This window comes from Gossypium hirsutum, chromosome A13, assembly GCF_007990345.1.
Source record: "Gossypium hirsutum isolate 1008001.06 chromosome A13, Gossypium_hirsutum_v2.1, whole genome shotgun sequence".
NCBI classification, from domain to species: domain Eukaryota; kingdom Viridiplantae; phylum Streptophyta; class Magnoliopsida; order Malvales; family Malvaceae; genus Gossypium; species Gossypium hirsutum.
In genome coordinates, this window is record NC_053436.1 from 14441157 (window position 1) to 14502104 (window position 60948).

The following is a 60948-nucleotide window of genomic DNA, read 5'->3' on the forward strand; positions in this document are numbered from 1 at the left end:
AGGTGTGGCCGTGCGTAAGACACAACGGTGTAGTGGCCGCAGTGTGGTTGAATGAGCTACACGGGCTAGGCCAAGTTGGGCGTGTGGGCCACACAGGCGTGTAGGTCTTTTGGCCAGGCTATGTGGGCCACACGAGCAAGGCCAATCTGGGCATATGGGCCACTCGGGCAAACAAGCCCATAATTCTATAATTTTCCCTAGAGTCGCACGGGTCGTTCCAATCGACTGTGGGCCTACCGTAGGGTCGATAAGGGCTAACTAAACCCTAAAATTCTAGATCTGATATTATGTTCTGAATTTGATAATGCTATGCATATTTGATTATTCTAATATCTGTACATAAGCATGTCGAGCATATCCAATATGTTATTCTGTATCTGTTTCTATATATGATTGTGGGGCGGGATTTGTATATGAGGAGGAAGTGTTCTGTACGGTGATCATCGCGTATATCCTGGCAGTTTGGCTGCATATTATCTAACATGTGTCGTAATGGAACGATATGGTGTATAGGGATGGGTGGGTGTTTTTCACTCCATATGGTGTGATGGGATGGTCAGAGTTGGTGTGTAGAGGATGGGGGTAGGAATCTGTGTTTCTGGTCTGTAAATCTGAATCTATGTACTGTATCTGAAAAGGCCACAAGCCTGACTCTGTACCTGTATGTTTGTATGCTTATTTCTATTGGGTTACACGCTGAGTTTACGAAAACTCACATCCATTTGTCTGTTCTGTTCAGGTAATCCACAAACTTAGGCGGATTGGTACGGCAGAAACTCAGCAGTAACCACTCGACCATAAACTGTTTAATGTTATTAATTTATGGTTTTATTTATGATTTTGGTTTTCTTTTGAGAGTCTATAATTTTGGGGACTTTCTCGACTTTATGGTTTTTAACTGTTGGTTTTTGGTTTATTGATAAACTGCATGATTTGATAAGATGTGTTATGAATTCGACGGTTTTACACAAAAAAGGGGTTTTTCTAAAAATAACAAATTGGGTTTCTAAAATATAATGAATTTTTAAACTTCCACTGTAATAAGTGTTTTGATAAACTAATTAATTGAGTAATATTTTCAATATTCATGAACGAACTCATGGTATAGAAATTGAATGGTTTATTAAGTTGACACTGATTTCAAAATCCATTCCTTATGACATCACCAGATTTGGCCATAACGTCTAGGCTGGATTTGGGGTGTTACAGCACTCATCAACGATAACTTTCAAAATTACCCATAAAATCAAAAACTAATGAAATAGATAGTTGGACCTAATTGTAAAAGTCTTAAAAACACAAAATTTCAAGAAAAGGGCAAGAATTGAACTCACATGAAGTAAAAATATGAAAAACCAGCTTTAGGATCTCTCTTATGGTTGTTTTTGACTGAAGATTGATGAAGAAATATCTAGAACTCAATTTGGTCATTTGTTTTATTTTTAATTTCAACTAATTTAACTTTTACCCTTAGTTCACACTATTTCAATATTTATTTTCTACACTCATGCCATCCAGCCTTCTCATTTTAGGCTTATTTACCCTTCAAGTCCTCCCTTATTTACTATTTAAACTATTTAATCACTATTTCTTAATTAGCAAATTTTGCACCTTTATCAATTTAGTCCTTTTTAATTAATTAACTATCAAAACGTTAAAATTTTCTAATGAAATTTTTATACTACCTTAACAATACTCCGTAAATATTTATAAAATTATTTATGGCTTGGTTTATAAAATCGAGGTCTCGATACCTCATTTTCAAAACCAATTAACCTAATAAATCCTTATAACACACAAATTACTAATTCCAAAATTCTCCTAAAATCACATTTGACTCGTGAAAACTAAATAATAAAATTTATGAGCTCACTTGTCAGATTTGGTGGTCTCGGACCACCGTTTCCAACATCACTAAAAATCAAGCTGTTACAAGTATTATCTAGAATTGCATTAAAATTAGAGTTGTGTAGCGAAAGCGTGATGGTTGGTTTGAAAATAGGGATAACGAATTTTATGGCTAAGCGATTGGCATGTCAGCAAGGAAATTTTAGGGACGAATTTTATTTTTAAAAGGGGAGAGTTGTCACATCTCAAATACTGAGTTAGTAGAATTGGGTTTGTGAAACCGAGAGTGGTCACGCCCTGATTTATAAGGTTATCATTGTAGGTTTGTTAAAAAAGAAAGTTACTGGCCTAATGGTTAAGTGTTAGTCCCTATTCCTAGAGATCTTATGTTCGAGCCCTCTCCCTCTTATATTTTTATTATTTTTTACAGCCTACTTGTCACACCTCGAAATATATGTACAGTTCAGTGTCTAAATTAAGTAAGAAATGAACTTAAGGTTTAATGGTTAAGTGTTAGTGCCCTTTCTTAGAAGTCACAAGTTCAAGCCCCTCATTCCCCTTTGATTTTTGTGAATTCGGCAAGCCCTGAGGTATATTGTATGTGTCTCCCCTAGGGATTACAAACCTTAGGTATTTAACCAATCTTTTCCTAATTAGATTCTACATCTTGCCTCTTTTCAAATTCTAATATAAATTGCTCTCCACCTTCTTTTTCTTTTCTTTTTCCTCATCTTTGAACCATATTTTTCATCATTAGGCTGTTAATTATCTTTTTTCCCTACCAAATCATTCTTCGTTCATTTAATTTCTATTGGTATTTAGAATCGTCATCCATAAACACCCATTACCTTTGCCAAGAATCGATAAGTACACTTTATTTTAATAAATAGATCTCGTATATCCGTTTAACCGATTTCTTTCAAATTTCAAAAAAATCCTACCATTGAATTTAACATATGTATATTTGCACGATTGTCATCTGAAACACTATTCTAGGCAAATCGAACCAAAATCGATTGAACGTCAATCGAACCCCTGGTGAAACGTGTGTGTGTCTTTTCCAATTGAATCAGTGGTTATCATGGTTTAAGGTTACACGGTCTCCTACACAGGCATGTAGACTACACGGATGGACCACATGACTATATGCCCTAGAAAGTCATAAGGTAGTTTGTCTTCCACACAACCTCAATCTATTACATAGCCTGCCACACAACCGTGTCCTTCCTGTAGAGTAAATTATCATTTTCCACAAGACATCAAGTTGTTACACAGTCAGGTCACATGGCCGTGTAATCCCTATTTTACAGTTTTACCCTGAAATTTATGAATTGTTCAATTTAGTCCTTATATCGTCATTGAATTATTTTTGGAGTTTTTATTCACTCAATTAAGTCTCTGATGTTATTTTTAATCAAGAATATGTGATTTAATGACTGAATTGCTACTGTTATATTATAAGACATATGAATGTTACATGTCTACTATCACTATAATTTTGATAAACCGTTACTGCTATTATTGTTTTTACCCTACTAAGTACATGTTAAACATGTCTACTACTACTGTTGAACTGAATACATGTTAAGCATGTCTACTATTTTTGCATTGTTCAGTTACAAGCATGTCATAATGCATTGCATGGGGTGAGATGATCTAAACGGAGGAAGCAGTGACAGTTTAATAATATGCAAACACTGATGGTTCATCCATAACTTAGTGGCAGTTTATCTGTAAACTTTTTATTTGAAAATATTAGTGGTTTACCCACAATTTTTACTGACAGTTTATCTGCAAATTAGTGGTGGTTTATCCACAACACAGTGTGTAGGGATGGATGAGTTCTTGGGAACTCTTACTGTAGTGTATAACAGAGTTGGGTACGATCGTTCCAGATAAACTGAAATTGCATTGTTGTTTATAAACATGTTCATGTAAAACTGTGAATTTTGAAATATTATACTGATGCGTTAACTTGAAAAACTAATACTTTGAATTGCTATACAATTATGATTACTCTAAGAATTGTTGGTTCATATACTTTGTCTAATGTTTTACATTGATTTTCTTGTGCAGAGACTCACACTGAGCTTCTTAAAGCTCACCCCATTTAATTTCCATCTTTACATATAATCCTCAATATTAAGGCGCGGACTAGACATTCAGAGGGCTCAGCTCAGATAGTTTTTAAATAAAAGTATTTTTGACTTATTAATTGAAATTTTTGTTATTCGGAAACTGTATTATTTTATTTGAACCGTGACATAAGACTTAGATTTTGGGTTTATTTTGGCATACGTGGCATTATAGTTGTTTAGATTTTTGAAACTTGGATAATAAATTTATGATACATGAAATCTGGTTTTAATTAAAACTATGTCGAAAATCACTTTTCCGCTACATTATTTATGTAAATGAGATTTGAAAAACATATAAAATTAGAAATCAATTTTTGCAAAGTAATCATTAAAATCAACCGGTTTTTTGAAAGAAATTGTACCTTTTGGATACACACTAAGTTTTTCTACTTGAGTAAATAAATGTTTTAAAATGATTATTTTATAAACTCTAATAGTTTTTACTAGGTCACTTCGATGGCCAATGTAATCTTTCGAATTCAGTTGTAACGTCTAGGTCGGGTGAGGAAGGTTAAAATATCCATAATAAGATACGAATTTTTAATTTTATTTCTCATATTTTGATTATAAAAAACGTACCAAATATGTTTTTATTATTGAAAAGCAAATTGTTCATAAACGAAACAGTGTACCATACACTCATCCCTAATGATAAATGTGAAATTATCAAATATTACATTCTTTTTAAATAGGTCTTAAATATAAATCTATTATCTTGGTTTAGATCCATATTAATGTAAGAATTTTTTATTTTATTTCTTCTATTCCAATTATAAAAAAGGTACCAAACATGTTTTCATTACTGAAATAGAAATTGTTTTATTTTTATAAACCAAACAGACTTTCAATTTTCCATTCTTCATCAAATCTCTAATGAATGAAATTGCGATCACAGATTAATCCAATAATATATACGATGAACAAAACATAAAAAAAAAACATAAATAATAAGAATGTTCATATAACCTAATTAAAACTAACAAAAAAATTAGTCCTAAATCCTAAAATCAAATAAAATAAGAAAAAAATAACTATAAATATCTTAATTAAATTTTCCAAATAAACACTCAAATATATATGGTAAAATAATTAATACTTATATTTTTTAAAACCTCACCTTACCAAATAAAGGAAAATAATAACTATAGAAATCTTTAAAAAAAAAATCCAAATAAACACTAAATATATATGGTGAAATAATTAATACTGATATTTTCTAAAATCTTACCCTACCAGATATAGTGAGATATTATTTCCAAAGCAACTATAAATTCGATAATAATTTCTTAGAAGCATTCACCCAATTAAATACTTAGGAAAACACAAAATTAAACAAAAAATCATGAAGAAGTATATTGCCATTCCCATTCTTTGCACTCTTCTTTGGGCGAGAAAAAAATGGATGATAAAATTTAATTGTTTTGTGATTTTGTTGATAAAATTTAATGGAATATGCTTTGTAGGGGATCCCAAGTTTTGCCCAACAACAATGCAAATAGTAGGATCATGTGGTCCCAATGGAACCTTTGAATGTTTTGAAGCCATTAATACGGAGTATGGAGCTTCCGCAATGGCACAAAGGTATTCTTGTAAAGATTTATCTGATAATGAATCTCTGTCAGTGTTATATTGTTTGTCAATAATTGTAATTCTCTTTGAACCTCATTTACGACTTGCCATAATAAAATAAGTAGTAAAATTTAAAAATATTTTTTCTCAATTTTATTATCAAATGCCCTTTGACCAGTATTTAAAAATAGTTCATAAAAATATTGTATTAAAAGCAAAATTAAAATAAACGATAACATAATTAAGCTATGAATATGATATTACATTGGTTTGTATTTCAAACATTAATAATGTATAAATTCATAAATTATGAGTGAATTAAATTAATAAATAAATGATCAACCTACTCAACCAATTAGTATTAAGTAAAAAGGATTAGGTTGGCTAAAATCTATAGAAATAAATTTATATTTTTAAAGAAATATTTTGAAATGTATCTATTTAAAGAATTAAATCACAATAATTAACGACCAAAAACATCCATCATACTCTCACATCAAATCAATGTTTTTTTATGATGACCACCGATTTGAGAAGTGGGATGTAACCTACAATGTTGTAATGGTATAGCAAATTAGCAATAGCAAAAGCGAAGGGCATTTATTTTCATGGTTAAATGGTAAATATTTTTTATAAAATAAAACAATTACACATTAATTATTATATCTAAATTTAGATATAAAGTTCTCTTTTCGTAATTGATCTGCTACCATTAAAGGAATATTTTAAAAAACATGTAGGCCAATAGGAAATTGCTTCAACAAGTCGGTAAGAATATGTGCAATCGTATTAATCTCCCTTGAGATATATTGGATCTCTACCTCCTGTTGTCTTCAACACAATTTAATAATTCTTGTAGCTTAGTCTCTATTCAGTTGACCTTGAAATCTACTTTAAATAGATTCAATAGCAAGAATACAATCTATTTCTATGATGACATTTTTCCATTTTGCCTTCCATGTATATTGGAAGCCATCATAAATAGCCCATAATTTGGCCTGCTCAATGTTACATCTCCCAATATTTCTTCTGACTCCCCAAATTGAATTGTCGAAGTCATTCTAACAACAGTTGCCAACAATGCTACCTCGAATAAAGATTATTAATTTTTAAAAAATAAAAAAAGTTATATGCATAAATATATTAAAAATCATGTAACAATAAATTAAATTAAAATAGATAATAAAAATATATTCTTTTTCAAATTTTAAACCTAAAGATTGTGTAATTTTTAAAATTTAAATAAGAAAAAAGAAGAGTTATGAATGATCTAAAACTCTAAAAAGTTTCTATGAAAAGAAAGATAAGAAAAAATGAAAGGGATACAAATAATTTATGAGATGAATACCAGCCCCAAAACAATTTCAAGCAAAATACCTATTAAACAATGCCAATCGAATTTAAATTTCAAAATGCAAAAACTCAAACCCTAAATTCACTTTTTTTTTAACTTTATAGTACTATTGTCTTGATCTCTTTTATATATATATTTATCTCATGGCGGAGGAGGTTAGTGTTGGTAGTGGTAGAGGCTCATCTTCGGGCAAATAAAGAGAGATCAATATAAGAGTAGGATTAACCTTGAGGGATTCGTTAAAATTTCGATGGGTGTTTCCAAGCGAAGACGAGTTTGAGATCGAGTACAAGGAAAATGGTGATGGCAATGATGACGTACCGCATCGTTCTGTGGTATAATCCAAAGACAACGATAATCTGGAGCACTGTTTGATTCGCATTGAACCACGCTTTGATTCCTTCGACGTCGAAGTTCTTGAAATTCACTGTGCACATAGAAGTGATTTGGTAATCCTGTGATAACCATGGTAATGAGGGTTTTTTACCCAACTGGGTTAAAAAAAATTTTAAAACACCAAAATAGGGTGTCAGATACATTATTTAAGAAAATGGGTTGTTTTTTGGGTCGAGCCTACCTGACAGGCGCAACCCATTTTTTAATAATATATATAATATATATTTTAAATATTATTATTTTATTATATTTTAATAATTTTTAAATTTTTAAAATCCAATCGGGTCAAAACTGGGTCGTGCCAGACCCGGAGGCGCGACCATTCGCGCCTTCTGCAGGGGCTCGATTGCCCTGCAGGCTGCCACGTGTCCCTACCCCCCCCCCATGCCACCTGTAGAGACCTGGAAAGAGAGAAAAAAAATTAAATTTTGAAATGGGGGACCATATAAGCACCGGTCCCCCAATTTTGTGAAGGCAGCAGCAAAGAGAGAAAAGAAGAAGAAGAAGAAGAAGAAGAAGAAGAAGAAGAAGGAAGAAGAAAAAAATGTTAGTAATTTTTTATAATTATTTTAAGATTAAAATGTTAGTAGTTTAGTGTTATGTGATAATTTTTAGTGTTTGTAATTATTTTAAAATTAAAAAAAAGTACATTTCTAAAAAAAGTAAAATATTAGTAATTTAAGAGTGTTATGTAATTACTGTGCTTGAATATAGTTTATTATTTGCTAGTTTTTGTTTTTGTTTTTAATACTACTTGTCAAGTCTTGCTTTATTTGTTTTTTAATTTAAACTTTTTTTTGTTGAATTTTCAAGTCCATGATTTTTGTTTTACATGTATCTTACACCCTATTTTGGTGTTTTAATTTTTTTAACCTAGTTGGGTAAAAAACCCCATTATTTTGCCATTGATGCTCAATTTTGATAGCTTGATGGCAGCCTCCCTTTTAAATAAATATATAAAAAAATATATCAATATTTTGCCAGTTGTTGTCCATTTCCGGATTTACTTGGAATCAATGTTTTTTGTATTTTATTTTAAAAAAACTTTACTAGCATCCACTTCATTGTTAACAAAAAGTGAGAAATACAGTAACTAATACATTCTAAAAAATAAAATAAAAATTTATACCTATGTAAAATGTATAAACTTGAGAGTTAATCCTTTCAAATATTCTTAAATTATAATTTAATTTAATTTCAAACTTTTAAAATTAATTAAATTTACCTATGTAACGTGTTAAAAAATAATTCTTTTAAATTTTATAAAAATTTAATCAAAACTTAAGGAAAAAATAAAATATTTTTAAGAGTAAAATAGACTATTAATAAATTATGCTTATATTTTAACTTGTATAAAACACATAACAAGAGAATTAATATATATTAAAGAATTAAACACATTAATATAAATGATATGTTAAAATGCATTTGGCTTTATGATTGGAAGTAATGTAGTATTTTGCGGTTGAATAGATGCATAATTGACTAGTTGAAAGTGAGTATATGAGAAATAAGTTGCTTTGAATATGGAAAGATGTTGAATAAACGATCTAAAGAGGGTAAGAAATAGAATTAAATAATTCTAAAGAGAGTAAGAAATTTTAATGTAATTTTAATGTAATTTTGATATAATGTAATTTTATAATTTTTATTTATTTGATAATTTTAATTGCAGATTTGCAGCAAATGGGTTCGTTGATTGATAATGAAAATAAGGGTCACATATCGAGTAACATTAATGAGATGGTAATGAAAATTTTATTTGATAGTCACATTATTTGTTGAATGAAATTATATTGTATTAATCATTTCGTAAATATAATAATGTCAGATCGAGTACCGCGTATTGAGGGGTCGTATTTATAGTGTAGGGTTTCAGCCGGATGAACGCGTAATACCGTTCTTAGAGTTAGCGGGGTTCGGATCAGCAACATTGATCCAGACTTTTGATCTGCGATATGACTTAATTTCTGCCTTAATCGAGCGATGGCGTCCGGAGACGCACACATTTTATTTGTCGTGCGGGGAGTGCACCATCACTTTAGAGGACGTTGCAGTACAGCTGGGGCTCCCCATCGATGGGAACGTGGTCACGGGCGTAAGTTCAATCTCGAGTCCGGCTCTCCTTTGCTATGAGTTACTTGGACGCTTCCCAAGTGAGGGGAAATTTGCCACCTTGCGGTTTTCATGGCTAAAGGCCAATTTTGAGCATTTGCCCAATATTGCCACTGAATTGGAGGTTAAGCAGGCCACTCGAGGTTACATTATGCACCTTATAGGAGGTGTACTCATGCCGGATTCACACGGCAGTGAGGTCAGTTTGATGTACCTACCGCTACTGTCTAATTTGCATAACACGCGTTCATACAGTTGGGGGTCCGCAGTGTTAGCCACGCTATACCGCGAACTTTGTCGGACGACAGATCCTTCTGCGATGGACATAGGCGGATGCCTCATACTGCTGCAGTCGTGGGCACTTTATCGGATGCCATTCTTGGCATCCATTAGTCACCAGCCATATATATTTCCACTTGTTAATAGGTGATGAATCTTTACGCGTTATAGCAGTTAATTGAATTTGTTGGGTTATATTGTTCTAACAATTTGTTTTCGTAGATGGAGCACGAATTCGGGTATCGGGAGGTCATACACGGTTCCGATATACCGTCTGATGATCGAGAATTATTCTAGGGAGGGGGTAGGTTTTTCCAATATCAATTTAATTTTATTATTTTTATCTCACTCAACTCGCGTTAATATGAAAATGTTATTAACTGTGTAGTTCATTTGGATACCGTATTCTGTTCCTAAGATTATGGTCGTTATTCCCTCGCATGCCTACGTCCACTCAAACTTATGGTGCATTAGCGCACCCCTTATCCATTTTCAGATGGTGGAGTGGTATCATGGCGATTGAGTACTCCGGCAGTTCGGTTGTGTACAATATATCCCGACACAACCAGTATGATTGCCTATAAAGCTCCATGGCATGACTAGGAGGGGGATGCATTGGGCAGATTGGGGAGATGTGCATGAAGAGTATGTTACGATGTGGAACAACCAGTTTGGTAGGATACCTCCGATGGATCGTTGTTTGGATCTGCGGCCCTTGACACAGTACCTACAGTGGTATTATGAGAAGGGAAAACCATTTTTATTTGGTTGGCGGTCGATGGTAGTCCCCCTTCATACAACACGGATTGGGCAATATTTTCCAGATCCGCATCATGCACCAGACCCAAAGCCAGAGCCGGAGGCAGTGCCGGATCCAGAGTAGGGGCCAGAGTCGGAGCTACACTCCGGAAGTAGTTCTTATCATCCAGATTTGGGGGCTGATGACTATTTCCCGGGCTCTTCAGCCCAGGGATATTATTCAGATTTTGATATCTTCAGCCCACTGCCACATCTGTACTCTATTCCTTTCGGCTCATATCCATCACCGTACTCTACTCCTCCCAGCCCATATCCAGCGCCGTTCTCTACTCCACCCGGCTCTAGTTCATCAGTGGCATTTGATACGTTCTCTACACCCCTAAATATGGATGAAGAGAACGTTGATCGTCGTAGTCGCCCACAACGTGAACGTCGAGCTCCACAAAGATATACCCCTAGAACCACACCATCAAACCATCAATTTTAAGGGGTTTTGTAATATATTGAAAGGATAAGGTTATTTTTTACCCATTTCACAACTTGTCGTTTCCAGTCTGCGTTCTTATAATCTTGATGGAAGTTAGCCGCGATTTGCCGTATACAGTAAACGGATCTCCATGGCACACCAGAACACCTAATGGCGCAACTCGTATTTTTTCCAATAAAAAATTATTAAATTAATAATACTAAAAAAAATTAGACTTAATTTTAAAAATATTAAAAAATCTAAGCATAAAAATAATAAATTATCAGAATTATTAAAATAATAATATTAAAAATTATTAAACTTAATTTCAAAATTATTAAAAAATTTAAGTATAAAAAATAATAAATTAATAACATTATTAAAATAATAATATTAAAAAATTATTAAACATAATTTCAGAATTATTCAAATAATAATATTAAAAAATTATGAAACTTAATTTCAAAATTATTAAAAAATTTAAGTATAAAAAATAATAAATTAATAACATTATTAAAATAATAATATTAAATAATTATTAAACTTAATAATTTTTTTTTCTTTTCTCTCTTTGCAGGTGGCATGGGAGGGTGCAGGGCCGGGCGGTGGGGGTCAGGGACACGTGGCAGGCTACAGGGCAATCGCGCCCCTGCAACAGGTGCAAATGGTAGCACCTCCGGGTCTGGCTCGACCCTGTTTTGACCCGATTGGATTTTAAAAATTTAAAAATTATTAAAATACAATAAAATAATATTTAAAATATATATATATTATTAAAAAAATGGGTCGCACCTGTCAGGTAGGCTCGACCCAAAAAAACAACCCATTTTCATAAATAATATATCTGACACCCTATTTTGGTGTTTTAAAATTTTTTTTAACCCAGTTGGGTAAAAAACCCTGGTAATGAAAATGTAATTAGTTTTTATTTGGCTTAATCAGTAATTTGATTTTCTAACTTTATAAAATAAATTACTTTAGTCATTCATAATGGATGAAAATATTATTATTTTTTAACTTTGCTGATGTGGCATACACATAGATTGTCACATATATTACATATTAACATTAATTGATTTTTTAATTTTTAAAAATATCAAAAAAATATTTTAAATATTAAAAATTATTAAAATTATTGATTCAATGTTTTTAAAATTTTAAAAAAGTAATTAAATGTTGACATGTCATCCACATAGCAACCCAAATGTACTATTAGCAAAGTTAACAAATGTTAACTTTTTCCTCCATTTTTGAGTAATTTAACAAAAATGTAAGTTTAAGAGCTAAAAAAGACGAAAATTAAATGAATGGTTAAAATGACTTTTTGCTTGTATTTTTATCTATATACACTTGTATTTTTCAAACAAATTGATTTAATAATAATATCCATTAATTACATTAATACCCTTTGTATATTGTCCTCAATGTTTTTCGTATGCAAAGCAAAATGGAAGAAAATATTGGCTCACTAGTTATCTAATGTTTAACTAATATTAAGTGATATTAAGTGATCGGATCGTAAGATAACTTTAAAAATGTTTTTAGTCAAATCAAAAATGAGCAAACCGGTTGAAACACTGATATGTTATCTATCAAGTCCAATTGGAGAGATGCTTTTTCTTGAGCATCAGAGTGTATGACTCTCAGAAGATAGAAACATAGATGTGACTGACTGGACTAATAGTACATCGGATAGGACTTAAATAGAATAGATCTTGAACCCATTTATGCATTTATTCACTTATGACGTTCATAGTGTAGCATACATTAATCCTAAGTGGATGATGGACTCCGCATGCATGAATCGTATGCATTTATGTAAGTAAAAGTCTGAATTCAAATAGATAAGGAACTGAAAGCTAGTGCATTAGGTATACGACTTCTGCAGTATGTTGGGTAATTCACAATAGTGGAATTCATAGTCCAAGAAATAGGTAAATGGTATCCTTTCATTGGCGTTACATGATAGATGAAAAGTAATGTGACCGTGAATCATTTGTCTTCGTGATTAATGACCTAATTACTATTTGATAGTAATTGACTTTTCATGAAGTAAGATGTAATGGTTACCATGAGATAAAAAAGATTATACTGGGAGAACAAATTTATCCCAAAGAGAATAAGTATATCCTACGAGGGTAACATGCTTATGACAAGGTCATTGGATGAGCACTGATCGAGTAGCTTTTGTAATGATATCTAATTAGAGAGAGCTCAATTACGATACTATAGTGGAATGACTTCTTGACTAAATGAGTTTACAATTAATAGGTGAAAAGTTGGAACATAATTATAGATTATTTAAGCCCTAATTGTATATGTCCAACCGGTCCCTGATATTATGTTTATTTGGGAATCTGTGATTTAATGACTGAATTGCTATTATTATATTGTATGATATGGAACAGCCCAATTTTCAGTAATGTCAAAAAAATTGGTTTGAGACAACTAAAATATGACAAGTGAGCTTATAAATTGTTATTTAATATTTATGAGCCAATCATGAATTTAGGAAGGCTTATGAATTAGTGATTTGTGCTTTAGAAATATTTATTAAATTAATTAGTTTTGAAACCGAGGTATCGAGACCTCGATTTTATAAATCGAGCCTTAAATATTTTTATAAATATTTACAGAGTGTCATTGAGTTAGTATAAAAATTTCGTTAGGAAATTTTAACGTTTTGATAGTTAATTAATTAAAAAAGATCAAATTAAAAAAATACATTCCCGAGACCCAGTTCTCATAAATCAGATTCGTAAATATTTATTAAAAATATTTGCAAATTTAGTTGTTTAATTAATTAAGTTTCGGTTAAGTGAATTTACTTGAATTAAAAGTAATTAAGTATAAGGACTAAATTGTATGTAAGGTAAAAGTTGAATTATAAATTAAAGAGTAAAGGGACCAAAAGAGCAATTATGTCAATGGTCATATTTGAGGCCGCATAACATTAAAACCATGTGTAAAATTTGATAGATATTATAATAAAATTTATTTACTTAATAATTAAGTATATATATTATATATATTATATTATGTTATATTATATTATAAAACAAATAAAAAAAAAAGAAAGAACAGAAACAGAGAAGCCAAAAACGAAAACAGAATAGAGAAGGAAAGAAAAAGAAAAAGAAAAAGGGAGAAAGGAGAAAGACGAAGGCCAAGGATTTTCAAGGTTCCAAGGTCAATCGGTTAGTCAATTTAGTCCCTTTTTCTTGTAATTTTTATGTTTTTGGAATCTTGGTATTAAATACTACCCAACCCATGTCAAAATTTTAGAAATTATTGAGTTTTTAAATGTTGTCTAAGTTGAATAATTAGAGTATTAGGGACTAAATTGATAGATTTTCAAGTTAGAAATGAAAAATGATTGAATTGTAGAATAAATTGTAAATTTTGTGTAATAAGGACAAATTGTGAAAAATTCAAAATTTAGAAATTTATGTGAAAATAGGGAGTTGAATTTAGTCTAAAGTGGAATTTGCATGAAAATAAAGAATTAAATGTGAAAAATAAAAGTTAGTCTCGGTTTAGGGACTACATTAAAATTTAGGCAAATATTAAGTAAAAATTAAATTTTTCAATATGAAATTAAATTGTGTTGTATTGATGAATTTTAATTGTTTTAATTCTGTAGCTAACGTCGTATTGGAATCTTCGACAAAAAAAAATGGGAAAGATAAAGTTGACATGGAATAGCTCGGAATTTCTGGTTTGTATTTCTATAATCCGAAACTAGTTATTAATTGTTATATTTTTTATTTAATGTATATGGTAAGTGTTAATGTGAGAATTATTGTGTTTTGCAATTGAAATGGATTGATTTAGAATGTGATGAATTTATTGAATTTATATTGATTGACTTGGTATACATATATTGAATATATATTGATTATTTGAATTGAAATGAATATTGGTTGGATTGGAAAAGTGAACTATATATTGAATGGATTAATTTTTGAATTGAAATGATTGTATGTGTAATTATGTGATTATATGAAAAAAAATTGATATTGGATATTGATTGTTGTTAAATATATATATATTGAGTTGAAATTTATGTGAATTTGTGATTAATGTGATAATTGAATATTGTATATTGGTTGTATTTGAAAATATGGATTTAATACCCTATTAACTGTATCGGGCTAAGTCAGATATAGTTGGCATGCCATAGGATTGGAAGTGTTCAGGAATACTTCTACCACGAGTCGATGAGACACTGGGTATCAAATTAATACTTCGGATAAATTCGATGAGGTACTGGGTACCAATTTACTTCGGCAAGGCCAATGAGACAGTGGGTGTCAATCTATTACTTCGAATTATCTAATGAGGCACTGGGTGCCAGACTGGTGTGTTTTGGTTGGATCTGTGTATCCGCTAAATTCTGAGTCTTGTGAATAGGGGTAAATAAGTAAATTGGCAATATGAATGATATTGGATGATTTTGAACGTGAATTGTATTGAAATATTGAATTGAGTTATGAAATTGAAATGTATGAACCAATGGGTTCATAAAATGGTTATTGATATGGTGAAATGATATGTGTATCCTATTGAGAAAAATTATTTGAATATCAATTATGAGATTGAAATAGTAGAAGATGAAAATTGAAAGTGTTATAAATGACATGTTATGAAATTGATTATTTGTTGAATGATTTTTGTTATGCGAATTTAGATATGTAAACATTGAGAGTTCTTATTTAATAAGTATTCAAATTATAGAAATACCACTGGGTGTATACTCAGCGTACGGTTTGTTTTTTGTGCGCAAGATAGGTTAAAGTTCGATCGTTGAATCAACATCCAAAGCCGATCCCGAACTCATTGTGGTGAAGTACATATCTTTTTGGTAATGGCATGTACCTAGGACATTTGTATTTGTCATTTTGAAAAGTGTTGCAAAATATGTTATAAAATGTTATTGAATACATATATATATATAATTTTGTGTACTATATTAAAATTATAAATAGCATGTTTTGGTATGAAAATTAGATTTGATTTGAATAAGTAATTGAATTGATTGGGATATTATATGAGAAATAATATGTTTGTTAGATAATTATGTAATGTTCATATTTGATCCGAAATTTCCGGTAATGCTCTGTAACCCTGTTCCGGCGACGAATATGGGTTAAGGGGTGTTACATGATATGTGAATGTTACATGTCTATTGCCACTGTAATTCTAATAAATTATTACTGCTATTACTGCTTCTGCCCTATTAAGTACATATTAAGCATGTCTACTACTATTGTTTAACTGAATACATGTTAAGCATGTCTACTATTTATGTATTTTTCTGTTACAAGCATGTCATAATGCATTGCATGGGGTGAAATGATATGAACAGATGAAATAGCGGTAGTTTAATAATCTGCAAACACTAGTGGTTCATCCACAACTTAGTGGCGGTTTATCTGTAATCTTTTTATCTGAAAATATTAGTGGTTTACCCACAATTTTTACTGATAGTTTATCTGCAAATTAGTGGTGGTTTATCCACAACGCTGCATGTAGGGATGGATGAGTTATTGGAAACTCTTACTGTAGTGTAACAGAGTTGGGTAAGATCATTCCGGATAAACTGAAATTGTATTGTCATTCATAAGAATGTTCATGCAAAATTGTGAATTTTGAAATATTATACTGATGTGTTGATACTAAAAACCAATACTCTGAATTGCTATACATTGTGATTATTCTAAGAATTGTTAGTTCGTATGCTATGTCTACTATTTTACACTAATTTTCTTATGAAGAGACTGACACTGAGCTTCTTAAAGCTCACCCCCTTCAATTTCCATCTTTACAGATAATCCTCAAAGTTAAGGCTCGAACTCGGCATCCGGAGGGCTCAGCTTGGATAATTTTTAAATAAAAGTATTTTAGAATTATTAATTGAATTTTATGTTATTCATAAATTGTATTATTTTATTTGAATTGTGGCATGAGATTTAGGTTTTGTGTTTTTTTTGGCATGCATAGAGTTATAGTTGTTTAGATTTTTGAAACTTGGATAATAAATTTATGATACATGAAATCTGGTTTTTAATTAAAACTATGTCAAATATAACTTTTCAATTACATTATTATGTAAAGGAGATTTAAAAAACATATAAAATTGGAAATAACTTTTGCAAAGTAATCATTAAAATCAATCGGTTTTTTGAAAGAAACTATAGCTTTTGGAAACACAATAAGTTTTTCTACTTGAGTAAACAAATGTTTTAAAAAGACTATTTTATAAACTCTGATAGTTTTTACTGGGTCATTTTGGTGACTAATGTGATCTTCTGAATTCGACCATAACGTCTAGGCCAGGTGAGGGATGTTACATTTTGTGGTATTAGAGTCAAGTTTTTCAAAACCCGAATTGTGGAATTTTGAATAAGTCTGCATGCATGTTTTAAAAAAGGTATTTTGGGATAAATTATGCCAAAAAATTTGAAAAATAAAATTATTTAAAAAAATTAAATCCTAGACTCTAATGATGATCCTGGCTTAGTTACTGTTATATCTGAAAACTATAGACAAACTCTTAGGAAAAATAATTGATGTTTGTATCTTTTTGGAAATTGTTAGTGAAGTTATTGTAGTTAGTCCTTTGGGATATTCTATGCTAGTGAGTAGGATTTTCAAGAGAAGCTCATTGGAGGTTTAAGGAAAAGTATTATCTAGAACTGCATTGGAATTAGAGTTGCGTAGCGAAAGCATGATGATTGGTTTGAAAAGAGGGATAATAGATTTTGTGGCTAAGTGATTGACATGTCAGCAAGGAAATTTCAGGGACGAATTTTATTTTTAGAAGGGGAGAGTTGTCACATCCCAAATATCAAGTTAGTAGAATTGGGTTTGTGAAATCGAGAGTGGTCACGCCCAGATTTATAAGGTTATCATTGTATGTTTGTTAAAAAAGAGAGTTATTTGCCTAATGGTTAAGAGTTAATCTCCCTTCCTAGAGATCTAGGTTCGAGTCGCCTCCCTCTTATATTTTTTATTATTTTTGACAGCCTAGTTGTCACACCCCAAAATATATGTACAGTTTAGTGTCTAAATTAAGCAAGAAATGAACTTAAGGCTTAATGGTTAAGTGTTAGTGCCCTTTCTTAGAAGTCACAAGTTCAAGCCCATCATTCCCCTTTGATTTTTGTGAATCCGGCAAGCCTTAAGGTAAATTGTATGTGCGGCCCCTAAGGTTTACAAACCCTAGGTATTTAACCAATTGTTTCCTAATTAGATTCTACATCTTACCTCTTTTCAATTTCTAATAGAAATTGCTCTCCATCTTTTTTTTCTTTTCTTTTTCCTTATCTTTGAACCATATTTTTCATCATTAGGCTATTAATTATTTTTCTTTCCCCTACCAAATCATTCTTCATTCATTTAATTTATATTGGTATTTAGAATCATCATCAATAAACACTCGTTAACTTTGCCAAGAATCGATAAGTACACTTTGTCTCAATGGATAGATCTCGTATATCCATTTAACTGATTTCTTTCAGATTTTGGCAAAATCCCTACCATTGAATTTAATGTATGAATATTTGTATGGCTATCACTTGAAACACCGGTCTAGGCGAATCGAACCAAAATTGATCGTAAGGAACATCAATCGAACCCATGGTGAAAGGTGTGCATGTCTTTTCCAAGTGAATCAGTGGTTATTATGTGTGGGTTTAAGGTCACACGACCTCCTACACGGGCATGTAGACTACACGGGTGGACCAAACGACCATACGCCCATAAAAATCATAGGGCCGTTCATCTTCAACACAACCTCAATCTATTACACAGCCTGCCACACAACCGTATCCTTCATGTAGAGTAAATCATCATTTTCCACAAGACATCAAGCTGTTACATGGTCAAGCCACACGGCCGTGTGATCCTTATTTTACAGTTTTACCCTAAAATTCATGAATTGTTCAATTTAGTCCTTATGTAGCCCTTGAATTATTTTTGGAGTTTTTATTCACTCAATTAAGTCTCTAATGTTATTTTTATTTGGAATATGTGATTTAATAACTGAATTGTTACTGCTATATTGTATGATATATGAATATTAATGTCTATTATCATTGTAATTTTGATAAACCGTCACTACTATTATTGCTTTTACCATACTAAGTTCATGTTAAGCATGTCTACTACTACTGTTGAACTGAATACATGTTAAGCATGTCTAATGTTTCTGCATTGTTCTGTTACAAACATGTCATAATGCATTACATGGGGTGAGATGATACGAACGGAGGAAGCAGTGACAGTTTAATAATATGCAAACACTAGTGGTTCATCCATAACTTAGTGGCAGTTTATTTGCAAACTTTTTATTTGAAAAATATTGGTGGTTTTCCAACAATTTTTACTGACATTTTATCTGCAAATTAGTGGTGGTTTATCCACAACGCGGTGTGCAGGGATGGATGAGTTCTTGGAAACTCTTACTATAGTGTGTAGCAGAGTCGGGTAGGATCTTTCAGGATAAACTGAAATTGCATTGCCATTCATAAGCATGTTCATGTAAAACTGTGAATTTTGAAATATTATATTGATGTGTTAATATGAAAAACTGATACTCTGAATTGCTATACGATTGTGATTATTCTAAGAATTGTTAGTTCGTATACTTTGTCTACTGTTTTACACTGATTTTCTCATGCAGAGACTTACATTGAGGTTCTTAAAGCTCACCCCATTTAATTTCTATCTTTATAGATAATCCTCAAGGTCAAGACGCGAACTTGGCATTTGAAGGGCTCGACTCAAATAGTTTTTAAATAAAAGAATCTTAGACTTATTAATTGAAATTTCTATTATTTGGAAACTGTATTATTTTATTTGAATTGTGGCATGAGACTTAGATTTTGGGTTTATTTTTGCATGCATGGCATTTTAGTTGTTTAGATTTTTGAAACTTGGATAATAAATTTATGATACATGAAATCTAGTTTTAATTAAAACTATGTCGAATATCACTTTTCCGCTGCACTATTATGTAAATGACATTTGAAAAACATATAAAATTAGAAACCAATTTTTGCAAAGTAATCATTAAAATCAATCGGTTTTTTGAAAGAAATTGTACCTTTTTTATATACACTAAGTTTTTCTACTTGAGTAAACAAATGTTTTAAAAAAGATTTTTTTTTATAAGCTCTGATAGTTTTTACTAGGCCATTTCGATGCCAATGTAATCTTTCGATGTAATCTTTCGAATTCGATCATAACATCTAGGTCGAGTGAGAAAGGTTATAAGATTCAGGGCAATTTACTAAAAAAACCCTTTTATTTTGTTATTTACTGAAATTACCCGACTTTTTGATTATTTATCGGAAATGACCATTTTCCCCAAAAGCGCGTCCATGTTGGCATGAAGTCAGGGGACGTGTCAGCAAAACACTTTCCTGAGGGAGCGTTTGCCCCTTTTTTTAGGGTCATGGTTTTTGATTATTTTAGGGTTATGGTTTAGTGGTTTAGGGTTTAAGATTTTAGTGTTTTTTAAGGGAAAATTAATTTAATTTGAGTTGAGGGTTAATTAATTAAATTAACTATGAAATTAAAAAATCAATTAAATTAGGGTTTAAGGTTTTTTTATGGTTAGGGTTTTTGATTGTTTTAGGGCTAGGGTTTAGTGGTTTATGGTTTTTAGAGTTTAGGGTTTCAATGTTTTTAAGGGAAAAATTAATTTAATTAGAGTTTAGGGTTAATTAATTAAATTAACTATGAAATTTTAAAAAAAAATCAATTAAATTAGGGCTTAGGGTTTTTAAGGTTAAGGTTTTTATTGTTTTAGGGTTAAGGTTTAATGGTTTAGGGTTTTTAGGGTTTAGGATTTTAATAATTTTTAAGGGAAAAATTAATTTAATTAGAGTTGAGGGTTAATTAATCAAATTAACTATGAAATTAAAAAAATTAATTAAATTAGGGTTTAAAGTTTTTTAAGGTTAGGATTTTTTATTTTTTTAGGGTTAGTGTTTAGTGGTTTAAGGTTTTTAATATTTATGGTTTTAGTGTTTTTAAGGGAAAAATTAATTAATTAGATTTGAGGATTAATTAATCAAATTAACTATGAAATTAAAAAAATTAATTAAATTAGGGTTTAGGGTTTTTTAGGGTTTATTAATTAAATTAACTATTAATTACGGAAAAAAGCTCCCATGTGGACGCTCTTTTGCTACAATAGTATCTGAAAAAATAATTTTGAAAAGATGTTTCTGAACAAATAGTGTCAAAAACGCTTCAAGAAAGATGCACTGTTAGCAAAATTACGGAAAAAAATCTCCCACGTGGACCTTTTTTTGCTACAGTAGTATCTGAAAAAAAATTTGAGAAGATATTTCTGAACAAATAGTGTCAAAAACGCTTCAAGAAGGATGCACTGTCAGCAAAATTACAGAAAAAAGCTCCCATATGGACACTCTTTTGCTATAGTAGTATCTGAAAAAGCCTTAGACTATAAATGAGCCAAATTTCATTCTTAGGTTGCATAAGTTATAGGAAGAGAAATTGAGGCTAAAGTAAAATAGAAACTGAAGATGAGTGAACGTATTAGTGTTGTTATTTACTATGATGGCGAGGTCTGTGACACTATAAACGGTGTTATGTTTTTATCAGAGAGCACAGCGCGACTGGTTTTTAACCAAAACATAGATTTGACAGAACTTCGTAAAAGAATTAGGCGTAAAATCTTCGGAACGGTGCCAATAAACGTTTTGTCTATTAAGTATTGATTTTGTACTTCGGTTGATCCCATGAGATATGACTCATTCGACATCAAAAGTCCTCATAGCTTGGAGGCAATGGTGTAGACTCATCTTGCTAGTGGATCACCCTATATTGAGTTAAATGTACAATTTTCATCGCCAAATGATGCATTTGCGATTTCAACATCTAATGTTGTTCGAGAGGAATACACGGCCCCTGCCTGACACTCCGTTGTCGGTGGCAAAACACAGAAGTGCTCGTGCTTGGTAGCAGTATGGAATACACAACCCCTGCATGACACTCTGTTGGTGGATGGGACATGCACCTCAGTGGATCTATGTTTGATACTGGAAATACATACTGGGGAATGACATCAACTTCTAGTGGTTGGCAATTCACATCGGATTAGGGACGTTATGAAACATCTAGAAGAAGGGATGATGTACTCCCTACGACATCCACCAGCGAAGGGACCTTGTTCGTTACAGATGATGGTGGGTCGAATGATGAGTCCGATGTGGATCCACCTCGAGAGCCCGGCCTCGATGGTGCAGAAGTTGGATTATTTTTTGAACCGGAGCTTGTTCCAACCATACCTGAAGATGTTGAAGGGGGTTCAGATGAAGAAGAAAAAGATCTGCGATTCAGGGCGTACTCACCTTCAGCCCACATGCATAATATCGATCTATCTCAAAATGATGCGTTGAAGTTTCCAGATCTACCACACAGAAGGCATGACCGTACAAGTTCGTCATTATATTCGGGTGAAATTGAAGTTGGTAGAGATTTTTCCAATAAGGATAGTTTTCTTGTTGCATTGAAACAACTTAGCATCATGAATGGGGTTAACTACAACGTGGTTAAATCCAAATCCGATAAGTTTGAGGCCAAGAGTGCAGTGCAAGACGGTACATGTTTATAGAAAATCATGGCCTTATTGAGGAAAATGACAGACTTGTGGGAGATAAAAAAGTAAAAATGTCCACATAAATGTGTTGGCGGTAAAGTATCATTAAGTGTTTAAGGTTTTCGAATAAAACTGTTATTACGTAATGTTGCATTATTTAACATACTTCGTTGATAGGTGTTTCACAAGATCATCTCAAGATGGATTCAGATATGTTAGGTAACTTAATACTACCGATGCTGAAGGCAGATTTGAAGACTTCAGTGCTGGTCTTAGTTGCCAATATTAGTAGCCAATTGAAGTACACGCCCTCTTACCGCAAGGTTTGGATAGCTAAGCAGAAGGCGTTGGAAAAGATGCATGGTAGGTGGGATGCTTCATATAATGAAGTGTGGCAGTGGTGTCAGGTGATGGAGAGATATGTCCCAAGTTGTATAATAGACCTTGAAACGGCACCTGTGTACTACAACGACCGATTACTCCGTGGATGCCAAGTGTTCAAGCTTCTGTTCTGGAGCTTTAAGAAATGTCGGGACGTATTTATATACTGCAAGCCTTTGGTACAAATTGACGGTACCTTTATGTATGGCAGATATACTTATCGGCTATTGCTAGCTGTGGCACAGGATGGCAGTGGGAGAATCATTCCAATCGTGTTTGCAATAACACCGGGGAAGTTAGCTGATGACTGAGATTTCTTTCTTTCTAGGTTAAGGAGGCATGTCTACCCCCAACCTAATATATGCATTATACCGGATCGGGGCACTGGAATATTAGCCTCAATTGAGCGACAAGAAAGCCAATGGCATCGTACAACCATCGGTATTGTCTAAGGCGCGTTGCGTCCAACTACTACGGGCAATATCGATCTAAAACTGAACAACGGCAAGTGACCAACATAGGTATTTAATCTCTATTAATATAATTTTGTTTGTAACATTCAATTTATTCCGAATGGAAGAGTGGTATGTTATTTTCGTTATCAACTTATATTGGCAGGGTATGAGATAAGTAAAGACCGTTTTCACGAAATGTCAGTGGTTTTGCATTCAATTAACGAAGAAGGCGCAGACTACCTTTGTAGCATACCTTTCGAACAGTGGACACAAACATACGATGGTGGCCTACGATATGGTCATATAACCTCAAACCTGGTTGAATGCATAAATTTTGTTCTAAAAGGAACGTGTCATTTGTCGATAACAGCCGTTGTGCGAGAGACATATTTTCGTTTAGCGTCACTATTTCCAAGCGAGCAGCGAGTTATAAAGGCCAAATGTAGGGAGGCCATAAATGGTACGCGAAGCTATTGCAAGAGATTAACAAGGCGAAGGCATGAGCCAATACCATGTACATAGTGTGTCACAATCGCGACAACCTATGGTTTCGTGTAACGGAGTTTGACAGACCGAACCAAGGTATTATTGGTGAGCAATATCGTATACACTTGAGAAATAGGACATGCGACTGTGGGGTGTTTGACGCACTACATTATCCATGCGCTCATGTAATTGCAGCTTATCAGAATCTCCGTTTGGATCCCATGACGTATGTCGACCAAGTGTACAAAATAGAATACATGTACAATGTGTGGAGACACGTATTCCTACCGATCCAATATGAACGTAAGTGGTTGTCTGTATCGTTTGCTCCGTTTAAACTGTTACCGGATAGAGAATTACGTCGCAAACCAAAGGGTCAACCTTACTCGACTAGAATACGTAATAATATGGATATCCGAGAAGCAACGAACCAACAAAGGTTGTGCGGATGGTGTAGGAACCCAGGCCATATAACTCGATCATGTCCAAATTGAAATAGCTGATAGTTGTTGTAATAAAATCATGTTGCATTATTTATATTTTATTAAAAATATTAAAAATATTGTCGTATTCAAAATAGCATTTATCTTAATAAAAATTATTGGCTAATTTAAAAGAACATTTATTGTATTAAAATTAAAAAAAGTAAAGTACAATTAAAATATTAAAAACAACTTTTATTTTATTAATTAAAACTATATAAAAAATAAATATAAAAATAATAAAAAATATTGGCTAATTTAAAAGAACATTTATTTTAATAAAATTAAAAAAAGTAAAGTACAATTAAAATATTAAAAATAACTTTTATTTTATTAATTAAAACTATATAAAAATAAATATAAAAAAATAAAAATATTGGCTAATTTAAAAGAACATTTATTTTAATAAAATTAAAAAAAGTAAAGTACAATTAAAATATTAAAAACAACTTTTATTTCATTATATGAAACTATATAAAAAAGTTTCTACAAATATATTAAAAAATATCAATGTTGGTGCCAGTTGAAATCAGTGCCACATGGGGGTCGTCGACGGTTACGCGCTAGATTCCTCCTTGGTTCAGCTTCCGGCGAGGGTTATGGTTGCTCCGGTGGGGATTGTGGTTCTTCCGGCAGGGGATCTAGTTGTGGGTGTTGAAAGGATGACCTACTTTGATAGAATAATGAATGCGGAGGTGTTTGGATCACCTATGGTGGAGGTGTTTGAATCCAATAAGACAATGGGGAATGGTAAAAAGAAAAGCTCTCTGACGGCCTCTCGTGCGATCCCTCATGCGACGGTGGCCTATTGATCGGCAGTTGACTCGGAGTAATTGGGAATAGAGATGAACCGGGCCATGCATTCCAACCTGTCATAGAATTGGGAAAGGGAAACATAAAAGGGTTAGAATACATATAAGGGCTAGGATACGCACCTGGCATAATCTGAAAAGGTTGTGACATGGGTGTCGTTGGTTGAAGTGTTGGGCCAGATGGCTGTATGGGCGCTATTGATGGGCCCGGTGATTGTGTGGGCGTTGCTGATAGGCCCGTGTCATCATCCCTTCTTCTTGGATTTAAAGGGCCTCGTCGTTCCCTTTGCACACGAATTTGTCGTCACCTCTCCTCTTTCGACAGTAAATATGGTTTGCCATGGATCCTAAACCATGGCATGTATGTCAGCACGCATGCTAACTCAGGAACAATGATGGGTTCCCGAGTAGGTATATAGTCATACCGATTTTCCCACATTTCAATATATTCTGACCAGTGTCTCGGTCAATCCGTATTCAATAGCCGTAAGTCGACTTTATGCTTATCATCGAGCACCTCAAGTTCTACAGGAATCGGTTGTCGGAATCTAAATTGCCACAATACCCTATCTGACTGGTGCATCTCCACGATAGCATAGTTGACCAATGGGACCTTTATATGCCAAATGTTCGGATTTTGAAAAAATTCATCCGGAATTACTGCCCAAATTGCCGGATCCTCGTATGGTGTCCATTGAAACTATATTAACATGATAAAAATATTAGTTATATAGGTAATACTAAATACGAAACAACTATTTTATTATGTATATATATTTTATTTTAATACTTACTTGTGCTTCCGATCGTTGGTCTAATGGAAGCCATATATCTTCAAGAGATGTGGGTATTCCAACATAACTCACTGAATGGTTCCATCTAATTAAATAATTTTTTAGCATACAATTATATTTTAAATCTACGTAATAATTGTAAAATCTAATAGAAAATTTACCTCGTTATTGTGGGAATGTATATGGGTGGTTCACTTGAGGACGTAAAAATGGAAAGCGAAATCATGCCCATAATTGCAGTAGTAATAGGCATCCTCCGATTTCGGCTTTACTCGGTCGCGTTACCCCGCACATCTCCCAGTACAATGTTGCTAACACAGAAAACCCCCAACTTAATTCACCTGCTGCTCTAAAATCAACGAGTTTCAGCAGCCATCTGAGATGTACTCAGTTTCGTGACAAGTTCGGCATCAGATAACCTCCAATCATCTCAAGAATGTATGCCCGAGCATACCGTATTCTTTCTAATTCAGTAGAATCATTATCCGGCTCCGAAAATGTGTCTTGTAACCAGCCCATCTCGATCCGGCCTCTGTTAATATTATCTGGAATAACACCCAAAAGCTCGTAGAATACGGCCCCCCAATCAGCAGATTGAGCAGACTTGGTGACTGCGTACCCATCAACCGGCAATCCCAATTGCAATTGCACGTCTTCCAGAGTGATAGTACACTTTTTGCATGGAAGATGGAAAGTGTGCGTCTCGGGTCTCCACCTCTCTATCAATGCACTGATTAGTTTCGGGTCCAACTTGCACCCCCGGCCGATCGTGGCCACGTGCCAAAAACCCGCTTCCCGTAGGTAATTCTCTATCAACGGCGATCGAGGACCAGACATATTACGGATATAGCATTGCAACACCCGATCTACAGACTTTTATAAAAAAATTATAAAATAAATATTAATTAAAATTGCATAAATGAAAAAAAATTAAATACTATTAAAAAATAATTAAACTTATCACTTACCATTGTCATTTGATCGTAGGAGATATGTTTCGTATCGAGACGAATTAATTCTCCGGCCATTGCTAACACGATCGAATATTTTTGTAATTTAAAAAATAAAACTAATTCAAAAAAATTTTAATAGAGCTTTTTTGCAAAAATTAGAAACAGCTTTAACAAAAATTGAGAGAAATTTGAGAGAATTTAGAAAGAATTTAGAGAGAATTGTGAGAGGATTATTATGTGAAAAAATGAAAAGGGGGAGAGACCTTTTATATATATATTTTTGACCATTGGAGTTTGGAATTCAAACGGTTATGTGACCGTTGGGAGCAAAACGCTTCCCTAGGGGAGCGTTTTGCTGACACGTCCCCTGACTTAGCGCTGACGTGGACGCGCTTTTAGGGAAAATGGTCCTTTCCGGTAAATAATCAAAAAGTCGGGCCATTTCAATAAATAACGAAATAAAAAGGATTTTTTTAATAAATTGCCCTAAGATTCATAATAATATAAGAATTTTTTATTTAATTTCTCATACTTTGATTATAAAAAAGGTACCAAATATGTTTTCATTATTGAAAAAGAAATTGTTTTATTTTCATAAATCAAACAGTGTATCAAATACTCACCCCAAATAATAAATATGGAATTCTCAATATTACCTTCTTTTTAAATAGCTCTTAAATATAAATCTATTATCTTGGTTTAGATCCATATTAATATATTATTTTATTTCTCATATTTCGAGTATAAAAAAAGGTATCAAATATGTTTTCATTACTGAAATAGAAATTGTTTTATTTTCATAAACCAAACAGACTTCCCAATTTCCATTCTTCATCAAATCTATAACAAATAAAAATGCAATCACAAATTAGTCCAATAATATATAAGATGAACAAAATATATAAAAAAACATATATAATAAGAAAGTCCATATAACCTCATCAAAACTAATGAAAAAATTAGGCCTAAATCCTAAAATCAAATAAAATAAGAAACAAATAACTATTAAAATCTTGATTAAAATTTCTAAATAAACACTTAAATATATATGGTGAAATAATTAATACTTATATTTTTTAAAACCTCACCTTACCACCAAATAAAGGAAAATAATAACTATAGGAATGTTAAAAAAATATTTCCAAATAAACACTAAATATATATGGTGAAATAATTAATACTGATATCTTTTAAAATCTTATCTTGCCAAATATAGGGAGATATTATTTCCAAAGCAACTATAAATCCGATAATAATTTTTTAGAAGCATTCACACAATTAAATACTTAGCAAAACACAAAATTAAACAAAAAATCATGAAGAAGTATATTGCCATTCCCATTCTTTGCACTCTTCTTTTGCTAGCTTTACTTTCTCCATCCAAAGGTATTTTTATTATTCTACAATTAAAAAATAATGAGATGAATTAATTATTCCACATTCTAGAATAAAAAGATAAGTATATTTATATTCAATATTTTAGAAATGAAATTGATCAACATAAATAAAACCAAAACAAATAAATTGTTCTTTTTTAGAGTGTTTGTGTTCATTGTCGTTATGTTGTTGATGTTATTAGGTGTTGTATTTTGTTTGTTTTTTGTTTCACTAACCCTTCTGTTAGTTCTCTTTTGGGATTTTAATAAAATATTACTTTGGGCGAGAAAAAAATAGATGATAAAATTTAATTGTTTTGTGATTTTGTTGATGAAATTTAGTGGAATATGCTTTGTAGGGGATCTTAAGTTTTGCCCAACAACAATGCAAATATCAGGACCATGTGGTCCCAATGGAGCTTTCGAATGTTTTGAAGCCATTAATGCAAAGTATGGAGCTTCCGCAATGGCGCAAAGGTGTTCTTGTAAAGATTTGTCTGCTAATGAACATCTCTGTCAATGTTATATTGTTTGTCAATAATTGTAATTTTCTTTGTCAATAATTGTAATTCTCTTTGAACCTCACTTACGAGTTACCATAATAAAATAAGTACTACAACTTTAAAATACTTTTACTCGGTTTTATCATCCAATGCCTTTTAACCAATATTTAAAAATAATTCACAAAAATATTGTATTAAATACAACAGTAAAATAAATAATAACAGAATTAAGCTATAAATATGACCTACTTTTAGAGTTTGTATTTATGACATTGATAATGTTTAAATTCATAAATTATCAGTGAATTAAATTAATAAATAATTTATAATATATAATTTAAATAAAAATGATTAAGCTATTCAACCAATTAATATTAAGTCGACCGGTTTAGTGTGACACCCCAAAATCTTGAGGGTTAATTAAAATAATTAATTAAGAAATGAATTAGGCTTGGTGATTAAGTAGTTAGTGCACCTCCTTGATGTCTTAGGTTTAAGCTACTCCTCTTATATTTTTGTCTTTTTAATTGCAAGAAATTAGTATAAAAACCACACTAAAATATATATTGTTAGGAGTAGAAACTAAACAAGAAATAGGCCTAGGCCTAACAGTTACACGCTTGCTTCTCCCCCCTTGCATACCTAAGTTCAAATAGCCCAAATTCCCCTCTGTTCCCTTTTATTTTTGGCAGTAAGGGTAAATTAACATGCAACCCCCTAAAGTTTGAAAACTCTAAGTATTTAGCCCTTTTTTCGAATTACATTTGAAGTCTTGCTTTCTTTTCCAAATCAGTTGTACATAGATTATTAATAGTTTAATAAACTAACCAATAATAACAAATATCCTCTCCTAGGATAGACGACCAATTTGATCAATTCTGAGGTGCAATAGTGTTTTCCAAGATAGATTTAAGGTCGAGGTACTATCAACTAAATTTAAAAAAGGCAGATGTCCCCAAAACCGCATTCAGGACCCGATATGGCCACTATGAATTCCTTGTAATTCCTTTTGATTTAACCAATGCTTCGGCCGCCTTCATGGACTTAATGAACTGAGTGTTCCTACCCTTCCTTGATCAGTTAGTCGTTACGTTCATCGACGACATCTTATTTTATTCTAAAACTGAAATCAACCATGACAAACACCTTAGGAAAATCTTCCAAAATATTCGAGAAAAGAAATTATATGCCAAACTAGGTAAATGAGTATTCTAACTTAAGGAAGTTATGTTTCTAGGACATGTGGTACCCGTAAAGGGTATCCGAGTAAATTTGAAAAAGATATAGGCTATCCTATCTGAAAAAGATATAGGCTATCCTAGAATGGAAACAACCCAAAAATGTTTCTGAAATTTGAAGTTTCATGGGTTTAGTTGGGTACTACCATATACTCGTTGAAGGGTTCTCCTTGATAGCCGCGCCACTAACTAAGTTGTTAAGGAAGAATGTCCCATTTAAGTGGAAGGATGATCAATAAGCAAGCTTTGATAAGCTAAAGGTTGTGTTAACCCAAGCTCCCATGTTAACGCAATGGTTCGCATGCAAAATACATTAGAGTTCACAACCATGCGAAACATTAATTTCAAGAACTTAAAAATATTTATAGGTTTGCAACACACTTAAGCACTTCGTATAACATTAAAACATAGCTCGTATACCTTAACAACATAAGGGGTCATAGATTAGCGAACAAACATAATCTCACGTATTATTATAGGCTCGCATAAAAACATGAGGTCGCACAAAAACATGTGTTTGCAAGATCCAACAGTTCACATGCATATAAATCAAACCTAAAAAAAAACACTATGGCTATCTAAACTCTTTAAAGGCTCATACACCCTAGTTTCACCAAGTAACAGACTTCACAAACAAAATAAACATGCATGCAAAATATTATCACATATAAGTAGGGTTCGCATAAAAACATGGGTTCGCAAAGCTAAGGATATTCATGTAATAAAACTAACATAATAGGGATACGCAAGTAAATATAACTTGTAATAACCAATGTTTCGCATGTAAATAATGCAACACTACAAGGACACACAATTAATTTAAGCAACATATAGGGATCGCTTGACAAAAAGCAACATGGATGAATATCATTAATTTATTATTTATTAAACAAAAGGCAAAATCCATAACATGGTTCGTAAAAATAAAATAACTTAACAACAGAGCATAATGTACTTTTATAATTAAGAAAATTATTTCATAATCAATTTAACACTATACCTATCGTACAACATAGCATAGACTTATCGCTCATTTCTTTGGTTCACCTGTATCAGTCAGGTGTCTTGCCAAATCATCGACCTCACCTATGCCATCCACAATCTACTTATCTGAGAAGTAAGGGACGAGTGGGTGAGTTCAAGGAGAACTCAATGAATAATTAGAAACCATTAGGTTATGTTTAGAAATAATATTTGAAGACAATATAAAAAAAGCTTAGTTAAAAAATGATTTGCATACTAGGTTCATAGGTGAGGATGTGAGACCCAATTCACATTTGAAAAACATATTTTAGCGAAACAATACTTACAAATCCATTCTTTTGAAAACTTGCTTTGAGAAGCGGGCTCGCATTAAAATCTTATGAGACCATATTTCTTTTTAAAATCAAATTTGAATTTGAGTTTATAATAGAGACGCAAGACTAGCTCACACATAATAGAAATCACAAACAGAGTCGACCTTAGTCACATGATTGGTTCGTCAAATAGAAGACTTGTCTCGTTGAATAAGTTAAATCCAACCTGCTCACAATAAGTACGTAGAATGAGACATATCACAAATCTCACAAAAGCCCATGCTCTCAATGAGCACGCAGAGTAAGGCTCACAAAAGCTCATGCTCTCAAAGAACACGCAGAGTGAGACTTAACATGGATGAGTACTCACACTATTGGTATACTATTTGGAAGGCTCACTAAGGAGCTCACTAAATAGAAAGCTCGTACTAAGGCAAACTAAATAGAGAGCTCACACAAAGTAGAGCCAAACAGAGAGCTCGCACAAAATGAACTTAGTAGAGAGCTTGCATAAAGTAGAGCCAAACAAAGAGCTCACACAAAGCGAACTTAACAGAAGCTTGCATAAATTTGTGCTTTAAAATAATCCAAAATTGTGTCTCGAAAATAGGTTTTCGTAGCTTCAAAAACAAAGTATTAGTGGTCTTTCAAAAATCTTACTTTTAAAACTTTTTTTTAAATCAGAGTTATTTTTAGAAATGTCATAACGAATTACCATATCCCGAACATGATCGAAATTATCTCAAACCGCTCACACTTTTGAAAACTTAGTAAAAAATATATCATAATGGAACTTGATCACTCACAAAAAACAAAAAACTTAAACGATTTTGGCTTTGCCTTTATCCCTGCTAGAAGAAGGTTTGGTTGGTTTACAACAAACAAATATATTACTAATAGAACATTCAGAATTCACACATACATGCGAACCTATATCTAAGAACAACCAACCTTAACAAGACAAGGACTTAACTAAATTACTACGAACAGAATTTCAAAATAGAAACTTGACGATAGAATATTCAGTGAAGATTTTCACTGAATCAAATGTCTTATTTATAGACCTAAGAGTCCTAGATACCTTTGGATACTTTATCTTATTTAGGAAAGACATTACTTACATGTAAAGTATTCCTAAATACACTAATTAACTTTTTCCTAATTAGAGCCTGAGTGTATCTTTGACCGTGAACCGGATTCGCACTTTGACTGGCGAACATAATTCGTAACTTACCTGGAGAACATAGACTGGCGAATCCCTAGATTGCCAACACATTAGTGAACTTTCTTCACAGTGAAACTAGTGATCCTCTTATCACTTCATTTGTTTTACACTGGTGCTCAGCAAACACCCTAGTTGAAACTTTATTGGTGAACACCTAATTTTCCTGAAACTTAGCGAACACCCAATTTGCTCCATTTTTGGCAATCCCAATTCACCGGAACACTGGTGAACATTACTCTACATGGCCAAAAACTTTCTGCCCCGATTTCGAATTGTGACAAAGAGCCTGAAGGGAAGATAAGATTAATTCAGGATAGACTGAAAATGGCTTCAAATAGGTAGAAGTTGTATACGGACTTAAAGAGAAAATACATTGAATACAATGTTGGAGATTAAACGTTCTTGAAAGTATCCCCATGGCAAAAATTTTTAAGGTTTGAACGAAAGGGCAAAGTAAGTCTTAAGTTCATTGGACCTTATAAAATCCTTAAGAGAGTCGATCCAATGGCGTATCAATTAGAATTACCTCCAGAGGAAGACCAAATTCATGACGTCTTCCATGTCTCCATGTTGAGACGATACCGATTTGATCATTCCCATATCGTCCCAATAGAAGAGATTGAAGTAAGATTGCATTTATCCTTTGAGGAGGAACCTGTACAAATTTTAGATCATGAGGTAAAGGTTCTTAGAAGGAATCAAATCCCTCTTGTGAAAGTTCTATGGCAGAACCATGGCATGAAAGAGGCTACATAGAAACCGAAAGAGATGTTCCGTCAATAATATCCTTATCTGTTCGAACCAGGTAAATTTCGAGGACAAAATTTCTTTAAGAATGAAGAGTTGTAACGCCCTACAATATATAGTTTAATTGAAATAATTAACCAAGAAATGAATTAGACTTGATGGTTAAGTATTTAGTGCACTTCCTAGAGGTCTTAGGTTTAAGTCACTCATCTCTCATTTCTTTTCTTTTTAGTTTCAACAAACTAGGATAAAAACCACACTAAAATATATATTGTTATAAGTAGAAAGTAAACAAAAAATAGGCCTAGGCCTAATAGTTATATGTTTGCTTCTCCCTCATTGCATACCCTAGTTCAAGCCATCTAAATCCCCATCTATTCTCTTTTATTTTCGGTAGCAAGGGTAAATTACCATGCAACACCTAAAGTTTGAAAACTCTAGGTATTTAGCCCTTTTCCTAATTACATTTAAAGTCTTGTTTTCTTTTCCAAACCAAACAAAATTGTGCTTTATTTTCCCTATTTCTTCACCCTTTTCTTTTTTATCTTCTTATTTGCATAATATTTTTTTCCATTGCTGGAATTATTTTTGCCTTCCGAATCAAAATCAATTCTGTACAAATCATATTTCCTATCGGTTTTCGATTTCACCATTGATAGCATCTATTTCTTTTTATCAAAGGTTCAGTAAGTACATTCGTTTCAATTTGTAAAACTCGTAAATTCCATAATAACACCGATCAAAGCTAATATTTTAATTTGATTATGAACTATTGCGATTCTTTTCAAAATCTTCCATTAATCTTGATTGACTCTTGATACCCAATGTTAACTCGTGTATAAATATCATTTGAAGGACCCGTTTTAGGTGCATCGGATCAGATTTAATCGTGAGGGGATGTTGTTTGAGCTTCCAGAGAAAGGTGTGTTTTCTTTTACAAGTGAATCAGGGTAAACAGTGTTTAGGAATAGAGCCATATAGTCTCCTACACAGGCATGTAGACCAAACAACGGCCATTTACACAGCCATGTGTCTTGGAAACCCTAGGCTAGTTCGAATTTCACACGACTAGGAACCCTTCACACAGTCGTGTCTCCCCTGTAGGTTAATTTTTACATTTTCCATACAACCAGGGTCTGTTACATGGCCATGTGACCCTGCTTTATAATATTTCCCATAATTTTATGATTTGTTTAGTTTAGTCCTTGAATAGCCTCTGAAGTGTTTTCAAAGTTTTATTTCTCTCAATTAAACATCTGATAATATGAGTACTGGAATTCATGATTTGAATGTATGAAGTATTATTATATATGCATGATATGTGAATAACATATGCATGTTGCATCTATCTTAAGGATTGTATGCTCAGCATGCCATATGTTACTGTTAAACCAAACACATGATAAAGCATGTCTCTTACTGTTGAATTGATTTATGATAAGCATATTAATTGCTACCATATTGAACTATTATAAACATATTAATTGTTATCTTATTGATCTGTTATAAGCATATTAAATGCTATCGAATTGATATGCTATAAGCATGTTACATTGCATTGCATGAGGTGGGAAGATATGTACGGAGAAAGATTGGCAGTTTATCTACAAATTTGTCGTGTATCCACAGCTAGAGGCAGATTCTATCTGCGGGATATTTGTTATGTTTTCACAGCCAGAGGAAAATTTTATCTGTGAGAGTTTTGTTGTACATCCACAGCTAGATGCAAAATCTATCTATGAGATTTTGTTTTCTATCCACAGTCATTGGCAGTTTATTTACAAACCATTGGTGGTTAAACCAAAACCCTGTGTGTAGGTGTTTGAAGTTCAGAGGAACTCCCACTGTGGTGTGTAGCAAAGTTGGGTAGGACCTTTATTTTGATATATTGAAATTGTATTGCCATACACAAACATGCGTATACAAAAACTGTGAACACTGAATTGATAATTATGGTGCTCACTCTATGTTTTGTTATTTAGTAGGTTTTATCGACTATTTGCACTAATTTTCTTGTGATGGAACTCACACTAAGCTTCATAGCTCACTCCCCTTTTTATTTTCATCTCTACAGATAACCACCAGGTTATGACGTGGACACGGCATTCGAAAGGTCTTGGCTCAGAATGTTTTTTATTCATTATTTAATTAAAGTATTTTAGGTTTATAATATGTATTATCAGTGATTCAGATATTGTACTATTTTATTATTGAACTGTGGCATGAGACTTGGGATTTGTTTTTTTTTTATATAGCACGCATGACATTTAATTTGATTTTAGGATATGTACATATGGATATAAATTAATTATGCATGAACTCCTATTTTTATTAAAACTAAATTAGATATCACTTTTTCCTCTACTAAAATTTAAATAAAGTTTGTGTAACGAATAAATAAAAAATTAACTAAGTTTTCTTCTAAGATAAAACGAATGGTTAAATTTGATTGTTTTGTAAAACTTCGAAAGTATTAGACCATTTCAGTGGTCGATGTAATCTCCCGAATTCGGACTTAACATCTAGACCGAGTTGCGAAGGTTACATTTATATTAGTTAAAATTTATAGAGATAAATTTTATCTTTTTGAAGTTTTTTTAAGTGTAAATATTTAAAAAATTAAATCACAATAATTAACAAAGAAAAACATCCATCATACTCTCACATAAAGTTAATGTCTTTCATGATGATCACTAATTTAAGAAGTTGAACGTAACCCACATAACAATGTTGTAATGATATAGCAATTTAGCAATAGCAATAGAAAAGGCCATTCGTGTTCATAGTTTTTTTTAAAGGTAACTTCATTAATTCATTCAATGAATGGAACCATACAATTCAGAGAGAAAAAAAATAACAAACACTCGACGTAGATGGTGAAGGACAAACTTCATCAACATAACAAAGGCTTTAGCCTCAACATTAATAGAATATTATGACACGTTGACAAATGGCTTTGTCACAATTCAAGCATGACATATCTGGAGTGATTTCAAGCACTTAATACGATAATGAGATCAACCCCGGATGGTCCAAAGTAGCGAGCCAAAATAGACAAAAGAATCGAGCAGTCACCAAACTAGAGAGGATGACAACAAATCATCCCTAAATAACTTGTAAAACTAAAATTACATTCATAAGAAAGACTAAAAAACATGCTATAAGAGCAAACAAAAACTTCTAAAACTGAAGACTTATTAAACAAAGGAAAAATAAATAAAAATATATATAAAACTTAAGACAACACGGGTCCAAATTGACACGTGAAATCATTTATTATTTTGAAATACTTTCAAACCAGAAACAAATTAAGAATTTGACGAAGAGTCACCCACTTTCCAAGAAAAACTACTGGTGGCCGGTGGAGTTTTAGCGAACAACAAACGCCGTCATCTGTCTATCACAACTTGTGAAGACAACAAAGATACCCACAAAATAGATCTGCAAACTGAAAAGAGAGAAGACATGTGTAGTAATAAGAAGAAAGAAAGAAAGAAAGAAAGGGTTTATGGGAGAGGAAAAATATGGGCAATAGCCAGCCCAAAAGCTGACACCACCGCTAAGCAAAACAAAAGATAAGAAGCAAACGGCTTAGAGAAAAAAAGAGAAATTTTTTTTAGGGTTTTTTCTTTCGTTCATGTTCATAGTTAAATGCTAAATGTTAAGCATGTTGTTTTAATAATATTTAGTGAATTTAATGTTTTAATAACTAAATTATTAATTTTTGTTCAACCAATTCGATTATCAATTCAAAAATAATTAAATAATAATTAAACTTTGAAAAAATATTTAAAATCTTATTAATGGATTTTTTTGTCTTGATTCTCAATTTTTTATCAAATAATAAATTTTTAATATATAAAATTGATTTACATTGGACCGTTTTCTGGCTATTTATCTATACTAGTTTTTTAATCTCATGTGCTGCACAGATTAAGTTGTATATATTAATTTTTATATTTTATATTTATCGGTTAACTTTTTTTTTTTACAAAATTTGTAACATTTTCAGTAATATCATGATTGAGAAAATAAAAAATAAAATAAATGTTTAATTTTAAAATTATGATAATATGTATTATCATGGATATCAATTAAGAAAAAAATTTAATATTTAAAATAATTTTAATTAATTACAATATTATTTAAAAATAATATTTATTTAAAAATATTTTAATATTATTCATTGCAAAGTTTATTTACCAATTCCTACTTATGATGTGTATTTATTTACTTAATTATAATTAATTATTTAAATTAAGTTAAATATTTTAAATTAATTCATATTATTTTAATAAAAAATCATTATTACAACATGTAATATTTTATATAAATGCCGTTACATTACATTTACAATATTGACTTACTATTTAAGTTTAACCTTATTACAATAAGATTTAATGAAAAATTGAACAAAATTTAAAAATTTTAAATGTCCAAAAATAAGAATTAAAAAATATTTAACAAATTAATAATATTTTTTCAATGTAATTATATATATAAGATAAAAAAAAGATATGGAGAACAATTAAAGATAAAAGTTTGTTGACTAAATTTATTAATGTAATTGAAAGCTAATTTGGAAGACAACAGACAATAAGTCTATTGAGTAATTTTAAGTGTGTCCCATTAAAGGAAATATTCAAGTATTTATACATATTATCACTGTTCATAACTTAACCCCATTATTCATAGGATTGACACTCTGAGTAGGCCTCGAGTATGTTGGACATGTGTATCATTCCAAGTTGCATGTTGGAGTTTGCGGTCCCTTCCATGTGAACTCCTTAGATGTATGCGAGCTAGGACCGCAAACTCCCTTCAACTCTTGCAAGCTAATACCACAAGCTCTCCAACTGTCCTCTCGTTGTACGTCTTGTGTGCATCCATTTAGTAGGGTTTGGCCGGGTCATAGGTCGGCTACCCAAAGATTATCTAGGTCTGGGGCTGGTGACTACTATTGTATGACAAAGTCATAAAACATAATAATTTAATGTAACATAATTGTTAGATTACGACATTTTAAGCTCTTTCATAAGATAAAAGTTTCGTTTAGTCTGGTTTATACACTTGTATGAACATTGTACATATTCTTTACGATAGAAATTGAGTAGGGTTTTGTGTCAACAATATTCAAGCTCAATTTGGTTGTATTTGTAACTTCCATTTTGTAGTATGAATTTTAAAAAGCTATTCCATTACCGCGACAAACACACATTAATATAATTTTTTCATGCAATTGTTGTTTTTTTTCATATTTGACCATAGTCTTGCATTATCAATAAAACAAAGTAGAATAAATATAATAAGAATGTGGTGAATTTACAATAGAAGTAAAATAACCACCTTTAAATAATGCATATTGAACACAAAAGGAATTAAATGACTCAAAATAATAAGGTAAAAATATGAATTGAGCAAGTTAAAATTATATTTTGAATATTATAAGTTATAGATCCATGTTTTATTAGATCAAGTTATATTTTAATTATTGACTCAAATGTAATTTAGTTAAACGGAATTTATGGAAATATGAATTATAAAAATAATATATTTTTTAAATGTTGAGGGTGAAAGAAAAGTGACAAAATAGATAAGTGTTCTTTTTTTAAAATTAGTTATGTAATACACCCCTTCTTAATTTAATATTATGATTGGATTATGTGTAAAACATGTAGAAGATGAATAATTTATTTTTATATGGTATTGAATTGATTCAAAAGATAATTTAATAATTTAGTTAGAAATTTTAAATAATAAAAGTTCATAAAATTTACTTGTTTACAACGAAATTATCAAAAAAGAAAGAAAGAAATTGTAGTATAAATACAAATTTTGTTGCATAATAAAATTTTTAATAATATGAAAATGTTATATATAAAAATCATATAATAGCATTAATTAATTTATATTGTACAGACATTGAATGCAATTTAATGGGTATGTATTTCTTTAACCACATGCTACTTAAAATATATGTTATTAATTTATTAAAATGCCTAAAAGAGTGATAAAAAATTATCAGTATATCGAAATTTTCATGTTTGCACTCAAATTCTATGATAATTTTTTATCTTCTGCGATGTATTAATTTCTTAATTTATTATTTTTAAATATATTTGAAATTTGTAATGTTTGAAAAATAATATGTTAAAAATTGTAACCAAAATCATATATTTCAGCACTGCACCACACTTATTGTTAAATATAAATGAGTCAATATTTTATAATCCTTTTTTAAAATATTAATATGCTCCCCTGATAGCAACAAGTGCATCCTTGCCGGCACGAATTGGACAGACATCTGCTTCTAAGGAAAGTAATCTTTGGTTCATCTCCTCTAACCTAGGTCCAGCCTTTTCAAGAGCAAATATTAAGGTTCTCGATTTCTCTAAGCTAAGCTTCAGTGACTTTCTAGCAGCTATCAAATTATCTATATAAAAATTGTTCTTGCAGTCGTTTCCAAATGCAGATTGGTCATCTCAATCCTCGAAGAAAAATCCTAATCAAGGATTGCTTGCAACTTCTTTTTCTTCTTTTTTTTTTCCTGTCGTTGTGCTCTTCTTTTCTCTTTTCTGATGGTGATTTTTCAAAACTCAACTATTGTTTCTTTTTAAACACGAGATTATATGGGTTTTAGGATAAATTTTTGTATTCTATTTTCATAAAAAAAATATATTTTCATCCCATCTAGGCATTTAAATTGGCATTTAAAACTCATTTAGACAGCTACATAGAACTACCATTAGAGAGGTAATAGAGCTTAATAGTAAAGTAACCACTTCATAACAAAATGATAACGTAAGCGACTAAAATATAACATTTCAAATATATATAATAAAAATATAAGTTAAAGAAAAAATAATTATTTTTATAGTTTATCTTTTTATTTTTTATTTTTTAATATGGTTAAAAGTTACGAAATCCTATAAATTTCAATGTAACCTTCGGTTTTGAATTTTAATTATGCACAAAAATGAGGACATTTACAATGCAATATGTTTATGTTTGGTTTAAACAAAATGGAAATATTTATGTAATTGCCTCTTTTGTATTTAATTCTATATAAAATTGAAGAAAATAAATCGTGCGGTAAAACTATGTGTATTAATAGATTAAAAAATTAAATAAATTGTACTGTTAAAATAGAAAACACTTTATAAGTGAAGGCCGTGAAAATTATGTGGGTCCGTTGAGCTTATGTGTCAAATCACCAATAATGCCACTTTTCAATCAGAGAAGTGGTCTAAAATTGAAAATTTTCATGTTAAAAACTTAGCTATAATATATGTATATATATATATATTAGACACCTATATATAAAAGAACCTTCACGTTTTGAAACGTGCCCAATCATTCATGATTTTTTTATATTATGTTAAGAATAGTTAAATTATAGTTATGCTCTCTATTTTTTAGGTTATAATTTTGCCTTTCTTTTTTTTTATTTGACTAAAATGGTTAAATTTTAGTTTTGGTCTCTTTAATATATTTAAATTTGATATTTAATCTCTATATTTTAATTTTTAATTTAAATCAATTCTTACATTTTTATAATATTATTAATTAGTGTAAATAATTAATACTTATATGTAAAAAGAAGGTTTCTTCCTTCTTACATGTGGCGCATCAAACTATGTTCTCTTTATTATTATTATTATTATTATTTACTAAAATGGTTAAATTTTAATTTGGTCTCTCTGATATATTTAAATTTGAGATTTATTCCATATACTTTAATTTTTAATATCATTTGGTCCATCTATTTTTATAATATTATTAATTAATCCAAATAGCTAATATTATTAACTTTTTATTAAAACATTACATGGTAATATATAATTTCAATATTGAATCTTAGAGAATAGAGATTGAAATGTAGTTTCCTATTTTTTATAGGTTCGTGTCGTTCTTTTTTTACATCATAAGATAATGGTCAAATTTCAATTTTGGCCTCTAAATTATGCTGAAATTTAAGATTTAATTTATATACTTTAATTTTTGACATAATTTAATACGTCTACTTTCATAATGTAATTAGCTAGTCCAAATAGTTTATATTGTTAACTATTTCATTTAAAATGCTAACACCATTTTTTTTAAATAGTATAATTCCAATAGTAAAACAAATTTCTATCATGATGATTCGAACAAGAGCTTTCAAGAAAAAAATCTAATAAGTATTTTCAACGTTATTTTTATATGACTATCAAGTGATTTTTTTTAATTTCAAAATGTTACATCAGATAATATAATAGAACAATTTCAACAATGGTAACAACTAGACCTAAATTTTTAAATTCAAAAAAATAGAGGATTATAAAAGTACGGAGACTAAATTTCAAATTAATGTACGAAGTGTATAGAGAATTTAGAGCATATTTTAACCTTTAAATTTACTCTATAATTTGATACAAATAAATAATTAACGCAACGCGAAACATGAGGTAACAACTATACTAATTAAAGAATTATTTTCTATGTACATTAATATATATATACATTAAAGAAATTGTAAGTGATTGTCGAACTTCATTTTACATATACTTCTGTAATAATTATATATATTTATATTTCAAAAAAAAATTCATGTTTTAAAATAAATCTCAATTTTATTACTTAAATTATTATAATCATTTTAAAATAGATTTAAGCTAAAGGTACTCATAAGTCGGGTTAGGCCCATGTAACGTATCTAGATAAATTTTTGAAGTCTAGACTCGACCTAAAATATGGGTTTGTTTTTTTGTTCAAGCTCGACTCAATTTAATAAAGGTAAACTCAGGCCAAACCCACCCCCGACCCTTCCATATTTGATTTCTCTAAAATTAGCTTTTATTTAAAACTATTTTTTTAAAAAATATAATACATTAAATGTACAAAAAAAGTTAAAATAAAAATTTTCTAACACATTTAAAATACATTAAAACATATTTACATTAAAAAAACACTACCATAAATATAATAAATATTTTATTGTATTAAATATAATTTTTTAAATTATATATTTTGGGTTATATTATTTAGTTGAGTAATTTTTTTAGGTTCTACGTAATTAAATTAATTGTTATTAAATTAATGATTTAATATAAATCTAATATAAATATATATAATTATTATTTAACTTATTTAATTAATATATATTTTCATAACATAATATATCACAAGTTTAAGTTAAGATCAAAAAAATCTTATACAATACTCTAATATAAAAAAACGGAATTTAAATTTTACCTAAATCCACTTTTTATATTTTTATCGAGATCTTTTCAAGTTGGGACTTGAGCAGGTGTCCATGACCAGCTATAATCCGAGCCGAAGCATTGCCACTTAGGTCTAATTTTTGCTTTAGTTATTATTAGAGTTTGGCTATATAAATTAAGCCTCTTTGGTCCTTAGGTTCCCCGTACTGCTACTGTGCCTTACTTTATCTCAGAAAACAAAGAAAAGAAAAGGGTTTTCCTCCATTTTCTATTTATCTTTTTCATTTCGAATTTAGGGAAAAAATGGCCACTTTCATCGAATTTCCAATCTAATTTCCCATTAATATTTTTTATTTTAAATTCTCGTTTCTAATTTTTTTTTTCAGTCATTTCAACCATGGCTTCCAATTCGAAGAAGCCCGCTACTGCTGGTAAGCATAATCTCAGATTCCTTTTCTTTACCGGTATTTGGAATTTGTTTCTGAGATCTACCTGAGCTCCTTATGCTTAGTTTCTCAATCGTCGCTTGAATGAATTTACTGTTTTAAGCAATTTGTGCTTATTCATTTTTTATTACTTAGTTTAGGTCTTGAATTGATCTGATTTTTGAGATCCTATGTTGGGTTATAGCAATTGTGTTAGGATTTGAGTAATTTCAATTTGGTTGGGGTTAATGTGGATGAATCCAGATACGGGCTTGGTTTTGAAGTTAGTGAATTGATAAATTGATTATTATTTATGTTTTTTTCTCCTGTATTTGTTAGATGAGAAATCGGCTTTGAAAACGGAGAGCAAAAGTTCAAAGCCTGAAACATCCACCACTGAGAAGAAAACTTCAACACCTGAGCCTTCAACTGGGGGTTCACAGCCAGCACAAGCAGGGGCCTTCCCTCCCAACGCTATGCCTGGTCCTGGGTTTGCCCCACCCAATCCATTTGATTTCTCAGCCATGAGTGGCCTTCTTAATGTAAGCTTCTTGCCTTTTTATTTTGATTATTGTTTGGAACATGTGAACTTACTGATTCGGTCATCTTTTGATTGTCATAGCTCATCTTTTGCTACCTGCAGTGTTCTCAAGGCGGGTTTTTACCTTAGCACTAGACTACAAAAGCGCCTTAGAAACTTGCAGGCGAGGCCTATTCAATTAGGCGCATGCCTGGTGTGTCTAGGCGTGCTTTATTTGTCAGGCGATAGGCATAAAAAAGCATGCTTTATTTTTTCACTTTTTCCATTAGATATACCTTTATTAGTAAGAAATGGATAGTTCAAAATCTGTATTTTCCTATATTTGAGTATTCAATGGCAGACATGGACCATAAGTAAATCATGCATATCGACCAATAGAAAAAAAATTGCATGTCTGTAGATAAACTGGATTGCATTTTAGAGTTTATTACATATCTTAAACTACATACATATATATGTATATATGTGCACACATACAAGAACTCAGAAAGTACATATTGTGGTTTATTTGGCTAGTTTTTTCATGCCTTGTGCCCTTGACAACACTGGTAGTAGAACATTTAAGGCTTTTGGTTAGTCTCTTTAATTGACTGTTTCAGCGGTGAATGTAATTGCTGAGAATTGACAGTCAAATTTATATCTTATGGAAGTTAACCATCTTGGTTTGTTAGGATCCAAGCATCAAGGAACTAGCTGAGCAGATAGCCAAAGATCCTTCATTTAATCAAATGGCAGAGCAGCTCACTAAAACGTTTCAAGGGGCAGCAGCTGAAGAGACCACGCCGCAGTTTGATCCACAGCAGTATTATTCTACTATGCAACAGGTTATGCAGAATCCCCAGTTTATGACCATGGCTGAGCGCCTTGGTAATGCATTAATGCAGGTATATCTGGGCCCAGTAGCTACTTTCAGTGGATTCATGATTCCTGTGGTCCTATTTTCTTATATTACATTACATGCATCACTTCTGGTAGATGAAATTTTAGTTTTGTCTTTCTTCAGGATCCAGCTATGTCTACCATGCTTGACAGTTTGGCTAATCCTCAACAAAAGGACCAGATTGAGGAAAGGATGGCACGTATTAAAGAAGATCCATCTTTGAAGCCTATTTTGGAAGAAATAGAAAGTGGTGGTCCCGCAGCAATGATGAGGTCAGCGATAAAAGCTTGTTGGGGCATAACATTTTCTTCTTTAGATTATACATTCTATTATTTCTTCAGTAAATTAATCGAGAAAGGTTTTATCGTCCAGGTATTGGAATGATAAAGACGTCCTGCAGAAGTTGGGTGAAGCAATGGGTCTTGCAGTTACAGGAGATGCAGCCACTTCTGCTGGTAATTCCGCGGCAGATGAAGAGGATGAAGCAGGAAATGAGGATGAGTCAATTGTACATCATTGTGCTAGTGTTGGTGATGTTGAGGTATGGCAGAATGAATGTTTCGTACATGTGTTCTTCCCCTTTGACAGATAATCTTGACTGTTTTCACGGTTTTAGGGTCTGAAAACTGCACTATCCTCTGGTGCTGACAAGGATGAAGAAGATTCAGAGGGAAGGACAGCATTACATTTTGCATGTGGGTATGGCGAGGTAATAAACAATTTTAAATCTGAATCAGTCCTCTCTCTTCCTCTCTATGCAGTTGCATTATCTGACAAATGAATTAGTTTCATCTTACAAGGAAAAAGTTGGTGTGGAAAGTCATTTAGTTTTAATCTATAACTGTCTACAAATGTCCAACACCACCACAGTTGTTAATGCACTAAGGGCCTCTTAATAGCCTGGTTGAGTGTAAGTTTTAGGACGCACAAATATTGAACCTGATAACAGACTGCCATAGCAGTTTGGGATGTAGTAGGACTTGTATTAAAACATCCTTTTATTTGTAGTGTCTCATCTTGGGATCTTTGCAACGGGGAAAACGTTTATATTGCTAGTACATATCCAGACACAAAAAAATCAGGCTTTGTTATTATTATCTGATCTTAGTGTATCATGGAATCTGTTGGCTACTAAGCAATGCTTGTTTCTTGTTTTAACAGTACTTATTGCCATGTAGTGGGCGTGTTTATTACATTTCCTTTAATAAATGATAGGTTTATTTCTTCTGAGAGACATTGGTTCTACCAAATCAGGACAATGAAGTGAATAACAGAAAAAGAAAAGAAAAGATATAATCTAGCAGTTCACATGAGTTTGTCTGAGATTAAATTATTGGTTTCTTTGGCAAGCTTTAGGTTACGATTTTTGGTTTTATTTCAGGTGAAATGCACTCAAATCCTTCTTGAAGCTGGGGCAAAAGTGGATGCTCTGGACAAGAATAAGAACACTGCCCTCCATTATGCAGCTGGCTATGGAAGGAAAGACTGTGTGGCCCTTCTACTCGAGAATGGTGCTGCTGTGTAAGTAACAAAGTGACTTGGTTTAACATCGATACCAACCTGACCTCTTATGAGTGCATAACTACATTTTCTTTCATATTGACTGCAGCACTCTCCAAAACATGGACGGCAAGACTCCCATCGAAGTTGCCAAGCTCAACAACCAGCACGAGGTACTAAAATTATTGGAGAAGGATGCGTTCCTTTGAAGCGTGAAGTGGTGGGGATGCGAATGGTATGTGTATGTTTGGGTCTTAGCATGTTTGTTATAGGCATTTGATTTTATTACCCAGCTATTGGACAAAGTTGGTTGTAATCATGGCTGAACGGCATGATATGCTGTCTTTGCTTTTGCCTGGTTGCCTACGTTTTGCAAATTTTATTTAGTGGGTTTTTTTTTTAAAAAAAAGAATCATTTCCTGAAATAGTTTCTACATGGAAATAATGGGAATATGTGGACCAGAGAAATTTTATTTAAGAATTCTTTTCAAGTCCTGTAGGCATTCAGTTGAATTGATTTTACTTTTTGTTAAGAGTTAGAACTCACAATTCCAAAATCCAATTTGATTTTAACTTTTCAAATCCGAAACAATTTAAATTGATAATTTTACTCCCAATTAACACCTCTGATTTATGTTTTTCAATTTTGATACCCTTTGAAATTTGCATCAATATTTGTGCAATCCAAACACAATGGTGGGAGATTTCCTAGAATATAAAACTGCATTTAGCAGTTTGAAATTCCATCTTATGATTACATTTTTTCTTTATTTAATTTTATATGAATTAATAGATAATTCAAAACATGTAAACATTTTTAAGTGAAAATTAAAAAAATTTCCCTTGAAATATGTATAGGGATTGTTAATTTCTTTATTCATTTTAGGATAAAATTATACCATTTACCTGTAACATTGTGAAGTTTAAATTTGACACTAAATCATTTTAAATTATTATAAAATAAAAATATAATTACACTTTTCTTTTACGAATGCATAAAATGATACTTCAAATTTTTTTAAATAAATCATACATAATTTTATCCTCAAGAAAGTTTTCATTGTAAGTTATTGAATGTGTTTATAAAATTAAGTTTTTGAAAATATCAATTTTCATTTGACATTTTATCAAATAAGGTTTCAGTTAATTTATTTTTAATTTTTACTTAAAATAATAAATAAATTTTTCAGTGATATAATTAGTTAATTTATTAAAATGTTTAAACAAAATTTTAAATTGAAAATATATTATAATTTTAAATATTATTAAAATATATAAAATAATATAACAATACATCTCTATTTTTTTTAGGTATAATAATAATCTTTATAGTATTGTCTTAATAGTCATTTTCACTTCACCACGACTCTTGCGTTTACTTTTATCATTAATTTTAATCCTATCGTTACAATAATTAATCTTGCTATTACTTCTATTTTTAATCTTGCCTGAGCTAACCTTATCGTCCATTCAATAGAGCCTTAATGCTTTCAAGAGATTTAGGTTTATATAGAGTTTTAAATTTTAAGTTTATGGATTATATTTAAATAAAATTCTTATATTTATTTATAAATTTCTAGTATTTTTTATTTCACAAGATTTTTTTTTTGATGAAAGGAAAATGAATAAAATCAACTACATAAGACAACCATTATCTTTGTCTTTCTGTAACAAATCAATAACTTCCTTAGGAGCTTCATCAAAAACTTGTAAACTTGATTTCCAGCTCAGGCCAAGTTTAGCGAGACGATCTGCCACCAAATTTCGATTTCTTGGAATATGTTTAATCTTCCACTTTCCTTCCGTCCTCATGATGCGCTGAGACCTTCTGAGAACAGTAATCCCTGAATCCTCCAAATTCAAGTCAGACAAGATTGGGCAACTTCAAGATTATCAGTTAAAATTGAAATTTGCTTGAATCCCTTATTAAGCAAAATGAGTATTCCATCAAGGATGCCCCAAACTTCAACTTCAAACGGAGAGCAAACTCCTAAAAAGCGAGAGAAACCCACTATCCAATTTCCTTCATGATCTCTAGCTACGCCTCCTAAAGCAGCATATCCAGAGTCCTTGGCCATAGCTCCATCCGTGGAAAGAATAACCCAGGAATTATTCGAGATATTTTCCGAACTCGATCTGAGATTATTCCTTTTATTATTCCCCATGCGTGTTTCATATTGTCGAGCCCAGCAACTAGAGTTCTTCACCACCTCAGCTACTGACCAGGAAAGATTCTGGAAAATAAAAAGGTTTCTATATCTCCAGATATGCCACGCAATTAATCCAAATAAAAAAGGTCAAGAGAGTCCACTGTCCTGCAATCTTTCATGAAAACAAATGTTAAGTGAAACCCAATAAGGAAAGGGAGAAGAAAAGAACCTTTGTTTAAGTTGATCTGGAAGTACAAGCATCTACACTTCCTTCTCAAAGGAGCAGTCTCGGAGAGCTTGAGCCAAATCTTCAGTCGCATGTCTACATAAAACACATAAAATACAATGGCCAACACCTCTTCTAACATGCTCTTAATTAGTAAGTAGTTTTTGCTGATAAATCAACCAGAGAAAGACTCTAACTCTTTGAGGTCCCGGATATTTCCAAATAGCCTTCCATTGTTTGTCTGAAGGATTCAAGTAGGCTCTTTTAAGGCCCAATAAGCGCTATGAATCGAAAAAGCCCCTGAGGTTGATCGAGCCCAAATAACCCAGTCTGAACCAGAATCAAAATGTGGGGGAGGAATACTAATGATCCTAAAGATCACATCTTCAGGTAGCCAAACACGAAACATCTCCAAATTCCAGCTTCTATCCAAATTGAAAAACTCCCTAACACGACAGTTAAGATCAAGGTTAGTATAAGATGGAATTTTAGAGATTAAAGAAACCATACCTGGAATCCAAGAGTCTTTCCAACATGAGACAGTAGTGCCATTACTAAGAGACCACATATGATTTTCACGGAATAACGGTCAAATCTTAGAAAGAGATCTCCATAAATTGGAACATTGATTCCTATTAATCTACTCCGGAAATTGCTCTTTCCAACTATACTTGGATCAAATGACCCTAACCCAAAGTGCATCATCCTTGGAAACAAGGTTAAGCTCAATTTTCATGAGAAAAGACTTATTTTAATCATCTAAGTATCTGAAACTAAGGCCACCTTGAGCTTTGGGCTGACAAATAGAGTCCCACCATACAAATGTCATTTTGGAGTGCCCATCAGTACGACTCCAGATAAACTGTCTGACCAGTTTCTCAATCTCTAAGCATAAGCCTTTCGGGATCATTAGCGACTGCATAAAAAAATTAGGAATAGAAAGAAGAACTGACTGGGCCAAAGTGATTCTCCCAGCCAAAGATAACCTCCTAGCATCCCAACTCTACAATTTTTGCCTAACCTTATCAACAACAAAACTTAGCGTATATTTGGTAACCCTCTCATGAAGGAGAGGAACCCCTAAATACTTACCTAAATTCTGAACTTGCTGAAATCTGAAAATTTGAATAATTTGACTGCGAACATCTCCTGGAGTTATTTTGGAAAAGAAGATATTACTCTTCCTAACACTAATTCTGTGGCCCGAGATTTCACAAAACTGGTTAAGGATGGAATCTAACAACCTTGCTTGAACAAGATGCGTTTTACCAAATATAACCAAGTCATCAACAAAAAATAGATGTGAGATCAGAGGGCCATTCCGAGATAGCCGAATAGGATCCTAATTACCGACCTCCATCTCCGTTCGAATAATATGCCCCGGCCAATCCATGCAGAGAACAAACTGATACGGCGATATAGGGCATCCTTGACAGATTCCTCTAACTAGTTTAAACTTGCGAATAGGCATTCCATTCCAGAGGATCTGCATTGATGAAAAGGATATGGCTGACATAATAACTTTTTGCAAATTGATAGGGATCCCTGCGGCACTCAACGAGTGAGCAATGAACTCCCAACTAACTCTGTCATAAGCTTTCTCTAAGTCTAATTTAATGGCCATCCAATCTTTCCCTTTTCGCTTACATCGTATTGAATGAATGACTTCTTGTGCTAGGATGATGTCATCCGATATATTCTGGCCAGCTATGAATCCAGATTGTTCCTGTGAGATCAATTTTGGAAAAATCACTTTAAACATGTTCGCGATCACTTTCATAACCAACTTGTACAGCACCGAGCATAAGCTAATAGGCCGAAATTGGCTGAAATCTTCGGGATTCTCTTTTTTGAGGATGAGAACAATCAGTGTATTATTCAGCTCCTGCTCAATTTGTCTTCTAGCAAAAACCTCTTTGACCCATTAACACACATTACCACCAAGAGTGTCCCACTGACTTTGAAAGAATAAAGCATGGTACCCATCACTGCCAGGTGCTTTTAAGGGCACCATATCAAATAATGCCCTTTTGATTTCCTTATTAGTAACATTGGCTTCCAAAAAAGAGACCTCTGAAATGGAAAGTCTAAGAAACCTAAAATTAGGCATACCTCTTAACGTAGGGGGAGTCTCACCATAGAGTCTTTCGAAAAATTCCATCGCCTTAGATTGCAAGACATCTTGATCAGAACACCAATCTCTACCATCTAGACGTAAAGAAGAAATATGGTTAAAATTCATTCTTCTTATTGTGCGGCTATGATAAAACTTCGTGTTTCTATCACCTAGATGGAGCCAGTCATAACGAGCCTTTTGTCTTCAGAGTAAGTCTTCATGGTCAAGGACATCTTCTAACTTCCAACTCTGTAACACTCCTTACCCGAGACTGTTGCCAGAATTGAGCACGAGGCATTATTAAACTTAATCTATCACTTAAATAGTTTTAAATTGTTTATTTAAGCTTTTCGGAATGTGCTGCCATTCTGCGTCGTAGTCGCCTAAAAATTCATATCTTGAGTTCCAAAACTCAAAATTAAGATCCGTAAATTTTTCCTGAAACTAGACTCATATATCTATCTACTAATTTTTTTCATAGATTTTTGACTTGGCCAATTAGTACAGTTTATTAGTTAAAGTTTCCCTTGTTTCAAAACTCGACTGCACTAACCTCTTCTTGCTACGAACCATGTTTCTTCCTGTAGAAAATTCATATCACTAAGCCGTTTGTTTCTCTTAAAACTAGACTCAACAAGGATTATAACCATATAAAGTAAACCTTTTAATTAGTTTTGTAAAATTTATGGTGAATTTCCAAAGTTGAAACAGGGGATCCAGAAATCGCTCTGACCCTGTTTCACTAAAACTCAGATATATCATATAATATAATACCTTTACCTGTTTTTCTTATTCCATAAGAAGATAGACATAATAAGATTTAATTTAATATATTATTCATCTTCAAACTATGTTTCTACAATTTTTAGTGATTTTTCAAAGTTACGTCATTTCTGTTACTTGAATCTGTTTTTAGGTTACTTTCACATTTTTCATAATTTTCATGTGATAATCACCATTCAATCATACATATTAATAAACATGCATATCATCGGCCATTTTTATTAGCTAATCACTAGCAAGTATTTACACATCATTCATTGTTCATATTATACCAAAAGTAGCTAAGTTTCTATACATGCCATACACAAAACAAAACGTCTAATTATACCGAGTTATTTCTTTGATAGTGTGATCGGCCTCCGACGTTTCCTTCGATCCCCGAGTGGCTAGATAAGTACTATAAGAAGAAGAAAATAAAGAGATTAAGCACTAGGCTTAGTAAGCTTACAAGCAAATAAATCACAACATTCAACATAATGGATAATTATGCATAATATCATCTAACATCATAAATTTCTTTACTTCTCAATTTCTATCTTCTTCTTTATTCCCTTACCTTCTTTCTTACCTGACCTTTCCTTTTTCATAAATATAATCTACTTTTCCTTTGCTGTTAATTCACTGTAATTTAACTCGTATTCTGACCCGTTGAACCACTCGGAATACTAAGGATACTAGGGTCATTCCTGTCTATCAATACCCTGCCAATGCCATGTCTTTGACATGGACTTACATGGCTCAATCCTGTCTCCAAAGCCATATTTCTAATATGGACTTACATGGCTCATTTCTGTTCTGTCCTGTCAACCCTAATATCCTAACATTCCTAGGGTTCAACCGGGGCTTTCTAACACTTTTCCTCTGTCACTTCACCTTAAATTCGACTTTAAATATTTTCATAACATAAATATATAAATGCTGGAAATTGACAATAATAATGTAAAATAAAAGAATATTGCATTTATTTACTGTAAACTTACCTCGATACAAAATGTGACTAAAGTTTACAATTTAGTCCTTTACTTTTTCTTTTCCCTGATCTACTCCCGAATTTCGCTCTTCTTGATCTATAATAGCAAATTTAGCTTATTTAATATCAACATTTATCAAAAAAAACCCTTTACTCAAACTTTGGCAAAATCATATTTTTGCCCCTAAACTTTCACATATTTGCACTTTTGCCCCAAGGCTCGTAAATTAAACTTCATCCTATTTTCTTATGTTTTATGACATACTAATCATTTTTCCCTTCTATGACAACATCAAATTCACACACTAACATGTACTTATGACTATTAGGTATTTTTACCGATTAAGCCTTTTTACTCGTTTTCACTTAAAACCAAGTAGCACAAGTTGTCTAACATAATTTAAAGCCTCATATTCCATCATAAAACATCAAAATACACAAATTTCATCTATGGGTATTTTTCCAAATTTGATTCCTAACTTAAATTATTGCTAGCATAAGCTTTATCGAGCTACCGGGACTTAAAAAACGTAAAGATCATTAAAAACGGGGCTTGGAATCACTTACTATAAAGCTTGAAAGTTGAAGAAACCCCAGCTATGGAGAGAGGTAAGGTTCGGCTGGTAACTTGAAGAAGATGATACAATTTTATCATCTTTTTACCTTTTTATTAATGTTAATAACCAAATGACCAAAATACCCCTCCTTACTAAACTTTCAAAAATTCCTTCCATGTCCTAATTTTGTCCATGAACTTAAAATTGGTAAAATTACCATTTAAGATCTCCTAATTAATATTCCAAAATAATTTCATACTAAAAACTTCTAGAATGCAAGTTTTGCAAATTATTCGATTTAGTCCCTAACCTCAACTTAAGCACTTTATGCATAGAATTTTATCACGAAATTTTCGCACAATCATGTAATCATACCATGAACCTCAAAATAATAATAAAATAATTTTTTTTCTACCTCGGATTTGTGGTTTCGCAACCACTGTTCCGTTTAGGCCCTATTTCGGAATGTTACATTTCTCCCCCCCTTTAGGGATTTTCGTCCCGAAAATCATACCTGTGAAGAGATATGGGTACTGTTTTCGCATAGCCTCTTCGGGTTCGCATGTAGCCTCGTCTACCCCATGTCTATTCCATAGTACTTTCACAAGTACAATACTTTTGTTCCTTAATTGCTTTACCTCTCGAGCTAGAATCTTTACCGGTTCTTCACCGTAAGTCATGTCTGGCTGAATCTCAACCTCTGTCTGAGAAATCACATGTGACGGATCTGAACGATAACGACGTAGCATAGACACATGAAATACATTATGAATCTTCTCTAACTCAATCGGCAAAGCTAACCGATATGCTAATGGTCCGACTCTCTCAATCACTACAGACGATCCAATAAAACGTGGACTTAGTTTGCCTTTCTTGCCAAATCTGAGAACTTTCTTCCACGAGGATACTTTCAAAAAAAATTTGTCACCAACTTGATATTCGATCTCTTTTCTTTTTAAATCTGCATACGACTTCTGCCTGTCTGAAGCTGCTTTTAAACAATTTCTGATAATTTTCACTTTTTCTTCTGTTTCTTTAACTAGATCAACCCCATAAATCTGGCTTTCTTTAAGCTCTGTCCAATATAAAGGTGTGCGGCATTTACGTCCATACAAAGCTTCATAAGGTGCCATCTTCAAACTTGACTGATAACTATTATTGTAGGCAAACTCTACCAATGGTAAGTATTTTTCCCAACTACCTTGAAATTCTAATACACAACATCTAAGCATATCTTCAAGTACCTGAATAACTCTCTCTGACTGACCATCGGTCTGAGGGTGAAAAGCCGTACTAAAACTCAACTTCGTACCTAAAGCCTCTTGTAACTTCTTCCAGAACCGTGAAGTAAATCTTGGATCTCTGTCTGAAATGATCGATAATGGCACTCCATGTAGTCTAACTATCTTTGAAATGTATAACTCGGCCAACTTGTCAAGTGAATAATCCATACGGATTCGGATAAAATGAGCCGACTTAGTTAGCTTATCAATCACAACTCATACTGCATCTTTCTTTTTCAGTGTTAACGGCAATCCTGTAACAAAATCCATAGTAACTCTGTCTCATTTCCATTCCGGAACTAGCACATGTTGCAATAATCCTGAGGGTACCTGATGTTCGGCCTTTACCTGTTGACAAATCAAGCATCTAGAAACAAACTCTGAAATATCTCTTTTCATTCCTACCCACCAATACAATTTCTTCAAATCATTATACATTTTTGTACTGCCTGGATGAATAGATAAATAACTGCTATGTGCTTCCTGTAAAATCTTTCGAATAAGCTCATCATTCTTTGGTACACAAATTTTGTCTCTAAATATCAAACAACCATCAGAACCAATCCAGAAATCTGATTCTATGCCTGACTCACATTGAACTCTTTTAGCTTGTAACTCATTATCATCTTTCTAAGCTTCACAAATCTCTTCAAGAAATACCGGTTTAGCTCTAAATTCAGCTAAAATAGAACTATCATCTGACATGGCTAAATTGGTAGTCAAAGCTCGCAATGTAAATAAAATTTTCCTGCTTAAAGCGTCAGCAACTACATTTGCCTTACCTGGGTGATAATCAATCACTAACTCATAATCTTTAAGCAATCCCAACCATCTTCTTTGCCTCAAATTCAAGCCTTTTTGAGTCATCAAGTATTTCAAGCTTTTATGATCGGTAAATATCCGGCACCTTTCACCATACAAATAATGTCTCCAAATCTTCAATGCAAATACAATAGCAGCTAGCTCTAAATCATGTGTCGGATAATTTTTCTCATGTGGCTTCAATTGTCTAGAGGCATAAGCAATTACCTTTCCTTCCTACATGAGTACACAACCGAGCCCATTCAAGGATGCATCACTGTAAATCATAAATTCTTTACCCGGTTTCGACTGTACTAAGATAGGAGCTTCCGTCAACAATGCCTTTAACTTGTCAAAACTTTGTTGGCACTTCTCAGTCCATTCAAACTTAACATCCTTCCGTAGCAGTCTCGTCAACAGGGTAGCTATCATGGAAAATCCCTCCACAAATCGTCTATAATATCCGGCAAGACCAAGAAAACTTCTAACTTTTGATACATTTCTAGGAGGCTTCCAATCAACAATGGCTGAAATCTTACTCGTATCAACCTTAATACCTTCACTTGAGACAATATGTCCAAGAAATCCAACTTCTCGTAACCAGAACTCACTTTTGCTGAACTTGGCATACAACTGATTATCTCTCAGAATTTGTAAAACTGTTCTCAAATGCTCTGCATGCTCAGTCTCATCATGAGAATAAATCAAAATATCATCAATGAACACAACTACAAACTTATCTAAGTCTGGTCTAAAAATTCGGTTCATTAAGTCCATGAAAATGGCAGGAGCATTAGTCAAGCCAAATGGCATCACAAGGAACTCATAATGACCATACCTAGTCCGGAAAGCAGTCTTCAGGACATCTGACTCTTTAACTCGCAACTGATAGTATCCGGATCTCAAATCTATCTTGGAAAACACAGTAGCTCCCTTCAATTGATCAAACAAATCATCAATTCTAGGCAATGGATACTTGTTCTTTACTGTTACCTTGTTAAGTTGCCGATAATCTATGCACAATCTCATCGATCAGTCTTTTTTTTTCACAAATAGCACTAGTGCACCCCATGGTGAACTACTAGGTCTTACAAAGCCTTTATCTGTTAATTCCTGCAACTGAGCTTTCAATTCTTTCAATTCCAATAGATCCATTCTATAAGGGGCAATAGAAATGGGCGTGGTACCTGGAATCAACTCAATACCAAACTCAACTTCTCTAACAGGAGGCAAACCTGGTAGTTCTTCCGGAAACACATCGAGAAACTCACATACCACAGGCACTGATTCAATTTTCAATTCTGGATCTTTAGTGTTCAACACAAAAGCAAGATAAGCTTCATACCCTTTTCTCAAGTATTTCTGAGCAGACATAACAGAAATTATAGGAAATGAACTATCTGACTCTTCTGAATTAACCCGAAGAATTTCACCATTTTCACACTTCAACTCAATGAATTTCTTTCCACAATTCACTATCACATCATGAGTAGTCAACCAATCCATACCAAGAATCACATCAAACTCATCAAATGGCAATAGCATGAGATCGGCCGGAAAACAGTAGCCTCTAATCATTAAAGGACAATTTCTACATACTTTATCTACTAATACATGCTTGCCTAATGGATTCGATACTTTAATCACAAATTTTGTAGATTCTATAGGCATACTTATACTAGGCATCAATTTCGTACAAAGATAAGAATGAGTCGAACCCGGATCAATCAGAGCAATGACATTAATATCATGTAGAGAAAATGTACCCGTAATCACATCGGGGGAGGATGCCTCTTCGCGTGCACGAATAGCATAAGTCTTTGCAGGGGCTCTAACATCTGGTCTCACAGCTGAATCTCTAGAGGTACCTCTGTTACTTAATCCTACTCCTAGTTGCCTCGGTGATCTGCCTCTAGTAGGAGCATTTCCGGATCTAGCACTCTGTGTTACCTCTCGGCTAGCCACTTCTGGACATTCTCGTACAAAATGATCTGGAGCACCACATTTATAGCAAACATTTTCGCCTGACCGACAAGGACCATAATGAAGTCTACCACACCGTGGACACCCTGATCTACCCTGTCTGACATTACCTACACTCGTAGTCGAGGTGGTCTGAGCCTTCGGATCCTTAAATCTGCTACCTCTATTCTGACTAGATTGCCCTGCCGAAAAGCTAAATTTGGTAGAAAACTCTTTGGGCCTCTTGGATGTAGCCTGAAATGATCTGCTCATCTGCCTCCACTTTAGTCACTTAAGCTATTTAATCACAATTTAACAAATTTTACACTATTCCCAATTTAGTCCTTTTTAGTTAATTAACTATCCAAACGTTAAAATTTTCTAACGAAACTTTAATACCAACTCAATGACACTCTATAAATATTTCTAAAAATATTTATGGCTCGGTTTAAAATCTTCGAGGTCTCGATACCTCGTTTTTTTTTATTTTAATTATTTTAATATTTATTCCTAGTACACTATTCACTATTTCAAAAATTTTCCTAACTTCACATTTAACTTATACTTACTAAATTTATAATATTTTCTACTCGTTTGTCAGATTTAGTGATCTCGAATCACCATTCCGACACCACTAAAAATTCAGGCTATTACAACTCTCCCCCCCATTTTAGGAAATTTCGTCCCCGAAATTTCGTACCTGGAAATAAATTCGGATACTGAAATCTCATCAATTCCTCCGTTTCCCAGGTTGCCTCCTCAGATCCATGTCGATTCCATAACACCTTAACTAGTGGTACACGTTTATTCCTCAACTCTTTAACCTCCCGAGCTAAAATTTTCACCGGTTCCTCTGAATAAGTCATGTCAGGTTGGAGCTCTATTTCCGTATGAGGAATTACATGTGATGGATCTGATCTATACCGTCTCAACATAGACACATGAAACACATTATGAATATTTTCAAGTTCCCGGGGCAAAGCCAATCTATAAGCTACCGGACCGATTCTTTCAATGATTTCATACGGCCCGATAAATCGTGGGCTGAGTTTTCCCTTTCTGCCGAACCGCAAAACTTTCTTCCACGGTGACACTTTCAAAAATACACGATCACCCACACTAAACTCTATATCCCTTCTCTTCAAATCTGCATATGATTTTTGCCGATCGGAGGCAGCTTTTAAACAATCTCGAATAATACGAACTTTTTCTTCAGTTTCCCGAATCAAGTCCACTCCCACCAGTTTCGATTCACTTAATTCAGTCCAATATAATGGAGTTCTACACTTTCTTCCATACAGAGCTTCAAACGGTGCCATTTTAATACTAGTTTGATAACTATTATTATAAGCAAATTCGGCTAAAGGTAAATACCTTTCCCAGCTGCCGCCGAACTCAAGTATACAACACCTTAACATATCTTCTAAAATCTGAATCACTCGCTCTGACTGCCCATCTGTCTGGGGATGAAAAGCTGTGCTGAAATTTAATTTGGTGCCCAGAGCCTCCTGTAATTTACTCCAAAATCTCGAGGTAAATCTCGGATCTCGATCCGAAATAATAGATATCGGTACCCCATGTAACCTCACTATCTCAGACACATATAACTCCGCTAACTTTTCAAGCTGATAATCTGTTCTGACTGGAATAAAATGTGCCGACTTAGTTAACCGATCAACAATCACCCATATCGAATCTTTCTTCTTCGGAGTTACTGGTAATCCAGATACAAAATCCATCGTGACATGTTCCCATTTCCACTCTGGAATCATAATGGGCTGTAACAACCCTGTCGGCACTTGATGCTCAGCTTTCACCTGTTGACAAATCAAACATCTTGCTACATATTCACAGATTTCTCGTTTCATTCCAGGCCACCAATACATTTTCTTCAAATCACAATACATTTTTGTACTCCCCGGGTGAATAGAACACATACTACTGTGAGCCTCTGATAAAATATCATTTTTCAAGTCTAAATTATTTGGAACACATATTCTATTACGATAATATAACATACCATTTTCATCAATGGAGTATTCTAAGCTTAACTCATTTTGAACCATCTGTCGTTTTAGCATCAATTTTGGGTCTTCATCTTGTAATTCCCGAATCCGTTGAAAGAACACAGGTTTAGCTTTTAATTCCGCTAGTACAGAACCATCCTCATTAATAGATAAATGAGCACTCAATGCCCGTAATGCAAATAATGATGATTTCCGACTAAGTGCATCTGCTACGACATTTGCTTTCCCTGGGTGATAGTCAATGACAAGATCATAATCTTTCAGCAACTCTAACCATCGTCTCTGTCTCAAATTTAACTCTTTCTGAGTCATTAAATACTTCAAGCTTTTATGATCAGTATACACATAACATTTCTCACCATATAAGTAGTGTCTCCATATCTTCAAAGCAAACACGATCGCTGCCAATTCCAAATCATGTGTAGGATAATTCTTCTCGTGCGGTTTCAGTTGTCGGGAAGCATATGCCACCACTTTTCCTGACTGCATAAGTACACAACCCAAACCACTCAGAGACGCATCACTATATACTACAAACGGTACGCCCGATTCTGGTTGAGTCAACACTGGAGCCTCTGTCAACATCTTTTTCAACTGATCGAAACTCTGCTGACATTCGTCTGACCATATAAATTCAACATTCTTTTGTAGTAATCGAGTCAACGGTAAGGTAATCATTGAGAAATCTTTGACAAATCGGCGATAATAACCTGCCAATCCTAGAAAGCTCCGTACTTCAGTAACATTCTTTGGAACTTTCCAATTTACCACTGCCGCTATCTTACTTGGATCCACTCTTATTCCATCAGCTGATACAATATGACCCAAAAACGCAACTTCCTAAAGCCAAAATTCACATTTGCTGAATTTCGCATATAACTGTTTCTCCCGCAAAGTCTGTAATACAATCCTTAGATGTTGTGCATGTTCGGACTCTGTCTTTGAATAAATCAATATATCGTCAATGAACACAACCACAAATCTATCCAAATATGACTGAAAAATTCTATTCATCAAATCCATAAAAGCAGCAGGAGCATTGGTTAAACCAAATGGCATCACCAAAAATTCATAATGACCATATCGAGTTCGGAAGGCAGTTTTCGGCACATCACACTCTTTAACTTTCAACTGATAATACCCAGATCGAAGGTCTATCTTGGAAAATACTGCAGCACCTTTCAACTGATCAAACAGATCATCAATACGAGGCAAAGGATATTTATTCTTTACCGTTACCTTATTCAACTGCCTGTAATCTATACACAGTCTTAAAGAACCGTCCTTCTTTTTCACAAACAAGACAGGTGCACCCCAGGGCGACATACTCGGTCTGATGAACCCTTTATCTAATAACTCCTGCAACTGCGCCTTCAACTCTTTTAATTCCGCTGGAGCCATTCTGTACGGTGTCATTGATATAGGAGTTGTTCCGGGGATCACATCAATTACAAATTCAACTTCTCTATCAGGTGGTAGACCGGGTAACTCTTCAGGGAACACATCAGGAAATTCATTCACCACTGGCACTTGTTCGAGCTTTAAATCAGAACCCCGAGTATCAAGGATATAAGCCAAGAATGCTTCATTGCCTTTGCGTAATAATCTCTGAGCAGAGAGAGCTGAAATAATTCTGACTGTATCGCCCATGTTTTCTGACCCAACTGAGATTACATCTCCTGTTTGACATTTCAAACTGATTTGCTTATCACGACAATTCACCACCGCATCATGTCTCATTAACCAGTCCATCCCCAGAATAATGTCAAATTCCCGAAAGGGTAACAACATCAAATCAGCGGGGAATTCATAGCCTTTCACTTTCAGTGGACAATTACGACATATCAAATTAACCATCACACTATGACCTAATGGATTTGTAACTTGTATATCAAATTCAGTGGACTCAACAAATAAATTCTTTTCAGATGCTAACATAGTGCAAATATATGAATGAGTAGATCCAGGGTCTATCAATGCATAAACAATAACATCATAAAGATAGAAAGTACCAGCAATTACATCAGGAGCCGTAGCTTCTTCCCTTGCTCGAATGGCGTAGGTACGTGCTGGTGCTCTATTCTCTGATCGACCAACTGATTCCCTCGTACCCGAACGGGTAGTCCCTGTAGCACTGCTCTGGCCCGAACGTCTACTTCTTTGAGGAATGGTTCTCTGTATCTCTTTCTGTTCCACTTCATCTTTTTGCAGCCGG

General features: G+C 32.7%; 2 protein-coding genes and 1 long non-coding RNA gene across 5 annotated transcripts; all 3 read left to right on the forward strand.

The window, feature by feature from the left end:
• Positions 1-8839: 8839 nt before the first annotated feature.
• Positions 8840-11642, forward strand: LOC121212276 (protein MAIN-LIKE 2-like). The gene is made up of 5 exons (XM_041084727.1): positions 8840-8864; positions 8981-9051; positions 9137-9846; positions 9922-10003; positions 11502-11642. Exons 1-5 carry the CDS (start codon positions 8840-8842, stop codon positions 11640-11642), a joined length of 1029 nt encoding a protein of 342 aa, XP_040940661.1.
• Positions 11643-28188: 16546 nt separating this feature from the next.
• On the forward strand, positions 28189-28927 carry LOC121212399 (uncharacterized). The gene is made up of 2 exons (XR_005907505.1): positions 28189-28308; positions 28658-28927. It is a non-coding gene; the product is annotated as an uncharacterized lncRNA (long non-coding RNA).
• Positions 28928-42550: 13623 nt separating this feature from the next.
• LOC107894025 (ankyrin repeat domain-containing protein 2A) lies at positions 42551-46353 on the forward strand. Of its 3 annotated transcripts, none has more exons than XM_016819215.2 (9): positions 42551-42643; positions 42899-42943; positions 43277-43479; positions 44150-44362; positions 44482-44630; positions 44731-44899; positions 44975-45067; positions 45740-45879; positions 45968-46353. In XM_016819215.2, exons 2-9 carry the CDS (start codon positions 42910-42912, stop codon positions 46065-46067), a joined length of 1101 nt encoding a protein of 366 aa, XP_016674704.2. In that variant the 5' UTR covers positions 42551-42643; positions 42899-42909; the 3' UTR covers positions 46068-46353. The 3 variants fall into 3 exon arrangements, with proteins under 3 accessions (XP_016674704.2, XP_040940899.1, XP_016674703.2); XM_016819214.2 differs by lacking the exon at positions 42551-42643 and adding an exon at positions 42683-42765; XM_041084965.1 differs by having other exon boundaries at positions 42551-42943.
• Positions 46354-60948: the final 14595 nt, after the last annotated feature.

What these genes read in the sequence shown, in the direction of transcription:
- LOC121212276 (XM_041084727.1), top strand. Translation starts at nt 8,840, where the DNA reads ATGTTGAATAAACGATCTAAAGAGG. An exon ending in GAATAAACGATCTAAAGAGG is followed by an intron (nt 8,865 to 8,980) that starts GTAAGAAATAGA and finishes TTTTAATTGCAG; the next exon opens with ATTTGCAGCAAATGGGTTCG. An exon ending in ATATTTCCACTTGTTAATAG is followed by an intron (nt 9,847 to 9,921) that starts GTGATGAATCTT and finishes TTGTTTTCGTAG; the next exon opens with ATGGAGCACGAATTCGGGTA.
- LOC107894025 (XM_041084965.1), top strand. Translation starts at nt 42,910, where the DNA reads ATGGCTTCCAATTCGAAGAAGCCCGCTACTGCTG. An exon ending in CCATGAGTGGCCTTCTTAAT is followed by an intron (nt 43,480 to 44,149) that starts GTAAGCTTCTTG and finishes TTGGTTTGTTAG; the next exon opens with GATCCAAGCATCAAGGAACT. An exon ending in TTGCATGTGGGTATGGCGAG is followed by an intron (nt 45,068 to 45,739) that starts GTAATAAACAAT and finishes GTTTTATTTCAG; the next exon opens with GTGAAATGCACTCAAATCCT.